Source organism: Gobio gobio (assembly GCF_949357685.1).
Source record: "Gobio gobio genome assembly, chromosome: 20".
NCBI classification, from domain to species: domain Eukaryota; kingdom Metazoa; phylum Chordata; class Actinopteri; order Cypriniformes; family Gobionidae; genus Gobio; species Gobio gobio.
Window position 1 is genome coordinate 13,211,416 of NC_137113.1, and position 72,089 is coordinate 13,283,504.

Sequence of the window (72,089 nt, forward strand, 5' to 3'; positions counted from 1 at the left end):
ACATCGGTGCCCGAGCCATCCTCCCTTCAAATTCCCAAGCAAACAAATGTGTAAATCATCCTGGATAATTAGTGTGTTCAAAGCATTCTGTATCCCAGCTCTCCCTTTTTGTGCTCATTAAAAGAGATGCGGGAGGATGAGCTGGATGGCCAGAGTCCTATTTTATCACCTGCTTGTCCCAGGGGTGGTAACACGAGTGGTGAGGTTACAGTCCGGTTCTGTACAGATGAGGGAGGCTTATTCAGCGGAAGCACAGGGAGGAAGGAATGCTTGCCATTTGGATGTTTAGGGAGGACAGGAGGGAAATAGAGGTGTGTGTATATATGTTTGTGTGTCAGAGCGAAATAGAGTGTGAGAAAGAGATATGCGAGAGTGTGGGAGAGGTTTGACTCTATGCCATGTATTATCATGTTTATGTTTGTGTCTGCTTGGTGGGAGGGGGTTTTGGATATAAAGGGGGACTGAGAAAAGGCATCGTACCTAACTGTATATCCAGATGTGCAATTAATTTTGTCCACTGATCCATTGATTTGGACACGTTGGACTGCTCACATATGCGTAACACAGGAAAGACTATGAGAGAGAGAAAAAGAGACTCTGTTGGTTTGGTGTATATATTGGCACTTGAGCATTCAAACCACTTGTCTACGCATACACACACCTGGTTTCCATGTTTTATGGGGACTTTTCATAGGCATTCCATATAATTTTTAAACTGTACTGTATATTCTCTCCCCTAACCCTACCCCGGAACCTACCCATCACAAAAAAAACTTTCTGCATTTTTACATTTTCAAAAAACATCACTTAGTATGATTTGTAAGCTGTTTTCCTCATAGGGGCCAAAACAATTTGAATATCGCCATCTTTGTGGGGAAATTTTGTCCACATAATGTAGGGTTTACCAAGACACACACACACACACACACACACACACACACACACACACACACACACACACACACACACACACACACACACACACACACACAAAATCAGAGAACAAGAACAAAACAAAATTAAAAAACTTAAATGTCTGTGAGGAAGATGCAAACCAAAAATTAATTTGGAAAAATACCCTATATACCTATACCTCAGGCTAGCGTGAAAGAAACTAAATAATTATCTCTGCATACCAAAAGCATGACTATTACCTAAATAGTTTTCATTTTATTTAACTATTTATTTTTATTTTTTAAAGGACTAGACTTAATTGAGCTGAACTAAAGGAAAAGATTTATGCTTTAATGATGTTGAGAACATAGTGAAGTAACATAATATTTGTGGTCCAATTACTATTTTTAACCACAGATATCTTATCAGTTAGACCACACTCATACAAACACACAACCTATTTATCTACTTTCTTGTGCAACGTGTACCTTCAAAAGCTTTATCAACCACCCTGGACCCCACCCAGAGTCACTAAGTAGAGTCTGTCGCCTTTGAGTCTTCGCCAGACTGTAATTTTTTGCTTAAAAACAATGCTTCATGAGACCAACAGGTCAGCACAATTTTGCAGAGTATCAATTACACTGCTACACTAAAGCAAACAAAACAGAAAACCCTGTCTCCATCAGCGCCTCCCTTAACATACCACTTTAGAGACAAGTGGAGCTATTCAGGCACTTGCAAAAACCTTTAAACGTGCTGGAGGTGTCTGATGTCGCACTCAAAAGTATTCTTAAATGGAGTCGCTCATTTCTGCAGTTGGGAACTTTTCTCTAATTATCCTTTTTACTTTAGGGGTACTATTTAGGATGACTTCACAGTCTTTTTAGTATCAGATGATTTAAATATGCTAAATATAAAAAAAAGTAGACAGCTGTGAAAATATTAAATATTGTAATACAATAAATGATACAGCCAACCATAACAAACATTTCAATTCAGTCTGGTTGCCCTAAAGAGCCATTGAGCTCTCTGTTGAAAGGCAAGGAAGCCAAAAGACTAGCAACAAGCCCCCTGTTGCCAACTCGCTCAACCTTTCCCCAGATGCAAAATCATTACAATTTGTCATCACTCTTCGATTACGCAGCGTGGCTAACAAGGTATCTTTCACGCTCTGACAAATATTAACAAGTCATGGATGGTAGAAATTTAATTATACAGTTTGGGTCTTGTAAAAAAGGCTAACTGTATAAATGAGAGCTCTGCTTATGTCCTGGTTAATGGAATTAGGCTAGAAGCTGACATTAACAAATAGTGTTCATTACGTATTTTCCGTGTGACCGGGTCAGATCTTCCTGTATGTAAATATCAGTGGGGGAGGAAGTTCATGCTTAAGGATGAAAAATGCTATAGTATGTGATTGCAAATGATAACCGATTGTCTATCAGAAACGATAATACAAAAGATCCTTGCTCTCTCTGCATTACATTACCTTTGTTTTTTGGGAATCTGCATTTCAGCTTTGGTTAGAGAGCATTCTAAGCTCCTCTGACATTTTTACTCTCTTCCCACATTTTTCTTCCCCTCTTTCTGACATTTAAGACACCTATTTGAGATACTGTTACAAATAATACTATAGAAAATACAACAAATAGCACTCCTTTTTTTCCCATATGTCAAACAGAGGATCAGCGAGTCAAGATGTGTGCCAAAAAGCAGTTATTTCTACATCCAGCTGTCTCGACTGTCAAAGGCTCATGAGAAGGCAGGGTTTCCACACTCTATCAAATTAAAAAAAGATGAACAGTTTTGGAATTGATGCAGGTAGTGTATACTCAGGTGGCTGACTGGGACGCCAGCATTCCCTAGAACAGTTTAAGCACTAACTCAGAGGTCTTAACATGATGGGATAAGCAGGGTGCAAAACCAAAACTAATTTTATCATCTATCCCTTGAGCGCCTCAGTTGGAACCTTGGACGGTCATACAGTAAAAGAGAAAAATGAATAAAAACCTGTGTCACACAGTGCTCCCCACCTCATTAATAAACTTCTGTATACTTGGAAACATGTATAAATGCACATCGCAACCAGTTTCACCTATATGCAGAAGCATTCATTCGTTTCCTCCAGACTTTTTTCTTAGGTCTTGTGTGACAAGGCAAGAGTGAGGAGATCTCTTCAGAAAACTATGCAGGCCCTTTGAGAGAAATCAGAGAACCTGTCAATCAGCAGATATTAGAATGGCGTGCTCCTATATTTGTGGTACTTTAATTTATATTCTAACACATTAGCCGTGAAGAATGACATCTGGCTCAGCTCAGAACAATTATGGAGGAATGTAGTAAGTCCAAGAGCTGGAATGGTTTAAAACAATGCTTCTCTGCTTAATCCCTCTAAAATGTAGACTGAAATAAGAGATCAGCTTTTAAGGCAAAAAAAATTATATTGGAATTATGTCCATATTTTATAATATATATATATATATATATACAAGGCCAAACAGGCATGAGAAGTGACAGGTGGATGTGTTAGTCCTCAAAGTGGATGTGTTAGAAGCAGGAAAAATGAGCAAGCGTAAGGATTTGACAGAGTTTGACAAGGGCCAAATTGTGATGGCTAGACGACTGGGTCAGAGCATCTCCAAAACTGCAGCTCTTGTGGGGTGTTCTGGGTCTGCAGTGGTCAGTGTCTATCAAAAGTGATCCAAGGAAGGAACAGCGGTGAACCGGCGACAGGGTCATGGGCGGCCAAGGCTTATCGATACACATGGGAAGCGAAGGCTGGCCCGTGTGGTCCGATCAAACAGACGAGCTACTGTAGCACAAATTGCTAAAGAAGTTAATGCTGGTTCTGATAGAAAGGTGTCAGAATACACAGTGTGTTGCGTATGGGGCTGCATAGCTGCAGACCAGTCAGGGTGCCCATGCTGACCCGTCCACCGCCAAAAGAGCCAACAGTGGGCATGTGAGCATCAGAAGTGCACCATGGAGCAATGGAAGAAGGTGGCCTGGTCTGATGAATCAAGTTTTCTTTTACATCACATTGATGGCCGGGTGCGTGTGCATCGCTTACCTGGGGAACACATGACAGGATGCACTATGGGAAAAAGTCAAGCTGGCGGAGGCAGTGTGATGTTTTGAGTAATGTTCTGTTGGGAAACCTTGGGTCCTGCCATCCATGTGGATGTTACTTTGACACATACCACCTACCTAAACATTGTTGCAAACCATGAACACCCTTTCATGGGAACTGTATTCCCTGGTGGCTCTGGCCTCTTTCAGCAGTATAATGCGTGCTGCCACAAAGCAAAAATGGTTCAGGAATGGTTCAAGGAGCACAACGAGTTTGAGGTGTTGACTTGGCCTCCACATCCCCAGATATCAATCCAATCGAGCATCTGTGGGATGTGCTGAACAAACAAGTCAGATTAATGCCCTACCTCGCAATTTACAGGACTTTAAAGGATCTGCTGATAACATCTTGGAGCCAGATACCACAGCACACCTTCAGGGGTCTAGTGGAGTCCATGCCTCGACAGGTCGGGGCTGTTTTGGCAGCAAAAGGGGGACAACACAATATTAGGTCATATTGTTATGCCTGATTGGTGTATATATTTGTGTTATCATGTTTTGAAAATGTAGCTTGTAACGGGTCAGCTGGGGGTCAATTCTGATTGGTTGGTCTCTGACCTCAAATTCAGTTTCCTATTTTATATACAATATATCCATTTTAAAAAACCTTAAAATTAACGAAGAGACATTTATTGGCAAAATGAATCACACATTAGTATCGCTTTTTAATGAACGGTTACACTCTGCCTGGCCTTTAATGAGCTGGAAGCGCTTGTTTAGGTCTCTACACTTCTGATATCACATATGATTCTGGTCCCACAGCAGAGTAACAGGGCGGTCGGGAACACGGCTAACATTTGTTTATGTAAGAAAGCAATCCATCTAATGACTGAGTCATCTTCTCATAGGGCCTCAGATGAGAGTCACACAGGGAGGTTGCAAGACTCATCTCCAAAGCCAGGCCCATTAGTGTGATCAATGTGAAAGAGAGAGAGAGAGAGAGAGAGAGAGAGAGATAAAGAGACAGTCTGACCAGTGTATTGTATTAGAGTGATATACACAGGAAATCTAACAAGTTTCAATATGATTTCTATCGGCTAGAATCTCTATTTTGTGGACTGGATATGTGGAAGTCCTGTATCATGTTTCCATAAATCCATTTGAAGCATTTAAGAATCTTCTCACATTTTTCAAATAATATGATTCATGTTTTACACGCACTAGTCATTCTCTGGATGACCCCCATCCCGTCTCTCCCTCTCAATTCCACCCATCAAAACTTCCTCAAGTTGGATTGAGTCTTGCTGCCTCTTAGAGGTTGGAATGTGTCACACACTTATCACCCAGAGATGTGGCACACACACAGTTAATCACGTTTGCACTTAATTAGGAATTTCAAATCTTATTAATGAACACTGTCACACTTTGAAATCTATTTTACATTTAGGGTCTATTGTTGGCACTCATAAAGGTATAAAATCTGATGTAAAGAAGCCACGGTTCTTTGCAATCAATCTTGATCTAAGCTTTAAGCAGCATTTCAAATCTGATCTTAATTTGACTAAGAGCATGATTTATTTGCACTTCCGCAGATCAGAATGAAAATCCTTCCGGAAAAACACTTTACTTGCATGTCTGAACCACAGATGTGTTTATGTACTAACCATTTGCTCCAAATGTGTGTGCAAGTCAAACATGTATTACAGGAAAAGTTCACATATATTGTATAAGGCACACTAATCTATCTATCTACCTAATGATCTGCCTTTCTGAAACAGGACTTGCCTTGTGTATAAGCAATCAGAGTTTTACTGGACAGTTACCTCACATGCCCTTCTGTTTCTTCTGCTGTTGCACGAGTGAGCTGTATTACCTGCCCTGTATTTTTCCGACAGCACTGGCCGTAAAGATGTCTCTTTCATGCTGAGACGTCCCAAATCCACACATAAAGCTGTCCAGAGAAAACTGCAGCATGCCAGGGGGCCCAGGATTCACATTTCTGATGCATAAGAAGTCTTTTTGTGTACTTGAGGCTATGCTCGCTGCTGACCATAAAAACATTGTAGATCCTATTAACAAAAACAAGACAGAGAGATAACAGCTGTTATCAACCTAATAAACGTATTGCGTTTCAAAATGGATATATCTGAACTCTCTAAACAAATGACAACAGACACTTGCAATTATTTGTTGCAAATCCTTGAGTCTGTTTTGCAATTCAGTACACTCTAGTATCCAGAGTAAATATAACCGAGATGAAAGAGAGATATCTATTATTTGCATATGCTCTTACATTTTTTATTCAAACCAAATCCAATGTATAATTATGCTGAGATTTCCTCGTTTTACGGAAAAGGCACATACAAACTGCACTTAGAGAAAAAAAAAAAAAAAAAATACATAAACATTGGCATGATATTGTGCAATGAAAATGTTACTCTTAGCCTGTGTTTTAAATTTCAGTGGACTGGCCTGTCCACTAAGCAACGGCGTCTCCGCACATTCCTTTATCATGAACATAATGGTGGTGCAAAAACATTTGACCCACGGGGCATCACAGGAGGACGGCCCGACTATGGTTGTTGCCTCTTCTTTCTCCCGGGATGGCCGAAAGGACCAGGGTGTGATTTGTTAAATGCGAGTCAGCCCCTTCATTGTGTCCTCATCACGGGGACATCTGGCACAAGCAAGCCGGTGCTTTGACTGAGGTCTCCATCTCCATTCTGAAGCAGTGGGCTGTACTGCATTGAAACACTCCTTTGGCTTTCTCATGGTAATGCTGCAAACTACAGGAGCAGATGTGAAACATTTGGTTCTGTTCTTGTTCACTTGTAAAGAAATAATGCGCTGCTTTTATTTTCATTTCACCATACTGTGTTCTTCTCCTTATTAAAAAAGAAAGAGAATACGGTAACAACAGGGGGAAAAAAATCACGGTCGTCCTTGGTGGCCTGAAGTGGACTAAGCGTAAGAATGACGGATTAAGGAAAATGAAAAAAGAGCCAAATGTTTACGAAATCTGTCAGTGACATAGGCTGTCTGTAAAGAAGATAAATAGGGGTGAAAACTGTGATAGAACGAACAGATATTCTTATCCATCCACACAGATGAAGTGCAGAAAATGTAAATTTGGAGATAATGTTTATAGGTTTAGTCATGCAGTAATGCATGTCTGAAATAATCTTATTAAACCATTACCATGACTGTTTAAACTCACATTTGCACAAGAGATCAAACAACGTATCAGTTTCATACTACATTTTTCCTCTATCCAATGGCTTATCATATGTTAAGAATTAGTTCAAATTCTATATAATATTTCCAAGCAGAGCATTTCGGCCTGATTTCTAATTAGATTAAGGAAGGAATTCACTACAAAGTAATGTTTAAAATCGTAATATTATATTTATACGATGTATTAAGTCTTAGCAGAGCAGTTACTGTTAAATTTATTTATTTGTGTCAATATGCTGGTGTTATTTTCACAAACCATCTCTCTTGAATTGTCTTCAACCACCTTGCGTAAACTTCAAACCTACATTTGTTTGGCTGTGTCCACGGGCGCTGAAAGTGACATTTGCTTTGAACACGAGCGTGACCGTTCCTCAACAGAACTGACAGGTGGGCGGGGTCTGTCCTGCTCTTCCTGCATCCTATTGGTTACTGCAATGCAAATTACACGCGCTTTGGAAAGGTTTGGGGAACCTGATTGGACCGCGGTATGTCAGTCACTTCAGGTGACGTCATTCTGAAGTTAGATACAAGGCACACACGTGTGAGCTACTAGTGCTATGAAAGTTTATCCCAATTTCACAAATCATTTGAAGAAGGATGGATTTAAAAAAAGACATTTAGTTTTTTGTTTTGTTTTTTCACTTTTGACTCGTTGCGGTTCTTTTGGATTTAAACGAACTATTAAAGGGATCATGATTCACGCTTATAAACATAGTGATTCAACAAATCTCACTAATCTAATGCTCAGAATAATAACAGCATAACGACAACGAGCTTTACATATGCGCGAGGGTCTTTGGAGAGCGGCGCGTACGAACTGTTAAACCACCATTGATGCTCTCGAGCTCCAAACACTGCTTTATTTTTTGATGGCAAGACCGAATAATGCCAGTCTAGCATGGCTGTCTCTCCAACTCATGCCACCCGTGGACCGACATGGCATTTAGCCGCGTCTTCTCGGACCCTCCGTCCAAGAGCATCTTTAAGACCTTCGCGGTCATGTTGCTGTCTATACTCGCATCTCTGTACTTTCTCCACTGCCTCACGGACCGATGCGGGACCTGTATGCCCACGGAGAGGAGAGACACGGGTCCGGCGGAGGATTTTCACGCCTCGAAACTTAAAGATTTTGGGTCGCTGAGGAGAAAGAGACTTTTTCAGAAATGGACCTCCACGAGACCTCTGGTGATGAGGCACAACAGATTAATCCACCGGCTCGAAAGTGTCAGTGAAGAGGATTTACCTGAAATTGAGGCAGGGAAACATATTTTTCAGTCAAACGTACAGCTGTCAGACTCTTTGGACGTAGATTTGGAGACGAGGGGCTCGTATTTTGATACAGGTAAACTGAGTTCGTTAGGCGAGGGGAGTAAGAAGCTGCCTCAGGCGATCATCATCGGCGTGAAAAAAGGCGGGACGCGCGCGCTGCTGGAGTTTCTGCGCGTGCATCCAGATATCCGCGCGGTCGGAGCGGAGCCGCACTTCTTCGACCGTAACTATGACAACGGACTGGACTGGTACAGGTAAGTTAACTTATGATCAGTGATAATGATGTAGGCCTACCCAATGTACACAACATTTAAAAAATATACGTTATCATTGTTAGATATGTATAATAGAGGTTTCCCCCTAATGACTAAGAAACATTAACATTAGGCCTATCATAATTATCTTTTTAACCTAATTTAGTTAAATGTAATAATGTATTGTATAGTATTTGATGTAATCATAATATAACTTCAAATTAGTAGTAATATGATTATTTATTTATTATTAATAATATATTAATTAATTTTGTTGTAGCGCTGTATTATAGCTTTGTCAGTTGTTGTGGAAGGTCAACAAGTTAAACACACACACACACACACACACACACACACACACACACACACACACACACACACACACACACACACACACACACACACACACACACACACACACACACACACACACACACACACACACACACGAGCCAAATCTAAAAGTAACACCATAAATATTTAATATGCAGCCTATAGCCAATAAAATATAATCGATAAGTTTAATAATACCCTACGTTAACTTTGGCTAATAAGAAACTATTTGTGGGTAAAAAATATATATTCAAATACAAGGAAACTATTAAAAGACATGCAAATAATACCATCTCTTATGATTGAATACTTCTGTATTAACAGTTAATTAATAACACAAATGCTTCACACGAATCCACATACCTTTTACCCAACAATTGTCATTTTCTAATCCATGACAATCAACTCCTCACTGTCATTATAGGAAATAACTTGCTAGAGTATTTTGAACTTAATCAAATTCATCAAATTAAAGGGAGAGCATAAGCTAAAAAGCATCCTCACAACATTACATAATGCAAAACTGTTTGAGGTCAATATTTGTTTCTAATTCAATAAAATATAAAAAATGACATAAAAAAGAAGCTATTCTTTTATATATTTTATAGCTATTCTATCAATCACTAGAAGAAGATCCCCAAGAAAACAAATGTCTTAAAAAATATGTATTTCCATCAAACTTTTTTACTATATAAAAAGTTTTATGCAATGATTTATTGGCCACCATTTCTCCCTAAACTTTTTAGAATTAAGATTACATGACGAAAGTCTATAAAGTGTGAGACACTGAATAAAAAAAAGTGTATTTTGTCATATTTGTTATTACATATACTAAAGAAATAAGAAAACTGTACTTTTTATATGTATCTGTATGTTTTCTACATTTGGTCCGTGTGTGTGTGTGTGTGTGTGTGTGTGTGCGTGGGTGTGTGTGCGCGGTTCATTCACATATCTTCAGGCTGCTGTTAGAGTTTAACAGCAGCTTGTCTTTTGCCGTTCTGTGTAATGGGGCATATATTAGACATCACAGCTCTGTTATTAAGAAGGATTATGATCGTAATGAAAGGTTACCTGTATGTCTCCGCAAGGTATATTTCACCACCAGATTTAGTTAACATACCAGGTCATGCAAAATTGCAAAGACAAACTTGCCCGAATACTCTCTTTCTCCTCCAATGGATCATGCCTTCTAATACTTTCTGTCAAAAGCAGATAAAAACAAACTAATAAATACACAATAAATAAATCCCTCACTCCCTTAATCAACGTGCAGTCTCTCTTTCTATACACTTCTATTCATCCTTTGTGCTTTGTTATATCCACGAGGATCCCATCCATCCAAAAGAGTTGCCAGGATTCTTGGGAATGCGTCACAAGGTTCAGAAAACAGGCCTGGTAGTCGTAAAACCCAGCCATCCTTTAGAAAGGGAAGGGCCCTCGATGTAAAATAACACTAGAAAACAATAACTGCAACATCAAAATTTGCTAGAAATAACAGCGTGTGCCAGAGTACTTGTCCATTTACAGTATGAACAACAAGTGTGATTAAAAAGTATCGGGAGGTCCGTCAGTTAAAATGAACAAAAAGTGAGTGGAAGGCTAATAGAAAACGCTAAGAATTGTGCTTTTCTTGAGCTTAAACACTCTGGGATGGGTGTCAACTTTCTACAAGACAGGAAAAAATAAAGAAATAAACTACATGGCCAATGTTTTTCCTTCGCTCTCTTTTTTCAAATGAGCTGAAAGACATTTCCTAAATGTATGCACAAGGCAGGACAGTTTGATGGATCTGTGCAAATGTCTTGCAAATAAAGAAAACATACATAAAATTACTTTTGCAGCATAAATTCTCACCCTTTGTCAAACCCTCTGGGAATAATTGCGTTTCTCCCGACTGCTGAAGTTATGAATGGGCTCTGTTTTTTTTTTTTCTCTCCCTGCACTAATCACTGTGTCCAATTTGCTGGAATTATGTGACTCTTTTCAGGCTAGGCTGTGAATGTTTAAACACAGAAACTTCCATCTGCAGGGATGAAGGTCCTTTGTATGTCGTAATGGCTGATACGGACACTGTGAAGGAATCACACAACTTTGCTTTTCTGTGGGAATGTGAGACGTGTGTGTGTTTTGTCAATTAGTTGCTCGTGTTCGGTCGGTCCCATTGGTGGTGCAAAAACTCTCAAAGTCTTCGATTGAGCATTCTTGCTATACAGTTTTCAGCAGTTTGTAGTAACAAACACTACATAATGAAAAAGTAATTGCAGCGTTGCCAGACTGCATCTGTGCTACTACAAATATCAGTGTTGTGGTTGCTTGTCAAAACATTACTCACCCATCTGTGAATGGTGAAATCAGACACGCGGCCAGAACATCTGTGAGAGGTAAAACATTGAGTATTAGATTATATATTATGAAAGGCACGTTATTTATTTGGGCTACCAATGAAACCCTTCTTTTAATAATTGACAGAGTTCATCGGCTTCCATTTTGACAGAGTTTACACAAGCTCTACACAAAACTTTCTCTGTCTTGTGCTGAGACAATCCCACTTAAACCCCGGAGCTTTTATTATGGAAATCTGTTCTTTGAGTGCAAAAAGAGATCATCTGAAAGACTTGATGTAATGAGTGGGCTTTGCTTAAATGAAAGTCTCTTTCAATCAAATCTTCTGAAATCAACCTTCCAGAAACCTGTTGTGTCCATGGGGTGTATTTCATTGTTTAAATGGCTAGTTGTGCTTCATCTCAGAATCTCTTACCATTGGTCTGAAACATCTGACTCTTTCAGTAGATATTGTATTCCATACAGACATTTAATAAAGTGAGAAAATATATAGTAAACTTTCAAGTCACATTTTACCTTACACTCTAAAAAAAAAGGTTCTATATGGCACTAAAATTGGTTCTTAGCTCGTAATCATAGGGGACCAATTTTAAGTGCTGTATAGCACCATTTTTGGTGCTTCAGTGGTTCTTCAACGGTTCTTCAGTGGTTCTTTTGCTAAGGTGCTATATAGCACCACTGCCAAAGGTGCTATAGCACCGCTACCATATCCAGAACATGTTAAGATATGGTGCTATATAGCACCAAAAGTGGTTCCTCTATGATTACGACAAAAAAACACTTTTAGTGCCATATAGAACCTTTTTTTTTAGAGTGTATAGTCTTAAGGCCCATTCACACCAAGGATGATAACTTTAACCATAACGATCTAAAAATCATTCTAAATATACAAGATTATACTACGCCGTTGAATGCTTGAATCTGATTGGCTGATGAACGTTCTGAGGTGTGCAATTATTTTCTGGGAGATGCACAGCGAACGTAGTTCCAGCAGCTCTCTTGACCGCATTACAGTTCCATATCACTTCGCATAGTTAACTGTAATAACGGAAATTACAGGACTAAAAAACAACAATATGACAGACGATTTTCCTAAAGTAAATCTTAATATTGACGGTGAATATAAAACGTTCAACAACTGGGCGGCAGCAGTATTAGACAGTCCAGATGAAAACCAACAGACAGAAGCGGACATCAAAGGCAAGCTTTTCTGTCTCATTACTGAAATCACACGTGCTCGCACACGCACTACAGTTTGCACAGAACGGTGTCAGCGCTGCCCTGACGATTTGATCAGTTAGCCTATATAGTGGAGACACTTAAAGGCTAGACGTGACATTTTTTCACTAGCGAGGTAATAACAGCTGTTTAGAGACGCACAGAGGGAGCCTAATTCACACAAGCACTCGCTCTCTCTCTCTCTCTCTCTCTCTCTCTCTCTCTCTCTCTCTCTCTCTCTCTCTCTCTCTCTCTCTCTCGTTCTAATAACTTTATTAATAACTGCAGAAGAATGCCATCAGGGGCTCAAGCCTTCGTTAACAGCTTTAAAATGACGTTTCGGAACTAGCAAAAGAGCCGTTGGATGAGACGCGGAAGAAATAGTCCTACTCACAATAGCTATTTAAGTACAAAAACCGGACGAATCCCTTTAAATATATCTTCGGATCGATGTCTTGAGGTGTGGTAACCGTAGTATAAGCGGAATAATTGACTCCGGGGCGTTCAATTATTAGAACAATAATGCACACCCGAGGTGTAACGGCCACTCCGCTTTGCGTCGTGACCGCATCACCACCTCGGGTGTGTATTATTATTCTAATAATTGAACGGCCCGTCGTCAATTATTCCTTACATAGTCCACACCACATCTAACGATAACTGCACAGAGAAACGGTATAGTTGGAATTACTTTCAGAACAATTTATTTTCCCAGCTGATAAATGATAAAAATGTTGACAGCCAATCAGAATCCATCTTGATTTAAGAGCTTGAGCATTTAAAGCGGTAAACGACAAAACTGCAGCACGCTTAAAGGGTTAGTTCACCTAAAAATGAAAAGCTGGGCGGACGGCTCCGGGGGGTTAATAAAGGCCTTCTGAAGCAATGCGTTTGTGTAAGGAAAATATCTATATTTAAAACTTTATAAAGTAAAAATTCTAACTTCCGGCGGACCGTCTTCTGTATTCAAAATGCTTATGCTACGTCTGACGAGCGTAAGTGGTGTGCAATGTCGTCAGACTTAGCGTAAGCATTTTGAACTGCATGAGTAAATCATGAACTAATTTTCATTTTTGGGTGAACTAACCCTTCGTGATGTGTCGGCGTGGACACATATACTAATATAGTCATCCTTATAGTTATCATTATAGTTGTTGTTCTTGGGGCCAGATTTACTAACACCTTGCGCCAGCACAAACCCCCTGTTGGCATTGAAAAACTACTGTCAGGATTTACTAAAGACACGCAGTGAAAATTAGCGCTGAAAAGGCGAAGACAGAGTTATTTTTGTGGCTGACCTTATTGCATATGCATTTGTTGGTGTTTCCCTTTCAGACGCAAAATTTATGGGAGGAGAGTATTTAAATGAATCATGCAAGGTGATTTACTAAGATTTGCACTTGTCAATTTACTGGTGTTTGCGCCATTATTTACCGCCCAAAAACACGTCTTAAACCAGATGCTAACTGGTAGACTGCATTGGTTATTATGGAAATGATCAGGCTGCGTCTGTGTTCTTTATTTTGCACGTTGTCAGTAGATCAAGTGCTGAACTTTCTTCTCCCAGCACTTTTTGGAATTGCACTCTCATGCTAATTTGCCCTTTTTCAGTAATTCTGGCCCTGGGTGTGAACTGACCTTTAGAGTCTGCATACTGTTCAAAAGTTTGGGGTTGGTAAGATTTCTTTAATGATTTGAAAGAAGTCTCTTATGCTCATATTTCCTATTTTAATATATTCTAAAAAAGTAATTATGGCAAAGCTGAATTTTCAGCATTATTACTCCAGTCTTCAGATCCTCCATTCTAATATGCTGCTGGTCAAGGAACATTTCTTATTATCATGTTATTTCTTATTATATGTTTAAAACAGTTTTGCTTAGTATTTTTGTGAAAACAATACTATATCTTTTTAAAGATTCTTTGATGAATAGAAAGTTCAAAAGAACAGCATTTTTGTAATAATGTAAACATCTTTGCTGTAACTTTTGATCAATTGAATGTATCCTTGCTGAATAAAAGTATTAAATTCTTTAAGAAATAACCCTGCTGACCCCAAATTGTAGTGCATTTAAAGGGATAGTTCACCCAAAAATCATTTTCTCACCCTGTAACCAGACAGTTGAAGGTACTTCCATAGGAAAAAAAACAGTATGAAAATCAATGGCTACCATCGACTGTCTGGCTACCAACATTCTTCAAAATATCTTCTTTTGAGTTCAACAGAAGAAACTCATACAGGTTTGTAAAATAAGGGCGAGTAAATGATTAAAGAATTAAACATTTTTGGGTGAGCTATCCCTTTCAAGTTTCACAATGTACTACAGCACATTCAGTGTCACCACACAGAAACATGCCATCTGAGGAACACAAATCGCAACAGCCAAATAAATTGGCGACGAAAGAAAACGAAAACAAAAGGATCTGAAATATTTTTTTCCGTTTTTTGCTATTGTACTAATAGTCACACACTGAATTTGTTCAAGAATTTTTTGGGCCACTATACTTGCGGTAAATCGCATACTTCCTTTTAATTATAGCACTGTTTTATATGTGAGGAAATTAAGTAATTACACATCTGGAGAGCTTGTGCACTTTTGTTTCTTTGCACTCTTCCCCCTCGGTAGCCCCTGCGGTGAGGGCTTCTCTCAAGTGGATTCAAGGAACGCATATCAAAGCATAGCCATTCAAACTACATTAAAACCTCTTTAAAAATTCAGGCTAGAAAATGTGGAAAAAAAAAACCTAGGCCACATGTCTGTAGAAACGTAGGACATTTTTTCTCCTTAAACTATCCTAAGCTGAAGTTTGCATTGTGCAAATAAACTAGCCAGCAAAATCACAAGCTCTGTCGACCCCAAATGTCTGTGAACATTAATAGTATTCTCAGCAACAGGGTTTGACTTGTAAAGTCAGTTTGTGATTAAGTGAGTAGCAGGCTTTTAAACACGGCTCTGTTTGGAGCTGGTAGACGCATCTCTCGTCGCAGGTGTTGAGGAGAAGTTTTTGGAGAATCTGTGGAGAGGTTGGCTGGCCAGTTGGCAGAGGGTAGTGTGAACTTCACTGGAATAGGGGGAATGTTCTTGACTGATGCATGGCACAGACCGAGTTCCTTGTACACAGAACATGGTGTTCACTTCACACTGGTTGACAGTGCAGTGGCAAAGTTCCTGGGAAAATAAAACCCCTGTGTTAATGGAAATATGGACAGATTCACATGAGTACAGTAAAAATGGACTGTCAGTAATATACATGTGCATTCAACACATTGTTTCACATTCGGCCTGGTGGAGTATTTTTTCAGACTTGTCTCAACCAAACATGATCTCAATTGTATTCATAGATACAGTGGCTAGAAAAAGTATTTGAACCCATTGGAATGAACTGGTTTTCTGCAGTAATTTGCAATAAAATGTGATCTGTGATCACAGGTGTCACAGTGTGCTCAGGCAGGAAGGCAAGTAAAATACTCAAATAAAGTAAAATACTCAAATAAAGTAAAATACTCAAATGAAGGTTTAAGGTTACTCGTGTGAGACATACATGAGGCAACACACTCTATACATAGACGAGACCGAACCCAGACTGAAAGAAACGAGAGAACTAAATACAAACAGAAACGAGTGAATTAACAGGACACAGGAGGGTAACCATGGGGACAGATGAGTGGCGGGAAACTGAATAAAGAAACGTGTGACAAATGAAAACAGGAAGTCCTAGGAACAAAACAGAACATAACAGTGACAACAGGGTGAAAATTCCCCTTTGTAACCTTTAATTCAATTGTTTTTGACAGTATTAAATATTATTTAAGAATACTTAGTAATAATAATAGTAATACAATTCTCCAATATCGGCTAATAACAGATAAGTTACCAATATACGATGCATCCCTACAAATGTATTTATAGATGAAATCAAGATTCATCATTTGCAGTCTTTGTTTGGAGGAATTTAACTAGCACAAAAGCTCAATAAGTATGAAAAATTGCCTACAATTGTTGGGTTTCCATGTTTTATGTGGACATTCCATAGACATAATAATTTTTATACTGTACAAACTGTATATCCCCTAGCCCTACCAGTAAATCTACTCATTACAGAAAACTCTGCATTTTTACATTTGAAAAACATAATTCTGTAAGATTTATAAGTGGTTTTCCTCATGGGGAACAAAAAATTTTCCCACAAGGACAAGGATTTCGGATATTGCCATCATTGTAGGCGTAGTACGTAGTAGGCTATACCTGAACCACTAGACTTTTCAAAATACTAATGAGATCAAAATTTTTTTTTGCTGAACTCAAGGTGCAAGAACAATGAAAAACATGTATACATCTCATACACTGAGCTACACACTCTTATAGGGGTGCCTCATTCACCTGCTCACACACACACCTGCATGTGCTTTATTAGTTTATTATAGTGTTTTCTACCTGAGCCAGCCTTGGGGCAGGTTGTACTGTAATGTTGCAGTGCTAGGATGACATAAGCCAGCTGGGACATGAGATCACATTGAACAAAGAGACCCCTGTGCGTGTGTGTAGGCGTTTGATCTGGTTTGGCTAGGGGCACCGCTGTGACGTTCGCTCAAGTTACCGCAAATATACAGAAAAACACTCTCATCTATCTCTGCATTTCTTATGAAGTTCAGTAGACGGTTAAATAGTTAGACTACATAATTACAATTTTCCAGACACTTTTAGATAACTATAGGTATGCTGATCGCATTTTGCTCAAAGCATTTTTTTTCTCTCCGGTAACAACAGGTTTAAAACCAGTGTAAAATTGCACATGTAAACACACCCCTTAAATAAAATTGACTAAAAGTTTCTTTTGTAAAGCAAGATGCCAGCCACTAAACCTTAAGCCACGTAGAACCATGTGATTTACAACGAGAAGCTGAGAGTATATAAATGTGCTTGTTTGTGTGTGTGTACAGACGCGGGTCACAGGAAGGTGCATAACTTTTATGTAGGTCATGTTTGGAGGTGAGAGGGGTCAGTAACTGGATCTGTAAAGCGAAGGACTTTGACTTGGCTTCAGGAGGGTGACAATTAATGTCAGGGGTCTCAACTCAAGAGGTCTCTCAACTCTTGTTCAGAGAATGTGTACGCATGCAATCTGATATACACATGCATAGACTATGGCTGCGTACGCCCCAACTACCTCACAATACAATGGACATTGCGATACAGGTGCCACGATGCATCACGTCATAATTGGATTACGATTCAAACTGTGCCTAGCAGGAGAAAGTCTCACACAATTTGCTTCACTTTTGTCCTGTATGCCAATTTCAAAATCAGTGTTTACTTAGATGACAGACTTCGAAATTACTTGAACCGTAGGAAAATCAAAAGCCAAAAACTACATTTACATGACATCTTGAAATCATTGTTTAGTTTTGTTTTATCTCTTACAGACATAAACTTATTAAATATTCAAAATTAGCTTGCAAGCCAAGTGAAATCTTGGTAATAGGCAACAACGAGCAATCATGTTTTGCTTAAACCATAAGACTTTAAGAAGGAAAGAAGTTAACGTGACAACTTGTGAAGTTATTAAACGTAATTTCGGGAGGAGTACGCCCATCTGATCTTCCAATTAATACCAAGGTATAAAACCAGCAGCTTACTTCTTCCCATTTTTAGTTCCTGCAGCAACCCCTTCTCCTCCCCTGCTCCTCCTATTGTACAATTTTGCCTGTTATAGGGGGGCAATCGGAGCTCGGGTAGAATATCCTCTCCGAGCCCCTCTATAGCAAACAGCAAGCCAAATCTGTTTACCACTTTCACTAAGATTATACGGGCACACAAACTCGAGAATTGCCTGTTAAGCATAATCAATGTTTTATGCTTAACATGTATTGCATGTATACACACACTCATTTCCCTCACAATACTGCTTTGATACATTACATCCTAGTATCAAACTTATATAGGGCTTCTGACTATCTAGGGATATCATAAAAATATATAGATATAATACTTTAGATTAAGCGACCTTGAGTTTTCAGAAAGGCACTATACTGTATAAAATAAACACATTATTATTATTTTATTAGATCATTGTATTAGCGTGTATAATATAAGTAATATAATATAATATGTAAACATAAAACACTAATACAAGGATCTAAAGTATAATGCATTATTTGGTATCAAAATGATATAGGGCTATTATATATCTCTTAGGACTATTATACAAATATCTAGTAAATATAATATATTGTTATTTGTGTAAAATAAAGCATTTGTACTTCATTGTATTAGCATGTATTATAATATAATATAATAATAATTTAAAGTTTATATAAAACACTTATACAAGGATCTAAAGTATAATGCATTATGGAAATCACAGATTTAGTGCAAGATAGTCATACATATACACAGTACTGCCACATATTTAAGACCCAACCCAAATATACATGCACTTACACACACACAAACAAGGACACACACATACACACTTACAACAAGTGTCTTATGACTTTCTCAGCAGAACACACATTGTGTTCACCCCCTCAAATACACACACTCAAACCGCCTCTTAAGCATCTGATCCCCAGAGCCGTTTGGGGGGCCAGGGCACAGTGCTGGCTGTCAACAGCTGCCTGAAAGGCATTCTGGGAATCCAGCCCCCAGTGGGCACTGAAGAGAGAGAGCAGGTGTAGACTGCTCCACAGACACCTCCATACACAAACACACACACACACACACGCACACACACACATACACACACACACCTGATGCCATTATCTGCCACAGCTACCTCACAATCTGAACATGGCTTAGCAGGACACAAATTTGCAACTTTTGCCACTAAGATGACAGCAAGCAGGCTTTGATGATGAGTGGGAAAAGGGATTGATAATTTGCAGGTTACAGGTCACAGGGAACAACTCTAAAAGGCGAGAGATGTATGCCATGAGTGTGACCCTCATGCAGACACAGATGGGAATGCAAGGGATCAGTTACTGACAAGTCGGGTGTCACCACTTGTTTATGTTGTTCGATTTGTGTAGGCTTTGATCACGAGAAAACTGTTAGGGCTATTTTTAACTACAGAGATGGTATCTAGGCAACTTTTTTATGTTGTATGGCACATCATCGAAGAGCAGAACAATGCTTATGTATCCAAAAGCTCCATTCACGTTACGTCTCAAAACAGGCTTGCAACAAATGATACATTTTTCATAAGAAAACGTAGTATTCTGACTTAATTCACCCTATATATATATTTTTTACCCTTTAAAAAAATGGGTATTGAAAATACAATTAACATAAAATCACTGAGAAAATGAGAAACTTTTATCATTAATTCTTCTCGCACTCTACAAAAAAAATATGTACATGATATTTAAAAAATATTTTTAGCCATTAGGTTTTCACCATAGACCGTAAAAAAATATGGACGACGCGACTTCATTGACTTCCGTTGACCATAGTTGAAGCTTTCATAGGCCCGCTCACGGCGCTGACATCTTGGGACCGAGTCTGCGCAGTAGCGATCTCGGGACCGGAGTTGCGCAGTAGAGAACAGGAAGTAGAGGCGCGATTATCAAAAGCCCGCCCACACTCTCACAGATGCAGAATAATTAATTGTGTTGGTGTGAAATAAACAGTTATGGGAATGTAGAAATTAAAGCTTAAGCTCCAATCTCCTCCCAAAAATCCTGAAAAAAGTCCGTTAGTGCCTCAGTGACAACTTCACTCAGAGAAGCCGTCAATCTCAGCTGTCAATCATGACGTCACACCCCCGTTTTTATAGCATCAAATAACTCACTAAAACTAAACTTATTTAAAAAATGAACACTTGAAATGAAATTATCGTCATAAAAACTGCCTAAAATGACAGAAACCATCTTTAGGAAACAATTATTTGAAGTGTAATTTAATTGTTTAGTGTGTCTCGCTCTCCATTCAAATAGAGGCGGGGTTTAGGAGCTATACTGGGACCGGCCACCGGGGGGCGATCGAGGCACGGAAGCTTCAATTTCTGACAGGAGCACTACAGGCTTGGTTTTCACAAACTAAAACAATATTATGAAGAGTATTGTAATTTTTGATGTTTTTAAAAGCATTTTAACAAATTAAACAGAAAAATACACTTCTTTGTGGCAAAAAAACACTTGTTGAAAAACACTCCTGAAGCTCAAACAGTGAGCACAACCAAAATCATGAGTTCCATTCCCAGCAAATTAAAAATGAATGAAGTGAACTGATAAAAAAGAGATTGCCTTCAATGCAGTGTAAGTTTCTTTAGATAAAAGCATCTGCCAAATGCATAAATATGAATGTAAATACCTTTATAGGGTATTTGAGAAACTGCCTTTAACCATCAAATTGACCCACAATCATAATAATTGTAATTAGTGTGTTGAAACTTTAGGGGTATTTTCATGACCCCAAATGTGAGAAAGTCATAGATTACCCGGTTCAACTCACCAAAAAATGGGTCAAACTGACCTACAACCTAATACAATGGTTAAAAGTGTTTCATGCAAGTAATGCACTATATTCCAAGTCTTCTGAAGTCGTATAACTTTGTGAGAAACAGATCAAAAGTCTTTATTCACCGAAAGGTTTGGAACAACATGAGGGTGAGCAAATCCCTTTAAGGGATTTGTATCCCTTTAGTGTTTACGTTTGCCGCAATTCACAGTGACAAAGTGACTGTTGTCAATAAGAGTTGACCTGCTTCCAAAATCGTGTACTGTCCGAGTAGGTACTATATGAATTTGAACGTTAAAAAAGTATGTTCTACATAGTATGAATGCATGTAGTATGAATGTAATCTGGACATACATTCGCCATGTTGTCATTATCATGTGACCTACCAGCATCAGTTGCGTCCCTTCACCTCCATTCATAAATCTTCTCCCATGGCCTCATGGGATAGTAAAGTGTCCATCGAATGCGCACTTCAGAATCTCGTTGGAATTGGCATCCGGGGACTTTTCGCCTACTGCTTTTCGAATACTATGTATTCGGACATACTAAACTGTTGGCGTACTGTTTTTCGCATACTATATAGTAGAGAAGTATTCGATTTCAGACGCAGCGTTGGGGATTTTAGGGGACATGAGCAACAGGTACTTGTGTGATCCACCTTCAACAGTTGGATACTCAAGGAGAAATCTGTAGCCAACTAGCAACTGTAGTAGTGTTGTACTGCAACATGGTGACCTCCATCTAATCTCTGTCAGTGCAAACGCTCCTTTACTGATTCTTGAAGTGAATTACTGCATAACAACACAAAGCTACAGGAAACAACAGGTCTTGGTAGCATACATTAACAACAGCTGCGTTTGCTTGTTTTGCCAATGAAGAATAGTTTCATCTAAGTGGAGGCGAGTGGTTTTATTGCCAAAAAATTGTGAAACCTTCACAGATATACAGAGCAATTTATTCAACAAGCTCTTAAGGGCATGTCTGTAAATGTAAATTTTTGTTTATTCGCTTTGAGCATTGTCAAACTACGCTGGCTGATGTTTTTGTATATTTTAAAACAAACTAACCTAGGGCGGTTCTCAATGTATCAACCAAAGCAGCTCAGACTTCAGCACTCGCAGCAATTTAGTATCATTTCACCTTCCTCTGCAGATTCCCCTCTCTCTCCTTAGAAAAACCTCGAAAGTGGTAGCAAAGCGTTATCCTGTCATAAAGAAGTTGAAATAGTACACCAAGCACTTGGCAGCAGAAGTGCATGTGGGTTTATGGTCGTGCAGAGCCTGCAGGAACAATGCAAAGGGAGTCTTGACAATATAAAGGAGCCGCTGATGTCTGTGAACTAGACCCACCAGCGCTGAACAAAACTACCCACAAAAAAACAACTACAATAGATCAATCCTGCAAAAGACTGCATGTGAGCAAAGCTGTCGCTACAGCGCGCCAAAAGACGGTACCGAGACCAGACTCAAAGTGAGAGAGAGAGAGAGAGAGAGAGAGAGAGAGAGAGAGAGAGAGAGAGAGAGAGAGAGAGAGAGAGAGAGAGAGAGAGAGAGGGGTGTTGTGGGTAAATGATGCATGGTAAGAGCACATACGTGTTACGGGCCTCAATGGGGCGGAATGGTGGAATAAGCCTTTTCCGTCGCATGATGGATTTCACTTTCCCAGTGCACAGGCAACAGCTTTATCACAGGAGAGAGAAGGAGAGAGAGAGAGAGAAAAAGAGAGCAATTTTCCACCCTAAGACAGACATGAGAGAGAGACAACACTCGGAAAACCAGAAAATAGATCAGTAGTTCCTATTCAATCCTGAAATAATTGTTAAATTACAAAAATGGTTAAAATTTGTAAAACAAACACTTTTCTGGTAAGATTATATTAATTAAGTGACATTTAATATCTTAACCATCTGGTGAAAATGAACCATTATAACCACTTCCATTCATGAATGCAGCACAAAGGCCTCTTTAAAAGTAGACTTTTTCTTGCGTTTTTGGCATTACTTTGTTCCTCAGCCACATTTGAAATATAAGAGCTGTTTTAAATTATTAGTTTGCACTAGTGTTGATGTGGTTCTTATTGTTAGGTGTTTAACGCTGTGGGTGTCCTGAGAGCTGCTGTGTGCAATGTGTGTGTTATCTTTCCATGTGACCCGTGCCAGTAGTACAAACCATGCCAGTCTTGTGGTGTCTCTATGCCACTGTGAATCAGAGAGAAAACAAGACAGAGAGGGAGAATTGCAGAGAAATGCCAAGTGAAAAATGTAATTGTGTGTGGGTCAGCCCAGTTTAACTTCTGCCTGCAAGGCAAGCTCTGAAAGAACAACCATATAAACACATTTAGAACAAATCTAGTGACAACTTACCATTTTTTTAAGAGATTGATGGTGTGTCAGACTATAGATTTTGAAAGACGGTTCACTCCTATTACTTATGAATGGGAGAATATGCGACGCACAATATGGCAGAATATTTCCCACCTTCTAAAGTAAAAGACCCAATCGCTGATTGGTAAAGTCATTGTGTCATTGCTGTTAGAATCTCTGGTTCTTACTCGCATTTAAGACTGCACATTAGCATTGTCTGGTCTAGCCTAAAAAAGCTTTTTTTGATGCTATTGAGCATGAGAAACAACATTTATGGGACAGCTCTGATTTTGTTGCTGATTTGAAATATGCTATTAAATTGTAAGTTTTTGAGATTTCAGGATTCCCCCATTTAAATTCCACTTGGTCTTGGATGCTCAAAATAGCTGCCCGGAGGAGTTGTAAATATGGCCGCCGAATGAATAGACTGTCTTTGGAAGGAACTTTGTGGTGCGTTCATATAATATCAGAATCACTCTATGACTTTCCAAACTAGGGTTATCACTGTACTAAAATGTCAGTAGTCGTAGCAATACCAGTCAAATCTCTGTACAAATTTCGGTACTGGAGTTTCAATACTGAAATTTGGAATCTCAGTACCGAAATTTGGAATTTCGTTTTTAATATTACAAAACTGAAAACAATGGTTTTTCATTGTCAATCATCGCAGTTTCCGATTCAAAGAACATTTAAATATGGATGTCAATCCAGAAACTTTGCAGTGTACTTAGAATGAAAAACTATTCAGATTGTGAATGGTGATAAAGAGAGAGCAAGAGAAGACCCTACCTTTATAATCACTAAGTCTGTAAATCTCTACAGCGCAAGCTCACTGAATTCTGCACTCTCATTAAAACTTATAATAAAATAAGAAAAAACCCTTAATTGTACAGTGAATCTCTTATTTACATTGTGTTTGCTTTTTTAGTGGTGTAAAGTGGAATTTACTGGCTAGCACCTCTGATAGGTCATTGGGTTCACATACTCAACAGATATGATTGTGATTGCCTACATTGCTCAATGCTTGTATGCTATAAATAAATAAAAACCTTTGATGCTCAGAGTTGCTCAAACAAACAAGAGTGTCTAACGCTACCACTCGGTACTACCGGTACTGCAGAAATGCTGGTCAACTTTTTTTTATTACTGACTGGTAACTGGTAAGTTTGACATTCCTTTTCCAAACAGTAAAAACATTTCGTTTTTTGTTCCATTTGACAACTCACCATACAAAACAATTAAATTGGCAGCAGCTTCAAAAGATGAAGACAATAGCAATACATATATCATTATACATAATTACAGCTGATGTTATCTAATGTGCTTTCTTAGTTCAATATTTAGCAAGAAAATATGTTGAATAAATTCAATTATTTACATGCATGCCTTTAGCAGATGCTTTTATCCAAAGCAACTTACAAAGGAACATAAGCAGTTCATCACAGAGCCAATCATATTCATAATATACAATGTCATGTTAATTAGAAAGCTAGGAAATGTATTAAATATTTATTTATTTAACATTAATTCATTTATTGTTTATTGTTTTTATTTTCATCTTTCTGAAAACTAACAATTTTGAAGGCAATCTTTAAGTTCTCATAATAAAGATAACTCTTGAACTCACTATAAATACAGAAGTAGCCAGTACTATCGAATACCACATGGATGTCATCCTTGTCATGTATTTCCCAATCAGGCAACATAATCCACAATATGTGCACATATTGCTTTTATTTTTAGCTATTGATGTGTTCGTGTTCAAGGCATATTGTTTTGACTTTAGAAACTAATTTGGGAAATGTACCATGGCAGTTGCAGTCTAATCCAGTGTTACAGCAACATGCAAGAAGCCTCGCACACACCACAGCTCCAGTAACAGACACTTGAGGGTTGGCAGTCTCAGCACAACTGGGCTGATCTCCCACACAAACACACAAAACAGAAAGAAAGAGAGACGTTTGTGGTAAAGAAAGACATCATATAACTCACCTATGAATGCTGAATTCATCCTTATTCTTGTGGTTGAATCTCTCAGGTGGCCACCGTCTCTCTAAACATACAAGCAATGTATGGATGTTAAAGTCTGCACACGGTGCAATAAACCATGTTAAGGTTTTTAAGGTGTTAGTCTGAATATCATATAATCCCTACCGCAGTATCCGTGGATTTATGATGCATAATTAGCAGGTTGAGATGTTCCAACATTCTTTCCTTTGTTCTTACATATTCTGCATGCATTTCAAGAGATGATCTCTGTTGAGATTTAAAGAGTCTCATAATTCCCAGAAGAGACACTGCACACTTTTTACTGGACTCGTTTCAGGATCCAATAGATGTTCTTTTGCATATCATTCACAATCTAGACATATAACATGAAAAGTGTATGTGCATAGCATATGTTTGTTGAATTCATTCATCCTCTTTATGAATATACGTTCAGCCAGACGTAAGCTCACGCTACTAGTCGGTACGGCTAGCAGACAAATCAGTCATCGGGAGAGAGTGACCCGCTCTGGCACCGGAGCACTGACGAATGAAGCCCGCTGGCAGAGCTTGGCTCTTTTGCATAAAGATAGAGTGTAGGTCTGTGATGGATACTGTTACCACAGACTCCTCAGACGAGGTCCAGTAATTTAATGAGTCCCTAACTGAACACTTCTAATTGCTAATGGAACCAGCCTTGACTTGCCATTAAACAGTCTGGAGGAACTTTGACCGAACGTTGTGTCTAAATGATGGAGGAGAAGCGCTTCTTTGCTTGTTTTGCTTTCTTGTTTGTGAAAAATGAAGCATTTATGGGACATCGATTATACTTGAAATCAAGTGAAAAAAGGTGCTGTATTGGTTTAAAAAAGAGCAAGGAAGAAAATACCAAAGGGAAGGATTAAACACTAAGACTGATTTCAGGGTTTCCACATTTTCTGACCAATGAATTTCCATGACTTTTCCAGTCATTTCTTAGTCAAGGATTAATTTTTTCAGAGATCATACTCACATACTCCATGACTTTTCCAATCATTTTATAGATTATCGCATTCACAAAGAGTAATTTCTAGAGCATAACAAGAAAAATATATATAGACTTCATGACTTTTCCATAACTTTTTATGATTTTATTAATTTCCATTCGCATTTTTGTAACACGCTCACTTAGTTTTTCAGGACCAATGGCTAGATTTACTATTTGCTTGCGTCTGTGCAAATCCTCTTTTGGTGTATAAAAACTACTGTCAGGATTTACTAAAGACACGCAGTGAAATAATTGCGCTGAAAAGGTGTGGACATAGTTATTTTTGTGGCTGACCTTATTATATTATGCATTTGTAGAAGTGTCCTTTTCAGACTCAAAATGTATGGGAGGAGTATGGGATTACTTTACAATTTACTGGTATTTGTGCCATTATTTACTGGCCCAAAAAAAGCATGTCTTAAAGGGTTAGTTCACCCAAAAATGTAAATTCTGTCATTAATTACTCACCCTTATGTCGTTCGACACCCGTAAGACCTCCGTTCATATTCGGAACACAAATGAAGATATTTTTGTTGAAAGCTGATGGCTGAGAAAGGCTTCAGATAGGCCTCCATTGGCATTCAGTACACTTATACTCCCAAGACCGATAAAAGGCACTTAAAATGTCGTTACAAAGTCCATCTCACCACAGTGACTCTACAATAATCTTACGATGCGACGACAATAGTTTTTGTGCGCAAAAAAAAATCAAAATAACACCTTTATCCAGCTTGTTATTGCCTTCCGTGTGTGCCTCCACGACGCATGCGCGAGAATATGACGTAGCGCCGGGGTTCGGTAATCCATGAAATGCACACTTAAGCCCCATTTTGAGCACTACGCCGAGACCTAAAGCACGATCAATGTAGAATCCAACAGCTGAGATACGCGCGTCTTCCTCTGATTGTAAACAAATCGCTTCTGGGTCATGTGTCCGAACGCCGGATCTGCGTCATATTCTCGCGCATGCGTCGTGGAGGCACACACGGAAGGCAGTAACAAGTTGGAAAAAGGTGTTATTTTGATTTTTTTTGCGCACAAAAACTATTGTTGTCGCATCGTAAGATTATTGTAGAGTCACTGTGGTGAGATGGACTTTGTAAAGATGTTTTGAGTGCCTTTTATCGGTCTTGGGAGTATAAGTGTACTGAATGCCAATGGAGGCCTGTCTGAAGCCTTTCTCAGCCATCAGCTTTTTTTGTGTGTTCCGAATATGGTCTTACGGGTCTCGAACGACATGAGGGTGAGTAATTAATGACAGAATTTTCATTTTTGGGTGAACTAACCCTTTAAACCAGATGCTAATTTGAGCTGCTCTTGGTAGATTGTGTTGGTCTTATGGAAATTACCTGGTTGCGTCTGTGTTCAATGTGCACGTTGTCAGTAGATCAAGCTCAGAACTGTCTACTCCCATCTGCGCTTTTTTTGGAAGTACGCTCTTACGCTAATTTGCTCTTTTTAGTAAATCTGGCCCCAAGTGTGTAATTTCTGCAACACCAAACTAAATTGCAATGTTTCCTTTGAGTATCCCAACTTTGCACAACATAAGTTGCAGCATGATCCTGCATTTCACTTTCAATTACTTGAACAATTGTGTAGTTATAAACTAAACTTATATCCAAATGCAACTGCATTAGATTGAAATAAAATTTTATTAAAATCAATTTAATCATAATTTTTTAACTAGTTCCTAATTTAAAAAAAAAAAATAATCAAATGGAAACCACTAGCTTTTATGACCTCTTTTCGACCTGGCCTACAAGCCTTAAACATTTAATAACACTTGTACTGTATCTATGTCATTCTTTTTAGAGTGAGTGTGACAGCATATTTAAAGAGCTTGGATAGACGAGACAGGAAGAGAGTGTTTTTAATGACATCCTCCTGAAACAGAACACCCTGAGAACTGCGATGCCTCTGAGGTCCTTCAAATCTCTCATTCCTTCATCCTCTTGAGAGACACACCCTTCAGCTACTGTCTCAAGTACTGACATTTACGCTGTCTCTGCTTAAATACAAGTAGTTATTACTTGTATTTGTTTGTAGATTTTTTGACTGTTGACCACAATTCACTGTAGTGGAAAGTATCTGGACACTTTAGCCACTAAAAAAAATAATGAATGTCATTAACAAAATATCAAACCAATTTATTATAAAGAAAAAAAAGTATCAGCTCATGTTTTAAATCAAAAGAAACTAAAAAATAAATACAATTTAAATTTTTGATTAAACTAACCCTTAAATGCGATAAAACTACATCTGTGATTAGAACTGAAGAGGGAAAAGATGTTAGCTGTGAGAAAATCTTGAGTGTTTTGTTATTGAAAAAGGGTGAGAAATCAAAAGTGAGCCACTTGTTGTAAATCACCATGCTCTACTGCAGTGCTTAGAACGATCAACTTAAGAGGAACTGGCCTTTTCTTTTCCGCATTAGTTTATCAAACTCACATAACTCAAGTTATATTTAGCCATAGTCTTCTGGAACTATACATTACTCCTCCTCATTTTATCTCTGAGGAGGAAGTTTGAAATCCTCCTTTTGTTCTGAGTAAGAGACCTTTGGGAAAACAGCTTGGGAAAAAAGTGCTGTAATACAGAGATTTATGTCCTCTTTTAAAAATCTCACTGTCAGATCACTTCCTGTTTCCTCCTGGTGTTTACTGTACACAGGCAGACCAGTGTGGGTGATTCATTTTCATTTGCTTATCACCTTAATTGAGGTCCCTCAGAGTTTCCGCAACAACCATAATTCCATTACACAAACTATTCTGAGACATTTTATTAACACAAATGAGGCATCAGGCCCTCCCACCACACCTCACTCTAAGCAGCACACAACAATCCCACACATCAATGTTCCAACATCCGGACAGATCAGACTATGAGGTCCTTAATCACTTCCTCTGCTCAGAGAACGGAGACTCAGAAGTCCTGGGGTGCATTTCCCGAAAGCACTGTTAGCCAACTATGGTTGTGAGTACCGTCAATATTGGCAGAGTTCAACGAGATGGTGTTTCCCGAAAAGATAGTTCTAACGAACATTCACAAAACAGCATCGCGAAGTTGTGTCGTTGGTTGTAGTTAAAAGCAGTTTCTAGTTTCGCATGAAATGTGGGTTTAATAAACCCTTATCTTGAGCAAAATAAGCAAGCTGACAATCGATATCTTTTATTTCAACTATATACAGATTTACATCTTTTAGTTTGTCTAGAGATTTAAAGCACCGTTTTTGAAGTGTGTGCATGTGTGTACCTGCTCTAGTCCTGATACTTATGAAAAAGCGTAACTGACGCAAAGTACGATGTCTGACATAGCGTAAGCATTTTTGAACTGCAAGAGGTGTTACAGTTTTCTCGCAAGATGAATATTATAAAGTTTTAAATATGGATATTTTTCTTACAAAAATGTTAATTTCTTACATCACTTCAGAAGGCCTTCATTAACCCCCCGGACCCCCCTTTTATAATAGATGGATGCACTTTTTTGGGCTTCAAATTTTGGGCTCCCATTCACTGCCATAATAAAGCTTGGAAGAGCCAGGACATTTTTTTATTATAACTCCGATTGTGAAAATTGTCATATATACCTAGGATGGCTTGATGATGGCTTGAGTTAATCATGGGGTGATTTTCATTTTTGGGTGAACTATCCGTTTTAGAACAAGCCTATGATTGAATCTGGAAATAAAGCAAATTAAGGAATTGAAAATAATCAAAGATATTTGTTATTTGAAATCCAACAAAGAAATTTGATTTACTGTTGTCAACCCCCATTTCCTTATCAGAAGGGCCTGGAAGACAATAGAGAGGCCTGTAGGCCACATGGGTGTCACACCTTTACAGTGGGGGAAGTTTGGTCTGATTGGTCATTTTAAATGAAAACATTTGGTTTCAGTCACATGGACAAGGAATAGATAAAAGAAGATTGGAACTGTTGCTCTGTCTCTCTTTTTCTCTGTCTCTCTTATTCCCTGGCTCTTGAGATCATTGTGGCTTCTCTTCTTTGCTCTCTTCCCCTCTCTCTCCCCCACTCTCTCTCTCTCCCTCTCCCTCTCTTGCTCTCTCTCTCTCTATCCCTCAGGTAACATTTTATTCATGCTGTGTACGGTTAATGGTATAAGTTTATCATCTCATACATTCTTTTTGAAACTATTTTAAGTGTAACCATAACCAGATTTTGTCATTAAATCCTTTCTATTACGAATACTGTGCTAACTAGTTTTGATTTGGTATTGACTTTGAAGTGCTCCCTATTGCAGTACAATAGTCACATTATAGCAACGCTCTCCCACATATTTTGCTATTGTAACTGCACTTATTTCCGTCGTTGGTATAAGTTGCAGTGGGTGGAAATAGACGAGAAATGTAACGTTTTCTTCCATCTTTCTGATAACGTTTCTTCATACTTCTGGGAACCCTGCAGACTGAACCATCTGCAGGAGTCCACTCTTACACAAAATAACTGTGAAAAATGAGAATTACTCCTTAGATGGCATGTCCGTAATTTATAGCAAATATCTAGCATTAAAACGATCTCAAGCAGATTCATTAAAAGAAGTTATAACTCCACCACCCGCATGGCATCATTAACCAACGTGGTTGAACGACAAATTTGCATCAATATGTTTTTCAGGAAACAGTTGTGACTAGCTAGTTTATTCAATGATGCTTCAATGATCTTACTATGGTAGTTAAGCAATGAGTTACGTCGTTGTATGGGAAATGCACCCCTGCCTATAATTATTAGGTCTTCCTATCCCTATAACTTAGGGCTAGAATACCTCTGACCCTGACATATAACTTGTCCCACATTATTTATGATATACAAATGAATATCTCAAATCATACAGCTTCTTGCTTTCTCATGAGATCGGGCCTGCACCAGATTTGACATAACCGAATTAAATATGTGGAAATGTGTTAATGATGTGGAGGATGTGGAAATGTCAATGTCATTTTTGGGTGCTCATTTACCTGTCGTCACTTTCTCACACTGACACAAATACTGATGCGGAGCTTCTTTAAACTACAGCACTGAAGGATTTAGAGCTGGCAGAATGTTGATTTCCACATAATTGCAAAAAAAAAAAAAAAAACTCCAACACACACACACACACACACACACACACACACACACACACACTTGTTTTTAATCTACTCACTTCTGCTGCCTCAAACTGCGCGTAAATGACCAACTGCCTCCTCTGCAATTTTCATACATCGTATTGCTCGTGATAGCTAATGTATATGCAAATCAGATGCCATTATATATCAGATGTTAAATCACCGAGAATATGAATGCAGCTAATACGCATTTTATTCTCTATATTTTGGCAAATGTTTTTTTCTTAAGCGATGCCCGTACAGTGATCCAGTCCTCATTATAATCCATTTCGATCTCTAATCGTTCTTTTCACGCCCCGTTTTTATTCATAGACTTTGTTTGGTATGTGGAGGGCATTTGTCTTTCAAGCATGGCCTCCTCGCTCCATCTCTCTCTCTCTCGCTCTCTTGATTCCCCAAAAATTCACACATTATCTTCCTTCAGCACTCTCCCATTATGCTAATGCATTTTGAGGAGCGATTGCATCAGTATAAAAAAATAGAGTAAAATCTCTCTGATTGATTAGGCGAGTTATCATATCGGGACGGCCCACCCCAACACCCCTATATGCCATTATGGCCGACACAGACAACTGTTCATTTATAATCACTGCCATGAACAGTGTAGCTTACAGGGTTGAATGTAAGTGTGTTTAGCGAGAGTTATTTTTTAAAATAAGCACATTAGTTATAAGACAGATAACTTTGATTGTGTATAAATACACCACAGAAAGAAGCCTCATCGTTCACATAGATGTCAGATGCTTTATGTCAGTTGTGTTAAAATTACGAGTCCTTTGTTTTCCAGGACAGGCTCCATGACCCTTAAGCTTGCCAACATTCAACATTTAAATTCTTCCATTGTTTTTCTTGTTTGCAAAAGTGGCTTATTTTCCAAACAGTCACACTATCAAAAACCAATCTTTCTATTTTGTTCCAAGATAAAGGCAGAGTTCTCTATAGGTCTTTTGTTAAAATCTTACAACAGCATCGTTCTGTAATCGATTCCTCATCTTCTCCTCTTCATTTAAATAACAGTTCCGTCGGAAACCTAACCATTGTTGACAGCTTTTCACAACACCCTCCGTCACTCCTCCTATTAGCAAAAGGACCGTTTCTATTCAGCGGTATGGATTTTCCTTAACTGTAGGAAAAAGGAAGAGGTATTTCTACATGTTTCTATTCTCCCAGGACAGATATTTCTTTTTATCAGGGTTCACCGCATATTTTTGGGTTCTGTTGAATCTGGGTTTGAGCCCAGTCCAACCGCCGCTCAGTTCAGACACGTTACAAACCACAAAGGCTTTCTTCATCGCCCTCCTCATCTCTTCCCCTCTATTTCAATCTTCCTGCATATTAAACATACTAATTCAACTGCCGCAGATAGCTCCGTTCTTTCATTTTACCGTCACGGTCACCTGTACCGCATGATTCAGCCCCTGCAGGATGTGAACGAGCTCCATTTTTTCCTTGAGCTATTTACTTAATGGCTAATGCAAAAAAAGGCTTCCAAAATGGAAATGGCACATTAACCCACCCCTTTTTTTCCCATTTTCTAGCCCTCCTGCCTTTCTTCACACTCCTCGTTCGGATAAATTACAGTGCTAACACATTATTATGAGGCACATTACTTGTTCCGCCCAATATGTAAGAGGAAAGGGGGACGAAATACCATCAAATATTTAAAGCCACAGATTTCTAACCGACCTTGTGACAGACAATGCACACTGCTGTTTTTTTGTTTTTTGTTTCTGAACATGCTAGTACCGAGCAAGAAATCCTTGTCGAAGGAAGAGAGAGTATATGTATTGGGATTTTCATTTCCTCTAGGAAAGGCAGCAACAAAAATGTGTTTCAGGTAGAAAGCTTCAAGTAAGCTTAGTTTTAAAGTTTGGTTTTGCACAAATTAATGATTTTCTGTCTGGTGCACATGAGAATCAATGTGAGAAAGAAAAGAACAATCCTAATGCAGTATGCTGATACATGTAAGAAAGAAGACCAATTGACCTATCGGTAAGCCCCGCTCCCCTTAGTTACTGTTGCTAACTCGGACAAACAAACGGAGTTGCTATATCTTACAATGTACAGCTGTCAGTGTGAAAACCTTATCCCAAGATGTTTTTGGACACAGAATGTAGCGTATACCCTGTCAGAATGATGGCCAAACTTTACTGATGGTTTATGAAGTTTATTACATCGTTTTCCACACAAAAACATTCATCGTAGGAGCTGAACAAACAAACAAAGCGCGCATTAACGTCTCATTCACAAACTCTCTCTTTAGCCCTCTCTCCGTGGCATTACCCTTAACATACACAGCAAATTACACAAAAACACTCACAGTAAACAAACATATACACAGACCATATGCTTTTCGGAGGTGCAGTTAATAACTGGTGAACTTTGTATCTGCAAAACAACTCCGATAAACTGCGTGCGAGCTCTCCCTTTACTACCTGTAGACTATAACACCCGTCAAAATAGGAGTCCTCCTTATAAGACAGATAATGCAGACCTTTAAACATATCTAAACTCACAGAAATAAAATAGATATGGTGAGAGATTAGTTTGGAAGCGATGGTTTACAGATCTCAATGTAAACGGGAGAAACCTCTTGTTACGATCGCAGATGATATCATCCAGGATCAACACTGTTCATGTACCGCATGGTAAGATTACATAAATTCACATTTAATCAGTTTAATATGGAGAGATGCACTGAAATGTAGACCTTCGTGTTTCTGACCTACACCGTTGCATGAGAACAGATAGTTATAGTTAGCCAGTTTGTACGTTAGCAGGGAATTACTAACTTTAATAGTAACTTAATGAGAGTATGACAACCAGAAAATCCTCTCAGAATCCCTGGAATCAGTGTTGCAGTACCTCAGGCACGACGTTTACCATTTTTGTAGCATAAACACCATCAAAACGATGAGAGCTTCGGATTTTCCAATGCATCTCTATGGCGCTGAAACCTAAAGATGTCCGAGTTCCGGTCCCAGCGCAGCTGATACTCAACTGCCATTGGCTCATCGGCGTTGGATGGGAGGGGCTTACCGATAGGTCAATTGTGATTCAGTATGCAAATATTACCTATGGTGCAGGCTCAACATTATGACATGTAGTTACAATGCACTTAAAGGGTTAGTTCACCTAAAAATGAAAATTATGTCATTAATTACTCATCCTCATGTCCTTCCAAACACGTAAGACATTCGTTCATCTTCGGAACACAAATGAAGAATGAAGCTCTCTGACCCCTCCATAGACTGCAATGTAATTAACACTTTCAAGGCCCATAAAGGTAGTAAAGACATTGTTAAAATCGTCCATGTGACTCCAGTGGTTCAACTGCAATTTTATGAAGCAATGAGAATACTTTTTGTGTGCAAAAAATCTAACAAAAATAATGACTTTATCTCTACCTCTATCCTTTTAAGAACTAATGAACCCATGAAAGTCATTGACATCCAACCGGCACCATAGGATTTTTTTTTTTTTGCATACTAAATGTATAGAAAATAATATATTTATGTTTGCATTTAAATAACTAAATAAATATTTAAATTAAAAATAACATCATTTAAAATACATACGGGTGATTAAATAATGATACAAATTTCCCTTTTATGTAGAAATAAAGTTTACCAGGATAACCTGACAGCTTATCTAAATATCCCCAAAAAAATCTTTATGTTAATCAGTTCGGGCTGCTTTAATTTCAGAAGTTAGGGTTTAAAACACACCCCTAACCAGAATGTTTGAGCAATATTAATCTAGTGCTGCCTTGCAAGCACTGTAATGAGTTTATATGAAGCATGGGATAAAATGGCATTTTAAAACATGCTAATCTGAGCTGTGAAGTCTGTATGATGGCAGGCTGTAGCAGCGCAGGGAAGAGTTGTGAGTGAACTGGCACCATGACAGGCAGAGCAGGATGGGAGTCTTTTGTGTTAGCAGAGCTCAAAATGTAAGAGTCTTATGGAAAGAGAGAGAGAACTGATGAGGAACAGAGACTGAGTGAAGAACAGACTCAAGTATAATCACATGAAAAAAGCTAAGGAAGAGAAGAGAGAGTGACAGTGAAGTGCAAGTGAGGCTGATGAAAGAGCAGAAATTAAACAAGGAAGAAATAAAGATTATAGCTTACAGTAAGAGAAGAAAAGTTTAAGACAACCAGAGAGAGACTTAGAGAGAGAGAGCAGACTCTGTGTAATCAGCTTTGCTCCTCACTCTTCCATAAAGTGCTTGATGGTTCATCCCTAAGCCTTCTTTTTTTTCTTTATCGTCTTCCCTTTTCCCTACTTTCATCCCTTCCCAAACCGCACTATTCGGCCTCTGCCTCCTTCTATCCCATAGTTATTGGCCTAAATAGGTCAATAAAAGTGGTGCAGACACCAAAACGTCTGTAATATAATATAAAAAGGAATTAAACCTCTGGCTCTTGTAGAAATACCATAACCAGGTTGACCCTGCACAGCTTCAGATTATTTAAACAGGTTTTGTTAGTATTCTTTTTGTGTCCAAAATGGGCTAGACAAACATATTATATAACTCCTAAAGTCAGACATCCTAATTTGCATGCTATCAATCTAATATAGTATGCAAGTTTATGGATTAAACAGTATGTTGAAAAAAAGTATCAAAAGGTGTTGGGCTCTTTCTGGTGTTTTTTAAAGTTTTAGCAAACATTACTATTATTACTGTTCATTCTTTTGTATAGGTGCCAAAATATCAGACAAGAGCAGGAAAAATTTACTGCTTCTGCTGGGATTCTTAAAGGAATAGTTTACTCACCCTCAAGCTAGTCCAAACCTGTATGATTTTTTTCTTATGCAGAACACAACAGAAGATATTTTGAAGAATATATGGAACTAAACAGTTGATGGACCTCATTAACTTTCATAGTAGGGAAAAATACTATGGAAGTCAATGAGGTCCAACAACTATTTAGTTACCAAAATGTTTGAAAATATCTTCTGTTGTGTTCAGCAGAACAAAGAAATGCATACATTTGTTAGTGCACAAACAATGCTTTACCATAATGGACACTAGGCTGTTGGAGAGGAGTATTCATATTAAAATAACTTGGAAGATATGTCGAGACTGTATTCCTACTACAAACATGCATTCTTGTATGTATTCAAAAAGTAGATTCTTCATCAAATAAAGCACATACAGTGACAGTTCACAATTTCCTAATTTTCAAATGTAAGCACATGCACACCAATAAATTAAAAACTACCCCAACATTAGTTTACTATTATTATTCCTATATCATACATATCACATGCCAAAGCACAATTTTAAAACACTTTATAATCAGTACGTGCTATAATTATTACAGTACCGTTCACATATCTGGTGCCAGAAATGTTTCTTGAGCACCAAATCATGATATTAAAATTATTTCTGAAGGATCAGGTGACACTGAGGACTGGAGTAATGATGCTGACAATTCAGCTTTGCCATCACAAGAATAAATTACATTTTAAAAATATTCAAATAGTTATTCAAAATATTACTGTTTTTACTATATTTTTGATAATACAGCCTTTTAAAGAGAATTCTTAAATAAAAAAAAAATCTTACTGTCCCCAAACTTTTGACCAACCATTGTCCCTCTCCTGATTTCAACACAACCAGACAGGTTGTGGTGCCTTTAGAGCAGAACAATGGTTGCCTTCATACAGTTGTTTTTTTACAGGATCTTATATTGTGGGAGGACCAGGTGCCAGGAATTGAGTTGGGAATTCCCTTCTTTACGGCATTGGTGGTGTGTGAGTGTGTACCCATGTGCCATGTGCTGGTCCTATTTGCATTCACACAAGCATACGCCACATTATTAGTTATTAAGTCATATACTTACATCAGCTTTTATTACTTCAGTTTCACCGAAGCAGCAAACATGGAGTGATCCGGGAGTGAACTCAAAAGCAAATGGTGACATCAGTCTCGATATTTCAACGGATTAAAAATTCCAGATGATGAACGAGCCTCATGGACTGATTTCACAGCCATAGGGCATTGGTTTCAGAACTGCTGGTCCATATTAGACAAGCAATGAGAGCACAGTGTCTAATTTATAGCCCTGTTACCAGAGCCACACACAAAAGAGGAGAGTTTGAGCACAGAGCAGCTTGTTCATGTCATCGTCAACCAGTTTGATTTATAGTGGCTCTGATGATTTTCTCTCTATGGGAGAATGCTGCACCATCTCTTCTATGACAAAAGAACCTTTTTTGCAGGTTTCGTTCATGATGTTCGCGATAGAATTGAGGCGCCCTGAAGCTGGAGACTTTTGTTACGATGGTCTTTGCTCTGACACCAATTCTCTGCATGACTATTTTTTTTTAATTGTCGACTATAGTTTAAAGGAATAGTTCAACCAAAAATAACAATTCTGTCATTATTTACTCAAGCTAATGTCACACATATGAGTTACTTGCTTTCTTCTGAGGACTATAACAGGAGAAATGTAGTTTTTCCATGCAATTACAATGGGGTCCAAAGCTTTCATGCTTCAAAAAGGACTCAAAAGCACCATAAAACTATCACATTTTTAAAAGTAGTCTATATGACTCATACTAAATATATGTTAGAAGTCTTTAGACTCCATACAATTTTCACGAGGAACAAGCCAAAGCTGTTAGAAAAAAAGTAGCAATCTGAAATTCATGACCAAACCATTATTTTGAGTCATATCTTTCCAATGAAGCAGTTGATTCTGTTCACAAATACAGCCTGAATGATCTATTCATGAATGACTAAATGACTGATCCAATTTTCGAGTTAAACTCACTGACACAATGTTCTTTTCACAGTGGTTAACAGCTCATTCACTGAAAGTGAATATTATCAGTGAATAATGACATAAATATAGGTCTGTACTTCACAGAAAGCTATTGTAGGGCTTCAAAATATTCAATTGTTTAAATTATTCACTGGTTGTTTATGACAATGTGTCTGTGCAAGCTCTTCCCACAAAGTGTCTGCTTCAGGGTACCTCTTTTATATCCAAAACATCAGGAATTAAACTGGCAAAAAGTCCACTGAAAACGTACAAGCAATGGAGTACGTTTTTCCAACAGTACTGAACCAGGCTCATCTAATCAGAATTCAGATTTGGAACTCTAACAAAGGAAGAATCTGGTTCTTTACTTTGCATACTGTATCTGCAGACAGAGGGGTCAAAACCCACCGGCAATGATATTAGAGCCCTCATAGAGAACACAGAAGGGGTAAAATACCAAGCAAAACATCACAGTAGTGCCTAGAGCTCAACTTGAACTAGCAGTCAGTGCAGGTCTCTCACCCACAGCGTCACAACTAACAGGAAGAACTCTGACATGTGGAGCGAATCCTCTGAGCCTCTCCTATAATAGAGACCATATGCAGGCGTGCTAGAGGTCTGAAAGTCATTTAGAAGAAGCAAGTACCTGCAGATTTCACTGTAGGAGTGCCAGACTAATGATACTGTGAGCATCACCGCAGCATGGCTGCCATATGTGTTGGGTTTGATCACCTCAGCTGTAGAAAACACAGAAGAACATAATGTGGTCACAGCATGTGTGTTTCTGGTTCAGCATGGTTTTGGTGCAAGCATAAAAAAAAGTGTGTATTTGTGAAAATGTTTTTCGCTAATTAAGTCAAAGTTTATTTTCATGCATCCAAAAACTAAAAGTGGCCAAAATAATGGTTTCAATAAAGGTTTAAAATTGTACATCAAACATGAAAATAAGGCTGAGAAATGTACAGATGCTATTTCAATTATATAATTTAACAATTACTTTGATAGCACAAAAATACTAAAATAAAATAAAAACTAAATAAACTATAAAACACTGAAAATAATAACTGAATGTAGAACTGAAAAATGAAAAAAAAAAAACTAAACTTAACAGTTTAAGGGCCCTATTGTAACGATCTAAGTGTATGGTTTGAAACGCATGGCGGAGGTGCACTTAGGGCGTGTCAGAATCAACTTTTGCTAGTTTAACAACGGAAAAAACGGTCTGTGCACCAGGCGCATTGTCCAAAAGGATTGTAACTAGTCTCTTAATGAGTCATGGGTATGTTTTGGGCGTAACGTGCAATAAACCAATCAGAGTCTCATCTCCCATTCCCTTTAAAAGCCATGGATTCGCTATTTACATGACGGAATTTGCGAGCAGAAAGACTGAACGTGGAAAGACTGAAAATGTTTGTGTGCTGCTGCCCTGTGTGTGTAACAAGCAGAGTGTATGCACATTGTGCATCCACCAATAGGCACACATTACTAACGCGCCCTTTAAATAACATTTAAATACTGCGCTATTGACATTAGACCAGGTTTTTGTTGGTCAATGGCGCAGTCATTTTCAGTTGCCTCAAAATAGCAACACACCAACAATGCGCCTGAACACACCTCGTTTTCAGACCTGCAAGTCCATTTGCTATTGAAACAACGTGGCGCTGGACGTGATAACGATAACTGTCGGGCCAAAACTAGCAAAAAACACTTGTGCCGGGTGTATGATAGGGCCCATAGAGTGGAAATAAAAAATTACACTACACTAAAAGGGTAAAATGAAAATAAAAATAAAAACTGAATTCAAACCTATAAAAACCCAGCCGATTACATTGCACAAGTTAACAGTTATTGAGCTGCACGTACAAAACAATCACTCAATCCAAGCAGTGAACGTAAAGCCATCTCTTTTCCAAAGGCTGACATGTAACAGCATATCTAGTATGATTCTGCTTAAATGTGCTACTAGCATCATCAAAAAGTGCCTGGAACCAGCAGTATAAAAGTCAAAAATGTAAACAGTCACTAAGCAGATATTTTCACTGTTCAGTAACTATTTAAATATAACTACAGTACATCGCTCTGTATACCTGGACCTTATTAATAAAGTTAAGGAGTTAAGGATACAAGATATTACTTCAAAATACTGTGAAATGAAGCAGTCTATAACTGGGGATGGAGTGATTGTTGTTTTGCAGAGATCAAGTTTCTTTGTTATTTTTTTCCTTATGTGGTTCTTACTGGGGGATTTTTAATAGGTCTGGTGCAACAGACGTCTAATCGTCCCCTGCTTCCTCTTGAGGAATCGTATCCACGCCTGGCAGAAAGACTGAACCTGGCAGAAAATCATTGCCTCTTAACGGAGAGCTTAAATGGAAGAGGATAAACTAAAGAATAGGCCGTTTAAAGTTAACTAATCTCTGCACAGCTCAGCAATCGAACACACAGCCATTATTTTTTTTACATTCAGTGCTGACTCTTAATAAACATGGCGTACTGCACCCTAGTGAAACTGAGATTAAGTTAAACACTTTCACTTGACCAATCATTTCACAAGAATTGTCAGCACCTCACAGATGCAGATTTGCTGAAAAAGTTGTTCCAATCATGCTTCTACATGGACGAGTAAGAAGAATCAGCACCACTTAGCTGATCTTCAGGGAATACAAAACCTCAAAAATGATCACATCACTATCGATGTCTTATTACTCTCAAGTTCTTGATATCCTCTTTAATATGCTGAAAAAAAGAAGAGAGAAAGTGTGTACAACAAGGAGAGAAAAGGAAAAGAGAAAGAAACAAGCTTTAACTTTTTTAAGAATAATTGTGTCGCTGTACACCATGTGGTGTCTGTATCTCCTCTATGACTCAGAAACAAGTGGGTCAGAAAGACATCAAATAGTAATGCAGATGCCGTGTTGAAATGTAGTCTCAAACTTATACCAAAGCCTTAAGCTTGAGCCTACCTCACAAACACACATATATGCACATACCCAGCCACACTTGGAAACACATATGCAAAGATTTATTTTGCATCTCGATTATCATAGTGACCAGGGGTGTAGAATCCATTATAATACTCCAATATATCTTAGGCAGTCCGATTACATAATGACTTAGGGTGTGTTCACGCTTGCCATGTTTGGTTCGATTAAAACGAACCCTGGTGCAATTGCTCTGTTAGTGCGGTTCATTTGAATAAGTGTGAATGCTGCCATCCGAACCCTGGTGCACACCAAACAAGCGTACCGAGACCGCTGAAAAGATTGGTCTCGGTCCGCTTCCAAACAAACTCTGGTGCAGTTCAAATGATATATAAACGCAACACAGACCAAAGACATGTAGACGAACCAAAAGCTTGAAGATGCGACCCTAAAAAGGACAGAATGCTCACGCATACCCATTTTTACCCGTTCATCATAGTCGCGAGGTTGCCCATCACAGGTACAGGCATCAGAACCGTGTCTCCTTGCAGCAGATCTTCGTTTGTGTGTGTGACAGAGGGATTCCTGCCGCTGTATTGACTCCTTTACAGACTCTATAAGCTGGTCAAAATACCATCATATGTAGGATACGCACATACAGCAAGTGCATTTAGCTTTTCACACAAGTCAAGTCACCTTTATTTATATAGTGCTTTTTACAATACAGATAGTTTCAAAGCAGCTTTACAATGATAACTGGAAAATAATGCAACACATTTTGTTTCGGCTGGACAGCCGCTCTGGAGAAAACAGTGGTGTCATCGTCCAGCTCAGTTCAATTCTCATACAGTGGTGTCAATGCAGGCAGATCGGTAATATTGTTGAATATTTAGTGTCCCCCAGCTTAGCAAGCCAAAAGCCAAAGGCGACAGAGGCGACGGTAGCAATGAACCAAAACTCCATCAGGTGAAAGAATGGAGAAAAAAACCTTGGGAGGAACCATGCTAATTTAGGGAGGGCCAAGTTCTCCACAGCATTGTTTTGGATGTTCAGTAAGTTCTGTCTTGAAATATAGGCTACGTCATAAAAGCCGGCCAATCAGGTTGTGTACCCCTATGCCTTTAGGGTCGGAGTTAAAAATGCAAATGTGAACACTAAGGAGACCGGGACTATGTTTTTTTTTGGGGGTCCGGACCAAACAAACAAAGCGAATCGAACTACAAGTGTGAACACTAGGGCTGTCATTTTAAGAAAAAACTCATTAGAACGGATATCAAATATCAAGCAATGTATTCGAATATATTCGAATATCTACGAGCGCCCCACGTGACTGTTTAAAACCCGTGTTTAGACCCATGTTCTCCCTTGTCCGACCCGACCCGCACCCGTATCCGACACAGTTAGGATGTTTTTCACTTGTTTCAGCAATATTCGCGGGTACCCGCACCCGTGCAGGACTCTGCATGGCACTTTAAAAACCGGATAGTTTATTTATAGTTCGATTACGGATATTTCACGTCATGTTCGAATGCATATTCGAATATCGAACAAAAAGTGACAGCCCTAGTGAACACACCCTTAAAGATATGCTAAAAATCACAGCGATAATTTCTTTGAACATTCTGGAAATGAAAGGTCAAGTCAAGCCCATTGTATTGTGGCATACAGTATTCCAAGCAGTAAACTAGCTGCAATTCATTTTGGAAATGTAAGGGTGTTCTATGTATACTACACTATTGTATGTTATCCCGAACATAACTACACACACTTCAAAAAATGTTCAGTTGCACACCATCACACTAATGCGTGAACGGCCTCTCTAGTAACCCGTGCTGTTTCGTCAGTTTCTGCGACGGCAGCGGGGTGGGGGATCAGGACTATAAATCCACAAATGTCTTCAGCCACACTCAGCTCATTTCGAGCATTCACTTTTCAATCCACAGCCCAGTTTAGCTGCCAAGAGGATCAGAGGAGCGGTCAGGGTTTTCCCTCAAAGCAAATGCAACATTAAAGTTTCCCATCTCGTAACGGAAGGCCATAAGGAGAAGACGAGGTCTTCATGTCTGTGTGTGTGTGTGTGTGTGTGTGTGTGTGTGTGTGTGTGTGTGTGTGTGTGTGTGTGTGTGTGTGTGTGTGTGTGTGTGTGTGTGTGTGTGTGTGTGTGTGTGTGTGTGTGTGTGTGTGTGTGTGTGTGTGTGTGTGTGTGTGTGTGTGTGTGTGTGTGTGTGTGTGTGTGTGTGTGTGTGTGTGTGTGTGTGGATTTTAACCGGTAGAACGTAAAAGCATGTTCATCCTCTGATGACACAGAGTGTGGTTTCTCTTGGTCTTTCATTCCAGCCCATCATTCCCTACAGTTAGAGAGGGTGAATTATTCACGAGAAGGTTGCCACAGAGATCCTGCTTATTTTTCCTCTCTTACACAATAAACTTGGGACTCACTCAGGGCACAGAGAGACGTAGACAGAGAGAGCAACAGAGAAAGCCACACTGTGCTTAAAATGCTGCTGATATATTTATAAGAACAGACTGTAAAGCTAGCTCTATAAAATTTTTACTAAATTGTGCAGAGGTAGTTAGTATAGAAAGGGAACAAAAACACATTCCACACATTCTACAACTCTTCCTGTGGAAAGCTTTATTTCTCCAAAATAAGGTTGAATAAATAGCATTCAATATACAATTTTTTTATAGACATATAGCAAATTTACGGCTTCCCCATCATTCCTGATGCAGTGAAAGTAGAGCGGCTCAAAGCAAAAAACTTTTCTTTCAGTGTACATTTTACCCTGTACTGGCCCATTTTGACTGCGCTTTAAATAAAGTACAGTGTGTGTGCACGCGCGTGCGTTTGTGTGTGTCAGGTCTGGAAACTTTGCTCGAATGCTTAAATTAGATTTTATTGGATTATGACAGGAGTTTAAATCACTGACTGAATTAATACCATAAGGTACCCGTGAAAATCTGTGTGTGTGTGTGTGTGTGTGTGTGTGTGTGTGTGTGTGTGTGTGTGTGTGTGTGTGTGTGTGTGTGTGTGTGTGTGTGTGTGTGTGTGTGTGTGTGTGTGTGTGTGTGTGTGTGTGTGTGTGTGTGTGTGTGTATGTGTGTACACATTCTTGAATATGTCATGAAATGAGCCATTTGTTTAAAATTTCATCTCCCATATTTAGTCTCCATGAGAAATATGTCCCTGAAGTTCTATCCAGTTTATTCGCTTTATGAAATGAAATATAGTAAACCTTTCTGCAGATTTCCCTGCATAACCTGCAGCTATAAATCCAAGAGCATGAATTCCAGAGCTTTTTATTTTTTTTAATTTATTTGTTTTGTGTGCTAATTTTGCACTTTCCTAAACTTGAATTACCTTATTTTTGGATGGACATGTTTGGTCGGTGAGACTTTACAATAAGGTTTCATTGGTTAACATTAGTTAACATGAACTGATAATGAACTGCACTTCTACAGCATTTATTTCATTTCAACTTTTACTAAGACATTATTAAAATCAAAAGTTGTATTTGTTAACATAGTTAATGCACTGTGAACTAACATGAATAAACACTGAACAGCTGGATTTTTATTAACTAACATTAACAAAGATGAATAAATACAGTAACAAATGTATTGCTCATTGTTAGTTACCCAATCAATAAAATATAAAATAAAAAGGTCTTAATAAAAAAAAAAATATATATATATATATATATATACTTTTATTATTTACTTTGTGATAAAGCAAATCAAGCATAGCGTTAGTTCCATAACAGGTCAGTGAGGCCCGCATCAGCTGATCCACGTCTACCTATAGGAATATGACGCCTATCACAGCCTGTTCAATTGTGTAATTTAGCAGTCGTTATATACAAATATTTGACTGCAGAATGCTGTGACTGACCAATTGGAATTAAGTATTCCAAAGATCTGTATAATGGTAGTGAACTTCTGTCACTCTAACACAATCTGCATTGCTTAAAGGGATAGTTCAGCCAAAAATGAAAATTATCCCATGATATACGCACCCTCAAGCCATCCTAGGTGTATATGACATTCTTCTTTCAGTTGAATACAATCAGAGTTATAATAAAAAAAATTCCTGGCTAATCCAAGCATTATAATAGCAGTGAATATCTATCTTAAAATATCGCTTCACTTAAGGTCTTTATTAACCGCCCGGAGCTAGCCCAGAAATCTAGACGCACCCTAGCGGCAGCAAATCTAATTTGGAGCCAGGGGCGTCTAGCAACTCTCCGTTGGCTTGCGAGCTGGAAAAACCAAACTCTGGTCAGGCCAATCACATCGTGTATAGAGTCGGTGGGCGGACTTAACATAATGACGGCAGAGTTACGGCCTTCTCGCGGTTCCGCATGCTACACGTAAACAAAGAAGCTGGCGAACAGCGGTCTTTCGAATCAGCTTTGGCCGTGACTCTGGAAGACTTGGAGTTAAGCTTTTCTTTGAGGAAAGAAGAACGACACTGAAGTCATTCTTAAGAAAGGAAGATGTGTTCGGAGTTTTGCCGACCGGATACGGCGAAACTAAAGTTTAATCGATCAACTAGCTCCGCTTCACCTTCTCCGTTGCTCTGGTTGGCTGTAGCGATATCCTATTGCGTGCAGAGGGAATTTGAAAGACAACCGTTTATCCCGCCCATCGGATTGAGCTCTGCCAATGGTGTGTTCCCAGACCCAACATCTTGATGTGGGTCTGGCTTGTCAGGCAAGCCCCGAGCCATATTGGGCTTCACATTTTGGGCTGCCATTCACTGCCATTATAAAGCCTGGATTAGCCAGGACATTTTTTTAATATAACTGATTGTATCTGTCTGAAAGAAGAATGTCATATGCACCTAGGATGGCTTGAGGGTGAGTAAATGATGGGATAATTTTCATTTTTGGGTGAACTATCCCTTTAAGCAAAACGCACAACCGCTCACACACAGATGTCACTCTATGCAAGTGCAAGACATTTGCTGAAAAGTGAGGTGAAAAAAATACTACAATAAATTACATAAGACTATCTACACTTCTCTGCCATTAAACTGTGTGGATGTCAAATAACAAAAGCTCGCAGACATGTCACACAATAACAGCTTGCAATGCTTTTGGCTTTCACAACAGCCAGAGCCTTCTTGATGGTTGAGTGATCTCGGAGTGGAAACACATATCATTTCCAGCATTCACCTGCTCTGCTGTCCGTCAGCAGTGATTAGCTCTCGCATATACTTGCAACCTCCGGGCCGCTTCAGGACAGGTGAACCATCGCAGCTACATAAAGTACCGACTGACAGGGTCACAAAGTCAGGCAGTTGTAGTTCATTTGTGTTATTTCAAAACACACAGACTCGCACACGCACAGACTGTGACGGTCGTTGTAAATCACAGACACACTCCATTGACCTCCACTGGAGTTCAGCGAGAAAAAGAGAAAGAATGAGAGAAAGAGACTGTCTGGCCAAAGGCTAGAAATATTGAGCCAATTAGATGACAATTATCTGCCCTGGTTGCCAGCGTGGAGTTGTGGGAGATATTTATGGGTGCTTTACCTCTCTATGGGGAGACATGAATCTACAGCGGTGTGGCCCCTGTACCCTTGTGTGATTACCGCCCGTTTGACTCGCTGTGCCCCCGTCTGTCCCTATACGCCACACTTGCACTACAACAGGAAGACGTAAATCTGGTCTGATATGAAGAGAGATGCTTGGCAGCAGTTCATTTGCATTAAACACAAATGGAGCAGAATGCTTTAAGAAAAGGTTGAATGAGTTTGTGTAATATGCCATAGTGAACCTAAAAGAAGATATGTTTTTCATGCAGCTTTTAATATATGCTCATGAAATGTTTTGATGTGATGTTTTTTAGTTTGATTTTGGACATGAATTTCACATCAAGATCCAATACATAACTGGCTTTGTTTAAAGAGAAAGCTAACTCAAAAATGATCATTTTGTGATCATTTACTCACCCTCACTTTGTCCAAACTGGCATGCATTTCTTTTTTCTGTGGAGCACAAAAGTAGAGATGTTTTATTTTGCTTTACAAGCTTCAAAAGGACACAAAAATCACCATCAAATATTCCAAATTAATCATTCACTATATTCCACAACTTCTGAAGTCATACAATAGCTCTAGGTGGGAAACAAACCAACATTTAATTTAATCACAGTTAATCTTCCCCTACAAAAAAATGGGTAATATGACCAGATTATTGAGTCTGTTTTGTACTCAAGAACCAAATGATTATTTCAAAAGATCTTACTCAAAAGAACAATTAAAACATGAATCAAATATCACAACTTCTCTTAGAAGGACAGCATTCATAATTTGATTTTGTGTTTCACAGTAGAAAGTCATGCAGGTTTGTATGAGTAAATGATGACAATTTTCATTTTTGGGTGAAACCGTCCCTTTAAAGCTAATTTTCTGCATATGACACAAAGTATTTGGCCAATATTCTTCAGTTGGATCGCTACGTGTCGGACCCTGCAATGAACCGGATGTGTTTAATGGTTGAGGCTTTCTGCCTGTATTAAATGGTTGAATGTGTGTACAGGGAGTCATATTCTTACAGCGTGAAGAAGACATCAAACACTGCTCTGAAAGGACTGTAAATCATTTGTGCTCGGAGGCAAAGCTACTTCAAGTGTTACATCATTTGCGCCGCCAATAAACATCTGTTAGAGAAAGCCTCACTTTCCCTTGCCAGGGAATGGAGGAAAATATTCTTTCACTAGCACCCTCCCTTTTATACGGCCCCTCTGAGAACGTGAAAGCTGTCCATCTTTTCTCTTTCGCTCTGTCTTCCCTGGTCTCCCTTTTCTCTCTCTCTTGCTTATTTGATACATTTGATACTTACAAGCACACAAGAGTTTGTTTAACTTTTAAACTCTCTACGGGCTCTAATGTCTGAGAAATGGCCTTGTGCTGTGACAGAAAGAAGATTTATCCTGACTGCTGGTCTATTTCAAACAATCGCATCCCAAAAGATCATCCCGGTCTTTTACTTCTTGTACTTGTATTTTTAAGGGTTAGTGCACCCTAAAAGGAATATTTTGTCATCATTTATTAATGGTGTTCCCAAACCTCAATGATTTCCATTCTTTCTTGGAACAGATAAGGAGAAGGTTAGCAGTCTCAGGTGTTCTTTTCTTTCAAATGAAAGTATGAAACTTAAGCAATTCAGCTTTGCCATCACAGGAATAAATTACATTTTTACATTAAATTGTAATAATACTTCACAATATTACTGTTTTTACTTTGTTTTTGTTTGAAACCGTGGTGAGCATAAGAGACTTCTTTCAAAAACCTATACAAACCTTGGCAACACCAAACTTTTGAACGGTAGTGTGTAACAAAAACTGGCACCTGTATAGAGTTTCCATACCCACTATTTGAAATTAATTTGTGGGATAGTGGTACTTGGACTTACTTTCAGCACAACTTTTTTGCCTTGACAACAAGAAGGATGCAACTCATTAAATATAAACGCCATCTTTGAACCAAGCTCATGTCTATTTCATAAAGGAGGCAATGTTGTGCATTTTGCCATGGACAAAGGTTGTCCCTGATGGCCTCAGAACCTGCAGCATATGATGCCACATCAGCAAGTTGTGCCCACCTGGCCATTGGGTATCTACCCGTCACAAACTCACAGGTGGAGCTCACACAGCTTGTTTATATTGTGTTGAATTATTTTTAAACACCCCATGAATTATATATGCACAGTTGTCTTGTTGGTTTCATAATATACTGAGACTTTGCGGCATATTTTGAAACATTTAGTAGTAAATTTATGTAGTTCAGTCAAACTGTCAAACAGAATATGTATAAGCATGCTATAAGTAATGAACAAACAAACTCATTTATGTCACATTTAAATACAAAACAATGAGACAATATACATTTACATTACAATACATTGACATTACATTACACTTTGTCAGGTTATACGCATAACTCAATAGTAATAAAGGATGCACATTTTAACACACTCTATAAATGAATAATAAAAACTAAAAGGAAAATGGCAGTACCTGGGATTTTGTATAGGTGGTGGGTTGTGTAGATGGTGGTTCACCAAAGGGAAGGAAAAGGGATAGTTGACCCAAAAATAAAACTTTTGTTGTTTCAAACCTGTATGAGTTTCTTTCTTCTGTTGAACACAAAAGAAGATATTTTGAAGAATGTTGGTAACCAAAATAAAATAAAATGATAAGTCGATGGCCACTGTCAATATTCTGGTTACCAACATACTTATCTTATGATATCTTATAAATATCTTCTTTTGTGTTCGACAGAAGAAAGAAAACTCTAACAGGTTTGGAAGAACTTGAAGGTGAGTAAAATAATTTACATTTTTTGGTGACCTATTCCTTTAAAACTCCTAGCTGACAACCATTGCTAGTTTGAAACTCACTAGATGCGTTCCATAAAATATCGTTAGCAAAACACTTTATCCTAGGCTATTTTTGGGATACTAACCCTGTCATAAGCATACTCAAAGTCGCTTAAAACATTGGCTAAATGGAAAAACAAGTCATTAATATGCAAAAAAGTTTTGCAGCGTGTTACATCACCACTTTAATTTGTGCCCCAGTAACAACTTCCGTCTGTGGGAGTGCTGCACACCCGACTCAATCAGCAACCTACGGTGTTCACTTGAGCGAAACAGCCCAGCTGCACAGCACATAAACACTCGCTGCCACATGCTGGAAAGTCGCTAGGCTCTTGTTTTTATCAGGAGGCATGAATTTGTGGTGGCATGTGACAAGAAATACAATTGCCAATGAAAAATAAGGGCCTTTTTCAGAGCGACCTAAAGGGCTATCTAAAGCCGCTGACCCCCGGCCCACTAATGCCATTACAGCCCATAAACTGCCATCGGGGTTGAGGGAGGCCATTTTGTCAGGGCCTAAACCCCCTAGTGGAGGGAGATAAATAATTGAGGGCTGCATTCTGCACTCGGGCTGAATTTGAAGCGAACGGGCCTTATGAGGCTCTAAATGGCGGAGTGCAGTGCTGTAAATCATTAATCCACTGCTTTTATCCTCTTTGGTTCAGGTCAGTGTCCTGAAGGCACTAGAGAGCAGTGGGGAAGAGAGAGTGAGAGCGGCATGGACAAACAGATTAGACTCTTTTCTTCCTCTTCAAGATCCTAAAGGGCTAGAATGCAAAACACCAGAGAAAAATCACATGCCAATGCTGGCTTGTAATGGAAGCAAAATAAATGGTTATTTTTCTTAAGAGTGGACTATCTTAAAAGCCAGTATGAGCAGAAACTTATTTTATGTCAGATATACTGTCTTGCCATTTTGGCCAATAATTTGTCTTGTCAGTAAATGTGCTAGAAAGGGAAATAAACCAATATGATAGAAGACAGGGTCTAGGGTCATGTGATGTTCAGGTCACTGCCTATTGATCTAATGGAGTCTCAATTAGCACTAAGAGCCTCTGAGAAAAGCAGTTATTCTCTCAGAAATGAACAGAGGTCAACTTTGAGAACAACTCTGAGTGTTAGATGCCGTTTTGGAAGGAGAGAACAAACATTTAGATACAGTTTACCAATTGAACTACTGACAATTTTTTTTGTAAAATGACAAAAAATATGCACCATGAGTCAAGACAATATATAAATATGTATACACGGTTATGTTCTGACCAGTAGTGTATATATTGGTTGTTAGTAGGGGTCTGACGAGACACTTAGCTCATGAGAATAGGTTCACGAGAACGAGGCGAGACAAGATTTTTTTCATAGTATTTTTAAGAAATCCTCAATGATGAAATACATGACTAGAAAAATAGTATGCTGGTGCATTTTGAAATGTTTTAACTAATGAATTTGTAATGAATGTCATTTCGGAATTATCATATGCAGTAAAAGACAACAATACTCAAGCACTGTAAAAGGTTTTGCCACAAACTCAACTGACTGGCTTCTCTCCTGTATGATTGTCTCTTCAGACCTTAAAACTGCACATGATTTATGAGCTTCTACAACTTTTGACCTCCTAACTGAACTTCTTTTCACAAATTGATCATAGATAAAGTGCAAACAATAAGTGCAACCATAATCAAAGTATATGTATCTCAATATTCAAAGTGCAAATATTGACCAGATTTTTCTTCAAGCGTGATATTGAGCTAAGATATGGTTAACTACACAGCCCAGCCTAACATAGTTTTCATATTGGGAGATTTTCGCATGTCGCTTTCAAACAGTGGTAACTTATTGAAATCGTGTTTGAATGCATTCTCTGGTTTACTTTCACTTTCAATTTCGCGATCGTGCATACTCTGTGAATAGGGAGCGGTGGTGCTGAACGCGCATTTTAAAAGATAAGAGATTTGTCTGACGCTTCTGTTGCGCAACAAGTCCTCCGCCACGGTCCTGTCAGTCTTCTCGTCACGTGATCAGTGGCAATGCTGCGCACTGGTCAACTCGAACAGCTCGTGTTGGATAAGCTGATGGAATTGAAGCGACCGTTATCCACTGAAATTAAATTGTTTTTATTTCTATAAAAAGCAAAACAACAGTGGGGGCGTAATGTAAACATTGCTGTGGCATATTCTATCCTAACTTCACACCCACACTCCCACTTTTCACCTTGACAAGAAATCTTGTCAAATTTTAATCACATTAAGGGATCTCGTCACACCCCTAGTTGTTAGCATAACTGTTACTATAATTACACCAACTTATCTCTGTTTTTTACAGAGACCTGATGCCCAAGACCCTGGAGGGCCAGATCACCATGGAGAAAACTCCAAGCTACTTTGTGACCCACGAGGCTCCGGCCCGGATTTACGCCATGTCCCGAGACACCAAGCTGATCGTGGTGGTCCGGGACCCCGTCACACGAGCCATCTCTGACTACACACAGACACTGTCCAAGAAGCCTGACATTCCTACTTTTGAAAGCCTGACATTCAAAAACAGGACTACAGGGTTGATCGACACCTCGTGGAGCGCCATTCAGATCGGCATCTACGCCAAACACCTGGACAACTGGCTGCAGTTCTTCCCCATGAGCCAGATCCTGTTCGTGAGCGGAGAGCGGCTGATCAGCGACCCGGCCGGAGAGCTGGGCCGCGTGCAGGACTTCTTAGGGCTCAAGAGGATCATCACAGACAAACACTTCTACTTCAACCAGACCAAGGGCTTCCCTTGTCTCAAAAAGGCCGAGGGCAGCAGCAAGCCCCATTGCCTGGGTAAAACCAAAGGGCGGACCCACCCAAACATTGACCCTGAGGTCGTGCAAAGACTTCGAGACTTCTACAGGCCGTTCAACATGAAGTTCTACCAGATGACTGGCAGGAAATTTGGATGGGATGACTAACAGTAGACCATGAGATAGACTCTGAATGTCGAAAGAGACCTTACTGTGACATCACCAGCAACAGAACTATAATAACAGTTCTTGTCTCAGAAAAAATATAGCCCAAATTTGGTCTAATCTAGCTGTGGAGAAATTGGAGCAAAAGTATGAAGAAAAGTCCACATCCAACTCAAGTTGAACACTAATGTCAAAAACAAGATTAAATGTCCTCAAGCTGCTATTGCTGTTCCAGATTCTATTCAATTTCGGATTCAAAATCATCACATCCTTATCAGGCAACAAAAAAATAATACAGACAAAAAAGAGGGTTAAACATTGCCTTTTTTGATACATTTATTTATTTTTTACCATCAGGTTTTTGCCATATTTGTCATTTCAATAGCCACATACTATACCATAAGAGAACCTAAGAGACAGCTGACAGCTCAAGAGATCCATCTAGAACTGTGCATTTGGACATTAAACTGTGAATTATCCACTGTGTCTGGAGTTGGAGATCAGATTAGTCCTTCTGCCATATTTAATGTAGAAAAACAATAGCTGCTTATATACCTTTGCAATTATTTGGAAGAAAATATAAAAAAAATTAAATGTGTATTTTTTTTACATTTATTTATTTAAAAAATATATATATGTACACATATACAGTTTACATATTTTGAATAATCTTCACTAAACACCTCCGTTCAATTTGTTTTGCATGTGGAGGGTGGGTGATTTATTTTGTATTTTGAACCATATAACACAATGCCTTTTCTAAAACTTTTAATGTGGTCTGAAAATGTGCACATTTAAATGTTTACCATCCAGTTCACTGAGATTGCTTTTTATATATATTTACTGAAAGATAATTGAGTTATGAAACATTGTTATCTCAAAAATATTTCTTGTGTCAATGGATCGAAGACAACAATAGGGCTGCCAATGTGGTAAACATGCAGAATACAATGGCATTTTTTTTTTTTTTTTTGGTTTCGCAGAGCAAACAAATTATTGTCCAAATTGTAATTTGACTGGATGGCAAGCTTTTTACATTTTTCCATTTAAAGCTGTGTGTGTGAGAGAAAGACACTGTTACAAAGCAGCAGTGCCTCTAAGACACTCAATAGTGTTTCAATGCCTCGGTTCCAGTGATCCATCGCGGTCATATTTGAACTCTCTGGCCGACCAGAGTGAGCCCAAGTGGGCTTAGGCATCAGTCGTTAAGGCCCTGGAGCTCAGCTCAGCTCATTTCCAACTGGTCATCTGAATCGATTTAGGACTACGTTCTAAGGCTGACCAGTTGGCAATGGGTCGTGAGGGTGACTAGGGTGATACTCGATTTAAAGGTGATTTGTGTAATTTTTCAATGTTAAAATGCTTTAAAACCCTACTTTAAAAAAGCCATCCATATGTTGGTTTCCTCAAAAGGTTTATTTTTTATTTTTTGCATTTCCTTTTGGCAGTGCAGAAATTACACACATCACCTTTAAGTTCAGAGGAGTGAATGCATTTTTTCCTTTGCAATATTATCAATGACATTATGCAATTATAGTTATGTTTATTTAATTTGAATAATTCATTTTATAAAGCACACTTTGAATTAAAAAAATCTTTTTTTAAAAAGCATTTGTGATTCTATTTGCAATCCTACATCAATAAATACGGGTGTTAGCCTACAATTATGATACTCAGTTCTTATGCTACATAAATGGAATTACAAAAAAACTCATCAAAATGCAGAGTGTTTTGTGGCTCCAGAAAGGCTCAAGACCATGGCAGCGAAGAGAGCAGCCCTCATCCTCCACTGGCTGCAGTCCTATCTGTCCTGCTCCATCCAGCCTCATTGTCTTAGCTTATCTCTGTCCACGCCAGGCAGTTGCAGGATGCTTCAAAGCCCCCAGAAGATGCTCCTCATTGTGGGTTTATTATTTTCTGGATTGTGCATAAGCCTGACGGGAGTTTGTTTTTCTAATTTGGCTGGTTAACGACCGTTTGTCGAGCACCAATGGAAACATAGATGGCAAGACATGGACAAAATGGATATTTGGATGGTCCACTTGCACTGGCAACCACATAAACCTCTTGAGGAGGAATTGGATTTTTAACCCAACCTTTATCTTTTGCTCGCTCTCTCAGTTTATCACTTGCAAATGTATCTCCGCTTTAAGGCTCTTGACAGCCACCAGCTCTCCACCAATCCCTCGTTCCTTGGCTTTCGTTTGTTTTCGTTTTCATCGCTGGCCTCCGTGCTCCCCTGAGTCCCGTCGATCCACTCCGTGCGTTTGTTTAAAAAGAGACTCTGCAGCCAGGCTGGAATCTGACAGTGTTCATTATGAACTTAAACAGTGCGTTAACCTGACTCGCATCAAAATTAAATTCCACAGGTTGGGTTTCTTACAGACTCTGTTCCAGCTGTTCAGCTCAACCACATCACAATCCTATCCTAAATAAAAGCTGTCGAATTTCAGGATTGAGAACTTACTAATGAGCCCACAAGTGCTTAAACACATGCAATAATCCATATGTCAAAATAATCATCTATCACTGTAAATCTACAATGCTTTGCATGATGTAAAAGTTTCTCAAAATACTCCCAAAATAGTCACTTACTGATTTTTTTTTAGTTCAGTCAACATTTCTGTGATCTGTTCAAAACAATTCCCAATCACAGACTTTTTGTAGATCATTTCAGGCATAGTTCAGTTTTTAAAATTCTGCATTTGAAAATCTTCAACTTAAAGCTGGTCATGACACAAGAAATCAAATTTGCCTTGATCTTTTGACATATAGGCCTTTGTACCATTAAAGGGGTCCTTGATTATGATTTCACTTTTTTTAACTTTATTTAGTGTGTAATGTTGCTGTTTGAGCATAAACAACATCTGCAAAGTTATGACGATCAAAGTTCAATTCAAAGGGAGATTTTTTCTTTGACAGAAATCGCGTTTTAAGGACTACAACAAACGGCTGGTAGGGACTACAACGAGCTTCTTCCTGGGTTGGTGACATCATAAACCCTGCCCTTCGGGAACACGCAACAAAGGGGGTGAGGCCATGTTGGGCTGCTTTAGAGAAGAGGAAGAGTTGTAGTAGATCACATTTAGGAGTCTGCTCTAGCTGTCGCATCCGTCTTTTCACATTTATTGCAATACATTACGTTACACAAATGCAATAGCATGTCATAAAAGCAAGATGACAACATGAGTTATAACCGTAATTAAACTAAACCCTGCTCTATCTTCATGCAGCATTTATTCTCTGGCTCTGAAGGCATCTTACAACAGTTCTTCCACAAGCGATTTGTAGATTATCATGACAGAATTTGCTTATCGATGACTTGAAGATAGTTACCTCCACATCAGCTACATAAATTCAACCATTCAGAAATGTCCTGTTGCATTCTACACATTGTCACTTCTTAGGGAGTCTCTCCATCATTGTCCAATTCAGGTTTGAACATAAAAGGCTGAACAGTTTCTAACATTTTCAGTGCGTGTCTGCGTAAGGTAATCGGAACTGATAACACAAGCTCTTGAAGCTCCGCCCTCTTCCTGAAAGGGGGCGGGGAGCAGCAGCTCATTTACATTTAAAGAGACACGCAAAAATTGTGCGTTTTTGTTCACCCCCAAAAAGGTGGCAATTTTAACATGCTATAACACATTATCTGTGGGGCGTTTTGAGCTAAAACTTCACATACACACTCTGGGCTTATTTGCATCTTGTAAAAAGGGGCATAATAGGACCCTGCAAGTTTCAGAGCTTAAAATGTCTTCCTCATTATAACCAAAGCAATTATTTAATCAAGCTCCAAAAACGTTGGAGATTGTTTATATCTCGTTTTGATATTGTGGGATTTGTGACATATCACGGGGAAATTAACTCGCATATGACTGCCTCCAGAACAAGAAATAGAATAGATATAAATCATTGCAACACTGGCGTTCAGTCGCTTAACAGACACTTGCCTACACCAGATGTGAGTGTCACATCACGTCAAAAGCAAATGGAAGCCATTATAACCACTGGCGCTGTCTACATTAGATACAGTCTTAGGTATTACACATGATTGAGTCTGCCGACAACAGCACAAACGGAAGAATAAAAGAATGTTCGCTTTGACGCGTCAGGTTTAAACAGCTCGTTTGCGTCTCTGTACAGACTTCATAAGGATCCCAGCATCAGAAACAAGAGGATGGTTTCCTATGCAATGATGTTAGCCAATCATAACAGTGGCCGTTTACGGACAAGCCTTAAAGGGTTAGTTCACCCAAAAATGAAAATTCTGTCATTAATTACTCACCCTCACGTCGTTCGAGACCCGTAAGACCTCCGTTCATATTCGGAACACAAATGAAGATATTTTTGTTGAAAGCTGATGGCTGAGAAAGGCTTCAGATAGGCCTCCATTGGCATTCAGTACACTTATACTCCCAAGACGGATAAAAGGCACTCAAAACATCGTTACAAAGTCCATCTCACCACAGTGACTCTACAATAATCTTACGATGCGACGACAATAGTTTTTGTGCGCAAAAAAAATCAAAATAACACCTTTTTCCAACTTGTTACTGCCTTCCGTGTGTGCCTCCACGACGCATGCGCGAGAATATGACGCAGATCCGGCGTTCGGACAGATGACCCAGAAGTGATTTGTTTACAATCAGAGGAAGACACGCGTATCTCAGCTGTTGGATTCTACATTGATCGTGCTTTAGGTCTCGGCGTAGTTCTCAAAATGGGGCTTAAGTGTGCATTTCATGGATTACCGAACCCCGGCGCTACGTCATATTCTCGCGCATGCGTCGTGGAAGGCAATAACAAGCTGGATAAAGGTGTTATTTTGATTTTTTTTTGTGCACAAAAACTATTGTCGTCGCATCGTAAGATTATTGTAGAGTCACTGTGGTGAGATGGACTTTGTAACGACATTTTAAGTGCCTTTTATCGGTCTTGGGAGTATAAGTGTACTGAATGCCAATGGAGGCCTATCTGAAGCCTTTCTCAGCCATCAGCTTTCAACAAAAATATCTTCAATTGTGTTCCGAATATGAACGGAGGTCTTACGGGTCTCGAACGACATAAGGGTGAGTAATTAATGACAGAATTTTCATTTTTGGGTGAACTAACCCTTTAAAGGAGCCGTCATATATGATTCTCATATATGTGACCCTGGACCTCAAAACCAGTCATAAGAGGGGGTTTTTTAGATTTGTACATCATCTGACAGCTTTCCATTGATGTATGGTTTGTTAGGATAGGACAATATTTGGCTGAGATTCAACTATTTGAACATCTGGAATCTGAGGGTGCAAAAAAATCGAAATATTGAAAAAAAAGTCCTTTAAAGTCCTTAGCAATGCATATTACTACTAATAATACAATTTTATATATATTTACGGCAGGGAATTTACAAAGTATCTTCATGGAACATGATCTTTACTTAATATCCTAATGATTTTTGGCATTAAAATTTTTGGTAACACTTTACAATAAGGTTGTAGTAGTTTACATTAGTTAATGCATTAGTTAGCATAAACTAACGTGAACAACACCTCTGTTCAGCATTAATTAATCTTTGTTAACGTTAGTTCATAAAAATACAACTGTTCACGGTTTGTTCATGTTAGTTCACAGTGCATTAACTAATGTTAGCAAGATTTTTATAAAGTATTAGTAAATGTTGAAGTGAACATTAACAAAGATAAATAAATGCTTTAAAAGTGCAGTTCATTATTAGGTCATGTTAACTAATGTAGTTAAATAATGTTAACTAATGAACCTTATTGTAAAGTGTTACCAATTTTTTTTATAATTTTGACCGATACAATGTATTGTTGGCTATTGCCACAAATATACCTGTGCGACTTATGAGTGATTTTGTCAGGGTTTTTTCCAGGGTCACATTTTTGTTAGTTTTTTTGTGCAAAAAACTTTATTAGCATTATAAGTGAACCTCGAGTAATGGTTTAAAAAATATATTTTTTTTTAAATCCATGTTTAACAGATTTAATCATCATACACTTGCCAATCTTGTAAACGGTTACAGGAAAAACAACAACAATATCATACACTAATCGACTGAGAATCACACACTCCTTTCAGGCAATTTTGAACACAACAAAGTCATGCAAATGCTTGCATCACATTGCTAGGAGGCGTGTGACAAATGAAAACAATGTGTGTTCTTAAATCGGCTTAAACGCATTTGATATCCTCCGACTGGATGGAATCACAGTCTGAAGCCAAATTCTGTATCATACACTATGCGATTTTTCCCCCAAAATCTGTCAACTCTGACTGCCAAAAATCTGCAGACTTACGGTAACTAGCGTCAACACGCCCAAACTGAAAACAGGGGCAAAAATCTGGGCAAAAGTTGTGTTGTCTGGGCAAAAGAATGTGTCTGAACATTCTAACAATGATGTCATATTTGATTGGTCTTTTCTTTTCCTCAATCTATTTAACCATCTAAACTGCATTTACATAGAAACAGTGGCACATTGAGGCTCTGAATATGAAGGCCACAAACACACACACACACATACACACACACAAAAGACTATACCTGTCCCCAGCTGTCAGCGAGGGCCTGTACCAACTCAACACTGGGAGGGTGAAGACACCTGTAGTCACTTGTACACAATTACCCCCTTTCAGTCTCTTGTTAGTCCTGATAACACACTCATCCTGCCTCAACAAGACCATATGTTCTGCAATAAGACAGAGAGAGAAAAATGGGACACAGATAGCGATATTAAAACTATACAAACAATATTTGCAGCCTGAAAATGATTGTGATGGGCATTTTTTACTTGTCTAGAGAATTTTTATATATATATATATATAGTAACAAATTACTAAAACTTCAACTACAAAAATACGAACAAAATATTAATATAAAAACTAATTCAAAATATAATATTAATAAAAACTATAATAGTGTCTCAATGATAATGCCTTTTACATGACGTGCTCTATACGGTACATCATTTTGATTTCTAATTTCTGTTTCAAGTTTTGCAGCTGTTTTTCATGTTCAATTTTATTGAACTGCATTCAGTTTTATTTTCATCAAATAGCTCCACATCCATCAGCTCACCTCTGAGACTGAGATGGGTGAATAAAGATATCAGTCACTGTGGCGTGTGCACAGATGCTAGAATTAAATATTATTATAAAAAGTATGATATATCAGAGAAACCAATGTCCCAAAATGTTTGTCGATCCTGGTAGATAAAGTACCAAAAGCCAAATCTAGTTGTACAAAGTGCACAAGGGTTAGGACAGGAAAATCAGGAAGAGGTATTTGAGACCGCTAAAAGCATCCAGTACAGATGTTGCGTGCACGGTTCATTAAAAAGGTCATGCAATGTAAATGAGAATGTGGAGGGGATCAGTGGTCACCTTTGATGCTGTAAAGTGATGGTGGTCTCTACAACTCACACATGCAACTTTTTTGACATTATATCGTGCAAACATACACACACGGAGCAGTCGGCCATGCGGTTGGCCATCAAGGGGATCTGCACTTTGTTTTGCTGGATCTTGGAAGCGACGCTTAATCTTCATAATCATCTGAGCAAACATGATTCAAAAGCACAGCCTAAAGCCTGTATTAATAAAAGAGCTTTTCAGCGGCGCGTCTCGAATGGGTTTTTAAACGGTTTTGTTTCATCTTTGTGTGAATGTACAGTACGGACAAAGAGCAAGTGATTTTCAAATGAGGCAGAGCTCAAGGCCAAACGCCCTGGGTAAACATATCAAAATCTGTGTTTAATAGACTCATTTGTCGCTGTCATGAGACAGGCCGTTTCTTTTAAGATCTGATTAAGAGGTATTTTAAGAGCAGCTGTCACTCTGACTGGAAATATGTTGTTTACAGAGCGATTTCTTTTCAAGTGCCAGTCTGGAAAGAAAATGGACAACATTGGCCAATTTGAGAGCAGGCGACTGTCCCATTATTACTCTTGAAATATTAACACATACTGCTCTGAAGGAAAACAGAAGCACCTCTTTAAAAAAAACGTAATATTGCTCTTAACTCTCAAAGAAATTTGCCACTTTTTTTTGGAAATATTAATAAAGATTTCCACCTAATGCCCAGAAAAACAAGGTAAGAACCTCTGTAAGCCAGAAGCAGCTCCCAGACGCCTTTTTTTGTCTTACTCCCTTGCACTCTTGCAGACTGTTATTTGCTCCACGGGTCCATCAATCTTATTTTATTTTCATAATCAGATAGATTTATTATAGCATGACATTCAGGAAATTACTGTATTTATAATATGAAGTTTGATTTTATGGAATGAAACTGAATATATGGAATGGAATTCTGAATATATGGAATTCAATTGAATATATGGATTGAAACTTGAATATATGGAATGAGAGTGGGAATATATGCAATGAAACTTGAATAGAATGAGAGAAACTCTGAATATATGGATTGAAACTTGAATATATGGAATGAAACTCTGAATATGAAAGTACAAATTTGACAGTACTTAATGAATAATGTATAGCTAGTTATATCCCTGTTATCAGAGAAATAGCCTTCAGAATTCCATGACATTAAAATGGCATTCCCTGAAATTTTCCAATACTTTGTTGAACTAGAAAACATTTTTGAAACAGCTGGTCATACTCTAATCAACACAGACAGTTTGGAGTCTACATCCCGTCATCTTGAGGATCATATTTTCATTATTGCAATATTCTTAATGCTTATGTAATCAAAGGAATATGTGAATCTCTTAGAAGCTGATATACAAGTACATGGTGTGCACATTTGGAGAGCACATTTTGCATCACTTGTAGATTAGGGCTTCTGTAGGTGCTCCCTGTGAGGTGGTAGGCATGATTCTTTCTGTATTAATGTTTGCCTGATAAGCAGGAACTTCCAAACCTGTGAGCACGGCATTCAGTCTTTCATGATGAAATAGTGAATACATTTATTCATCAGTAGAAGACTATTTTATACCATTCATGCATTACTGTAGCTCGTCATTAATGAAAGCTTTAGAATAAGTTCTGCCGGGAAGACTTAATTGTCACGTCACTTTTTTATCTATCCAATCACATTCTAATACTTGGGTACAAAAGATCGGTACTTACTCATGTCTGAGTTTGCAGATGCTGACGCTCCAATCCACCGCCATCCTCCCCACCACCTCCAAGTAAAATCCTTCCCTACATCCACCCCACCACCACCAGGATGGTCCCTTCCATACCTCACGGGGGGGGGGGGTCGGCTGCGCCTCTGCCTTCGTCTTCAGGCAGGATATGCAGAGTCCGGACCCTCAGATTGCGAGCTACGGACAGGGCCTATGCCAAAGTACTTTATTGCTTGCTGGGTTGTAAATAAATGGATAATTGTCACAGTATTTATTCTCCCGAGTCTTTCTGGTAGAACTTAGGATTGCTGCTACATTGCAAGTTTCATTCCATATATTCAGAGTTTCTCCATACAGAATCCCTCCAGATCCTTCAGATTCCCAGCTCCATGTTAGTGCTTCTCCTCTGTAGTTCACCCCACTCATTTTCTATAGGGTTCAGGTCAGGGGACTGGGATGGTTTTGGCAGAAACTATTTTATGCTCAATGACATACAAAAAAAAAGGTGTTATATAGCTCTAAAAGTGGTTCTTTGGCTCGTAATCATAAGGGAACCACTTTAAGTGCCGTATAGCACCAAATCTTGGTGCTTCAGTGGTGCTTCAGTGGTTCTTCAGCGGTTCTTCATTGGTTCTCTGGGATGACTGAGGTGCTATATAACACTGCTACCATATACAGAACCTGTTAAGATATGGTGCTATATAGCACCAAAAGTGGTTCCCCTATGATAACGAGAGAATACCAATTTTTAGTGCCATATAGCACCATTTTTTTAGAGTGTATGTTTGTGTTGATTTTGACGTTTGATGTCATTGTTCTGATAGAAGATCCAACCACGGCCCATCATAAGATCTCTAGCAGAGGCCGTCAGGTTTAGATTTTTTATCTGCTGGTATTTGCTAGATCCATGATACCACGTATCTGAACAAGATGTCCAGCTGTATATTTAAAGGGTTAGTTCACCCAAAAATGAAAATGATGTCATTAATTACTTATCCTCATGTCGTACGACACCCGTAAGACCTCCGTTCATCTTCGGAACACAAATGAAGATATTTTAGTTGAAATCCGATCGCTCAGAAAGGCCTCCATTGGCACAATGCACTTTACACTCTCAAGACCCATAAAAGGTACTAAAGACGTCGTTACAAAGTCCATCTCATTACAGTGTTTCTACAATAACTTTATAAAGTGACGAGAATAGGTTTTGTGCGCAAAAAAAAACCCTAAATATGACATATCATGATGACCGATTTCAAAACAAGGCATCATGAAGCTTCGAAACGTTATGAATCAGTGAGTCGATTCAGCGGTTTGAATCGCCAAAGTCACGCGATTTCAGCAGTTTGGCGGTTTGACACACGATCCGAATCATGATTCGACTCGCTGATTCATTACGCTTGTAACAACGTCTTTAGTACCTTTTATGGGTCTTGAGAGTGTACCGTGCATTGTCCCAATGGAGGCCTTTCTGAGCGATCGGATTTCAACTAAAATATCTTCATTTGTGTTCCGAAGATGAACGGAGGTCTTACGGGTGTCGAACGACATGAGGGTAAGTAATTAATGGCAGAATTTTCATTTTTGGGTGAACTAACCCTTTAACTGTGGGCATTGGGTACTTTTTATCCCTGTTTGCTACAAACCCATATGTTTTTTTTGTTGTTGTTTCATCTGACCATAGAACCAGGTCCTGTTTGAAGTTTTGTGTCTGACAACTGAATATGCTGGAGTTTGTCTTTGGATGAGCAAAGAGGATTTTTCTTGAAACCCTCCAAAACAACATGTGATGTAGGTGCTGTTTGATCATTTATTTTAGGCTTTCTGACCCCAAGACTCTGCAATTCTCCATCTGTGATCATTGGAGAGTCTTTTTCCATTTTAAATCTCCTCCTCACCGTGCATTAGGACCACATAGACACGTCATCGTCCAGGCAGATTCATAACATATTTAGTTGAACTTCTTAATTATTGCCCTTATGGTGAAAATTGTCATTTTCAATGTTTCAGCTTTTTATTACTGCCAATTTCTAATATGTGAAGCTCAACAATCTTTAATAATTTAGAAATCGTTTACAAAAATGTACTAATGATCAATTATAAATCGTTCACTACTTCCCATCAAAAAACATGCATTAAAAAAATGGGAACATTTTGATTTCAAGTTGACTTGGTGTCAAGTTATTAAGTTAAAGAATTGATCACTTTTTGCTGGATTTACAATAAATCATGCAAGGAAGGCTATCAAAAAGGAGACCACGTGCACTTTTAAAACCAATTTCTAGTGAAAACTGTGTGACACTGATGTATTGCAATAATCAACTTTTATCACATATAGCGGGAGGTCTTACACTTGTGAACACGATGAAACCGTATCAGCCTATTGAAACTGACGAACACGAAACACTCAGTCAGATACTCCATCAAATATACATGCTGATAAATGGCTCGTCCTTGTGATAGGGACAGTAAGGAAGCACAGCGTGAGACGAGTGGGACCGTCTTGTTTTTTGGTGGCCCGCAATAAACGCCTCTGAATAAGTAATAAACAAGTTTGTCCATTCAGTAAGTTTATAAATTAATGAAAAGCTCAGTGTCCTCATTATAAAGGGCAGAACCTGAAAACATTACAACACAGAGCACATTGTATTCACACACACACACACAGATGAAACCACACATGAAAACACACGTGCACACTTAAAAATGCACACTCACACACACTTGAACAACACAGCTCAGTCAAGCAAGGCATGCGATGATGAAGATTATAAATAATTAACGCCATCCGAGTGCCAAAGTGCCATGCTAAGAGATGACATGCAAACAGACGGGGGGCAAAGTCAGCGGCTTGAGCAGGAATTATTCATAACCCCAGCACACCACGCGGGCCGCCGGATCAAGAAGCGACGGGCGTGATGGACAGGGTGCCACCTAAATAGTGTGCTTGTTTGCCATCCCAGTCAACATCACAAAGGACCACACTCTCTGAAGAGCGGTCTGGAAATGCAGTCTGCTCTGGATTTATTGGGTTCTGTGTGCTGGGTGCCGACACATTCTGCCAGGGTGCTGCTGGATAAATCAAACTGTGCTCAGGAAGGTTGCATGTGGTTAAAATGGAAATTGTGTAGAGTACATAAATTCTGCTCGGGCACGAAGAGGCCAAAGGGCAGCAATTAACCTCCTTAGAGAAGGGGAAAGAGACCATTGGAAAATGTCTGAGAGTGTCAGAGAGAATGAAATAGAACAGGAAAGAAAGAGAACAATGTCTATTAAGCCCGATGGGAATCAGGAAATCCAACTATTTATATTTAAGTGCCACCCTACTCCATCACAGCATGAGTTTCCTACTCCCATTACATCCCACAGAAAAGAAAAAGCACAAAGGAGACCTTTCAAATGATTATAGCAGCACAAAACACAATTTCCTAATTTGAAACAATATGAAGAAACAACAGAAATAATAGGAAGTAGCCAAGTTGTTCTGAATTCTTAAATATGCGTTGTAACGTTTGCATGATGTATAGTATTGAGTGTTTAATATACAATTAACAATGCAGCCTGATTTATATGCACGTAAGCATGCAAATATATAGACTCAATTATTGATTTAATTGTGCTTGTTAATATCAGAAACTCTGCACTATTACACTTTATATGTAGCCCCTCCTGTTCGAACCACCCGCTCCAAGCAGGACTCGAACCCTGGTCTGCCGGCATTAGAGTGGGACGCTCTAACAAGGAGGCTAAAGGCTGCAACCCATTGTGTCAATCGCTAGAGCATCTCTTGAGATCAGATTAGTGGGGTTTACCCGCACAGCGACTACTAGCTGGCCTTCGTGAATACTCACCCCTCAAAACCTCACTCCCATCCGGGTCACGGCACCAATGTAACCCCTCCTGTTCGAACCACCCGCTCCAAGCGGGACTCAAACCCGGGTCCGCCGGCATGAGAGTCGAACGCTCTAACAAGGAGGCTTAAGGCTGCAACCTCTAATGTCAGTTGATAGAGCGTCTTGAGATCAGAGGAGTGAGGTTTACTCGCACAGCAACTACTAGCTGGCCTACATTTGGTTACATATACAATACTTTGATTTGCACTGATTAAAATGAACTGAATCATCAATTTACAGGTAATGTACTGTGACAATACTAAATTAATTTCATTGTAAATTATATATAAGTATTAATTATATATAAATAATAATGGCAACGTATCTTAATAACTCAATTTCTCATCAAATATTCTGAAGCCCAAATTATCTGAGCTATGCTACTCAAATTCATTTTTAGATTTATACTTATACTTTCAACAATCTTATTTGTTTCTATGATTAAATTCCTATATTTATTCCTAAGGAATTTAAGGAGAAACACAAACTTGATACTTAGGCTCCAATTTACAACAACGTACTAAAAACAAAGTTTTTGTGTTTTTGAAAAGTTTCACATACAGACGACAACTTTGTCAAAACGATTCCCATTCACACTGATCCGTGAAAACGACTACAACGCTGTATTATGCATGCCAGGCCAGTAGTTGGCGATGTCACTTTATAAAGAAACACTACACGCCTGCGCACACACATTCTTCTAAAGAGTGGTAAGACCCAATCAAGATGAACACCATTTTCACAAATTCGCTTTTTTGTAGTTTACACAAAGACGATAACGGTATCATTTTCAAAAACGTGCACTTTGAAAAGTTCGCAATTTCAGTTGTTGTGTAAATGAATGGCCAAAACACAAAACGTTTTGCATTTTTAGTAGAAAGCGGTGTCGTGTGAATGCCGTAGATAATTGAGAAAATCTCCTGAGCAATCTCGCCTTTTCTTTTTAATGTGCCATGCAATAACTTCCTCATTTATTTTTTGTTTCTCCAGCCGTGACAAATGTGCTGCTATGAAGTGCAAGTCTATAAGACCCAGTTACAGCTTTAGAAATATGGAAGTTTGTTATTTCTCACCAGGAGTGGGTTTTCTCGAGGTTTCGCTGTATGATTAATGCATCTTAAACCGTGACGACAGTGTAAACAGGTTATATTACGTCTAAGCCAATGGTTGAGCCAGACAAGTTCACACAGACATTCCAAGTTTGGCTTTAGTGTGACATGAAATGTGCCATTGTTTTGCTTTAGGCAACTTCTCCTGAGACATATACATGAGTTGCATGACATACTGTACTTATTTATGGAATTTATTATGGAATAAGTCCTACAAATACAGACAAACTGGCTGGCAATTTGAAAAATCCAAGAAAGACATCAATTACAAGGCTGTATTTGCTCAGGTGACTGACATCTTGATAAACAAAGTCTATGTTGTTGTAGCACTTAACTAATGCACTGTATATAAAATAGCATGTTAAGCAAATTTTTACAGGTCAGCTTCATCTAAGAACATTACACACACTGCATGGTTAATTATGTGCACATGAAATCAAACAAAACAAACATTTACTGTAGCCCTTCTTTGGTCGAGGGTGATATGGGGAATATGATCCAGGTAAGTGTGGTGGCATCTATGTGTGTCTACTAGGGTCAGATAACAGAGTCCAGGTGGCAAACCAGGAGCACCCTGAGGACATGCTAGAGAGCTTTGTTTTGCATTGCTAATCCCTCGTTCCCTTTCTCCCTTGTTTGTGTCACCTGATCTAAGGTGAGGTGAAAAGGGGGATCGGATCAACACAATGAAGCCCTTTTAATTAGCAGCAATGCTGGGATTCGCTCGAGAGGAGCTGATGAATGACAAGCATCACTAGCACAGGCTGTACAGTAATTGCTCTGAGCTTCACATTTTATCAGCTGATATCATTTGAGAATTTGGATTCGAGCCACCAGTATCGATTTCTACTGTCAACATGAAATCAAAACTGACCTTATTTGCTTAACTATACATGGTGTATAATTTATCTGTGCACATTGTTCCAAGTTATTATTATTATGATTAATAATAAAAATAGTAGTAATAGTTTTCTCAGCTTGCTCTGTAAATTTCCTTTTCAACAGAAAAAATGTCAAGGAGGTGTAACTCTACATACACTATTTTGCCAAAAGTATTGGGACACCCCTCCAAATCATTGAATTCAGGTGTTCCAATAATTTCCATGGCCACAGTGTATACAATCAAGTATCTAGACATGCAGACGCTTCTACAAACATTTGTGAAAGAACGGGTCGCTCTCAGGAGCTCAGTGAATTCTAGCGTGGTACCGTGATAGGTTGCCACCTGTGCAATAAGTCCATTTGTGAAATTTCCTCACTACTAAATAGTCCATGGTCAACTGTTAGTGGTATTATAACAAAGTGGAAGCAATTGGGAATAACACCACAAAGTGGTAGGCCACCTAAAATCACAGAGCGGGTTCAGCACATGCTGAGGCGCACAGTGAGTCACCAACTTTCTGCAGTCAATAGATACAAACCTCCAAACTTCGTGTGACCTTCAGATTAACTCAGGAACGGTGCATAGAGAGCTTCATGGAATCAGTTTCCATGGCCGAGCAGCTGCATCCAAGCCTTACATCTCCAAGAGCAATGCCAAGCGTCGGATGCAGTGGTGTAAAGCATGCCGCCACTGGACTCTAAAGCAGTGAAGATGTGTTCTCTGGAGTGACGAATCCGGCTTCTCTGTCCAGTTATCCGATAGACGAGTCTGGGTTCGGCGGTTGCCAGGAGAACGGTACTTACCTGACTGCATTGTGCCAAGTGTAAAGTTTGGTGGAGGGGGGATTATGGTGTGGGGGTTGTTTTTCAAGGGTTGGGCTTGGCCCCTTAGTTCCAGTAAAAAGGAACTCTTAATGCTTCAGCATACTGTTACATTTTAGACAATTTCATGCTCCCAACTTTGTGGGAACAGTTTGGGGATCCAACTCCATATTACAGTTTTTCTCAGTCGCTTTGGTACATTTCTCGAATCATCCTCGACATTTGCAAAACAGCAAGTGCATTTCTCAAAACAATTCGTACAAATAGCAAAACACCATGGATTACCTGCAAAAGCCAGTCTCTTGCTCAAAATCCTTAGTTCATCTCTCAAAAGTAAATATCTGTGTCAATGAACATGTCAGTGCCATCAGAATGACAAGTCCTTGTGTCATTGTGTATGAATAAGACAGTCAAATTGCTTAGTCATATTGTCAATATAACTGTACTCTGGAGGGATGTTCTGATGTAAATATGGCTAAAATTTTGATGACAATTATTGTAAATTGTAGGTTACACCTTAGTGTATGTGGGAGTTTAAATGCAAGAGAATGGACAAGATTCACATTTATGCTTTTACTGTTTGTACTGTAATTTGTTGACAGACCATGTCATTGCGATACAGAAAGGAAAAGACAGCACTGCATAGCACAAAGAACCCCCCCCCCCCCCCCCAAAAAAAAAAAAAGTAGAAATGTGAATGTCTAACGGAAATGTATAGAAATATGCTTGACATTTTATGACAACTTGTTCAACCATTTTGCATGTAAAGACTTATGCTATGAACTAATGGCTAAATGTTGTGGGGGGTGAGACTATTCAACAGAGACCCATTATAATAAATTTTGATCAACATGACATAAGCAACTGATAATGTAGGAAACAGCAGAGAATTGCACATTATCATTTGCATGGATGTACACAAGCATTTGCAACTTGTTCAAAGAAATGAGAAACTGCTTTTTTGATGTGCACATGAGACACAATGATGTGAAGATTGAACAGGTAGCTTTGAGAATTTCAATTCTGATCTGAGAAATGTACCAAAGCGACTGAGAAAAACTGTAAGAATGGGATGTCATTAAAGTTCATGTGCATGTAAAGGCAGGCGTCCCAAAACTGTTGGCAATATAGTGTATACAGTAAAAAAGAAAAGAAAAATTTTTATCTTGTAAAATGCAATAATATTAAGATTATTTAAACAATAATATTAAGATTTACAGATAAAAAAAATCTTAATAAAATATTGATGTCATCTCCTTATATACGTATATACACACACATTATACAGTAAAGGCAGTCAGCAATGTTGGCTGGATGTGTTGTTTCTCATGAAGAGAAATGTTTTGAATCAATTACTTTGACGTTTAGCACGGAGCAGGCACGCCGTCACTTCTAACCTCCAGGTTACAGAAAGCCTGTATTTGTTTAAGCCTCTCTCTAGCCCACATTACTGAAATACGGCTTCTCATAATGAGCAACACACCATGGCTTCTTTCAACAGCGGAAGTCTGACACGCCCGATGGGCCTTTGGCTCTCCATCTTCCAAGTTTAGCAATCTGACCGCACTTACATCCCAAATCCTGCCCCCAATACTGTACACCACAGCACACGGGACCACCATGACAAATGAGTCACTGGAGCAGAAACAAATGCCAACAAAGTACAAATGAGGCCCCTCTTGAGATTTTGAGGTGAGGTGACCTCACCTATCATCACAAGGATACAGTAGTCCAGGGTGACTTACTCGTGGCATTAGGTCACCAGACAGACGCACAGGTTCTCACAGAAGAAACAGAGGTGAGAGGTCAAGTTTGTGTTTTGATGAAGCCCTCTCTCTGGACTTTCTCGGGCAGTGGTTCAGAATAGGAGTTTGACTTCGTCCCAGGGCCATCTGGGGAAAGGCAATCCAGGATGAGGGCCAAACAAGACATTGATAAGAGAAACAGGGTTGTGTTAAGTCACTCAGCAAGTTGTTTGAGTAGATTTTAAAGATGAATAATAGTAAAGAACGGGCAAAACATCAACACATTTCTTAATTTGCAAAAAAAGAAGTTAAGCCAGCAATGTCAGTTGGACAAAAACAGAAAAAAATGGACCTTCCTTGTTTCTCGTGGAGCCTGTGGGATGTCTGAAACGATGATTATTTCAGCCGCTTCAATCACAGTTATATTTCTTCATGCCAGAGCAGGTTATATGACCCATATTAAAAGATCTTTATTTCCTGGTTCCAAATGGTGTCCTCTCTAGGACACCATGGAAATCGAGTTTCAGGCCAAAAAAAAAAGCAGCAGCAGCAAGCCGTTAAAATCTCTAGACTTCCCTTTGAGGACTAACCAGGCAAAACGAGGGAGGATTGGCTCTTCGTAAGAGTTATGGAAGCCCTGATCCCATTACTCGCCCCCTTGAAGAATGCATCTGTGTGGCTCGGGCGCTTTTAACCTTTTGCTGCTCCTGGCTCTGGATCACCAGGGCAGTCCAGCCGCTTTTTAAAGAGTTGCTTTTTGTCAACCTGATGGGCCCTGCTCCTAAAGAGCATCTGTTTTTCAAGGGGCTTCGGTTTGGAAGTAGTATATCCTCATTTCAAGAGCACTTGCCTCTGGACACATGGAGCAATCTTCAAACAGAAGAGCACTGGAAATGGTATAAGTGCTGTCAGTTTAAGTAATGCAAAGATGTCAGAAATCATATAAGATGTGGGAGGGAAGTTAGAGGAAAAGCAGAGGAAAAGACGCAGGGTAAATCAGTCATTGACAGCTTTCTGTATTAGACAAGATGACTGGCTTGTGGGAAAAGATGAGCTGCAATAGTCTTGGGTTACATAAAAGGTTGCATTTGGTTTCAGTGTACAAAGAATTTTTTACTTGCAAATGGGGTTGTATGCAAAATGAACAAGGTGAGGAAGAATGGAAAGTGGACACTCCTAGGCTGGTTTATTCTGGTTAGTGATAGTTAAGAAGTCACAAAAACTGCAGGATCTTTTCAACAGGATTACTGATAGCACAGCTTGAGAAACCAGGTGCATCTATCTCATTCTCTCTACCACATACATGCATAACTCAAATGTGACTTCTTGGTAAGAACCAAACAAGACTACAACATTAACTCTTTCATCACCAGAGTTTTTGAAAAAAGATGCCAGCCACCATCAGCATTTTTGATCATTTTCACAAAAGTTTTTAAATCTTTTTTGTATGAATCTGAATATGCAATATTTCAAAAGAAAGAACAGACCACCAGCTTTAAAAAAAATTAAAAATAAAATACATTTTATTTTAGCTTCATGCATTCCTTTTTTATCAACTGAATGTGTGTTTCATAAAAAAAAATTCAAAATTTTTAGCAAAAAGCGGAGAAAATCTTGTTTTTGTCAAAGAAAGCATCCAGATCGGATTCATCAATGATCAAAACATAGATGGAGTAGATCGAGTCCATCAACCCTTCACAGTCCCATAGCTCGTCCTGGGTCGACATTTCATTCAGTAACATTAGGCAGTTTTGATTTATATGCGGTTTAATGTTTGATGATCACATTATTTTACATATGCATCTGCTTACATATAATATCGCTTGTTTCTGCTTCTTCTTCGCCTGTGTTTTGATCAGGAGATTCAGTACTCTTTTAGAAGATGCGTAATATCCCCTACCATATAACAGTGAAAAGGAAAGCTGGAAATTTTCGTCAATGGCTGGGA

General features: G+C 38.8%; 1 protein-coding gene across 1 annotated transcript; it reads left to right on the forward strand.

Moving 5' to 3' along the window:
* The first annotated feature begins 7,708 nt into the window (after positions 1 to 7,708).
* Positions 7,709 to 53,166, forward strand: LOC307144149 (heparan sulfate glucosamine 3-O-sulfotransferase 3A1). Its single transcript, XM_079846188.1, has 2 exons — positions 7,709 to 8,720; positions 51,977 to 53,166. The coding sequence occupies exons 1-2, from the start codon at positions 8,134 to 8,136 to the stop codon at positions 52,596 to 52,598; spliced, it is 1,209 nt and encodes a 402-aa protein (XP_079702314.1). The 5' UTR covers positions 7,709 to 8,133; the 3' UTR covers positions 52,599 to 53,166.
* The last annotated feature ends 18,923 nt before the right edge of the window (positions 53,167 to 72,089 follow it).

Coding starts and splice junctions, on each gene's coding strand:
- LOC307144149 (XM_079846188.1), top strand. CDS start 8,134: ATGGCATTTAGCCGCGTCTTCTCGGACCCTCCGTCCAAGAGCATCTTT. Junction 8,721..51,976: donor AACGGACTGGACTGGTACAG/GTAAGTTAACTT, acceptor TGTTTTTTACAG/AGACCTGATGCCCAAGACCC.